The sequence below is a fragment of the Spermophilus citellus genome (assembly GCF_964194105.1).
Source record: "Spermophilus citellus genome assembly, chromosome: 7".
Taxonomy (NCBI): Eukaryota; Metazoa; Chordata; class Mammalia; order Rodentia; family Sciuridae; genus Spermophilus; species Spermophilus citellus.
Window position 1 is genome coordinate 898579 of NC_138188.1, and position 72089 is coordinate 970667.

Here is a 72089-nt window from a genome sequence, read left to right on the forward strand (position 1 = left end):
ATAGAGATAGAACGTGAAACTACTTTATTGTGTCAAGTTTCAAGAAGCTAGCACAAACCGTGTTGGATTTAGAGTTCCAAATACATCTATCAATATAGGAGAAAACAGAGTGAAACCTAAAAATTCAAACTGTTACTGGAAACGAACGCTTCAACATAGAAGAACGAAATTTGGGGAACCAAGTCGCGTTAGTGTAGTGATCATTACCTGGAAGTATCATCCAGTTTGGGTGAAAAAATATTTGCTGAGATTTCTGGAGATTCGTTATTTTTGAAGCCTGGCAACCCCTTTCCATGAAAGTGTTTCTCGCCAGTCACTGCTTAGGGCTACATCAAGAGGAAACAAAACATAGAGATAGAACGTGAAACTACTTTATTGTGTCAAGTTTCAAGAAGCTAGCACAAACCGTGTTGGATTTAGAGTTCCAAATACATCTATCAATATAGGAGAAAACAGAGTGAAACCTAAAAATTCAAACTGTTACTGGAAACGAACGCTTCAACATAGAAGAACAAAATTTGGGGACCCAAGTCGCCTTAGTGTACTGATCATTACCTGAAAGTATCATCCAGTTTGGGTGAAAAAATATTTGCTGTGATTTGTGGAGATTTGTAATTTTAGGAAGCTTGGCAACCCGTTTCCATGAAAGTGTTTCTCCTCAGTCACTGCTTAGGGCTACATCAAGAGGAAACAAAACAAAGAGATAGAACGTGAAATTACTTTATTGTGTCAAGTTTCAAGAAGCTAGCACAAACCGTGTTGGATTTAGAGTTCCAAATACATCTATCAATATAGGAGAAAACAGAGTGAAACCTAAAAATTCAAACTGTTACTGGAAACGAACGCTTCAACATAGAAGAACGACATTTGGGGAACCAAGTCGCCTTAGTGTACTGATCATTACCTGAAAGTATCATCCAGTTTGGGTGAAAAAAATATTTGCTGAGATTTCTGGAGATTCGTAATTTTGGGAAGCCTGGCAACCCCTTTCCATGAAAGTGTTTCTCGCCAGTCACTGCTTAGGGCTACATCAAGAGGAAACAAAACATAGAGATAGAACGTGAAACTACTTTATTGTGTCAAGTTTCAAGAAGCTAGCACAAACCGTGTTGGATTTAGAGTTCCAAATACATCTATCAATATAGGAGAAAACAGAGTGAAACCTAAAAATTCAAACTGTTACTGGAAACGAACGCTTCAACATAGAAGAACAAAATTTGGGGACCCAAGTCGCCTTAGTGTACTGATCATTACCTGAAAGTATCATCCAGTTTGGGTGAAAAAATATTTGCTGTGATTTGTGGAGATTTGTAATTTTAGGAAGCTTGGCAACCCGTTTCCATGAAAGTGTTTCTCCTCAGTCACTGCTTAGGGCTACATCAAGAGGAAACAAAACAAAGAGATAGAACATGAAATTACTTTATTGTGTCAATTTTCAAGAAGCTAGCACAAACCGTGTTGGATTTAGAGTTCCAAATACATCTATCAATATAGGAGAAAACAGAGTGAAACCTAAAAATTCAAACTGTTACTGGAAACGAACGCTTCAACATAGGAGAACGAAATTTGGGGAACCAAGTCGCGTTAGTGTAGTGATCATTACCTGAAAGTATCATCCAGTTTGGGTGAAAAAATATTTGCTGAGATTTCTGGAGATTCGTAATTTTGGGAAAGCTGGCAACCCCTTTCCATGAAAGTGTTTCTCGCCAGTCACTGCTTAGGGCTACATCAAGAGGAAACAAAACATAGAGATAGAACGTGAAACTACTTTATTGTGTCAAGTTTCAAGAAGCTAGCACAAACCGTGTTGGATTCAGAGTTCCAAATACATCTATCCATATAGGAGAAAACAGAGTGAAACCTAAAAATTCAAACTGTTACTGGAAACGAACGCTTCAACATAGAAGAACGAAATTTGGGGAACCAAGTCGCGTTAGTGTAGTGATCATTACCTGGAAGTATCATCCAGTTTGGGTGAAAAAATATTTGCTGAGATTTCTGGAGATTCGTTATTTTTGAAGCCTGGCAACCCCTTTCCATGAAAGTGTTTCTCGCCAGTCACTGCTTAGGGCTACATCAAGAGGAAACAAAACATAGAGATAGAACGTGAAACTACTTTATTGTGTCAAGTTTCAAGAAGCTAGCACAAACCGTGTTGGATTTAGAGTTCCAAATACATCTATCAATATAGGAGAAAACAGAGTGAAACCTAAAAATTCAAACTGTTACTGGAAACGAACGCTTCAACATAGAAGAACAAAATTTGGGGACCCAAGTCGCCTTAGTGTACTGATCATTACCTGAAAGTATCATCCAGTTTGGGTGAAAAAATATTTGCTGTGATTTGTGGAGATTTGTAATTTTAGGAAGCTTGGCAACCCGTTTCCATGAAAGTGTTTCTCCTCAGTCACTGCTTAGGGCTACATCAAGAGGAAACAAAACAAAGAGATAGAACGTGAAATTACTTTATTGTGTCAAGTTTCAAGAAGCTAGCACAAACCGTGTTGGATTTAGAGTTCCAAATACATCTATCAATATAGGAGAAAACAGAGTGAAACCTAAAAATTCAAACTGTTACTGGAAACGAACGCTTCAACATAGAAGAACGACATTTGGGGAACCAAGTCGCCTTAGTGTACTGATCATTACCTGAAAGTATCATCCAGTTTGGGTGAAAAAAATATTTGCTGAGATTTCTGGAGATTCGTAATTTTGGGAAGCCTGGCAACCCCTTTCCATGAAAGTGTTTCTCGCCAGTCACTGCTTAGGGCTACATCAAGAGGAAACAAAACATAGAGATAGAACGTGAAACTACTTTATTGTGTCAAGTTTCAAGAAGCTAGCACAAACCGTGTTGGATTTAGAGTTCCAAATACGTCTATCAATATAGGAGAAAACAGAGTGAAACCTAAAAATTCAAACTGTTACTGGAAATGAACGCTTCAACATAGAAGAACGAAATTTGGGGAACCAAGTCACGTTAGTGTAGTGATCATTACCTGAAAGTATCATCCAGTTTGGGTGAAAAAATATTTGCTGAGATTTCTGGAGATTCGTAATTTTGGGAAGCCTGGCAACCCCTTTCCATGAAAGTGTTTCTCGCCAGTCACTGCTTAGGGCTACATCAAGAGGAAACAAAACATAGAGATAGAACGTGAAACTACTTTATTGTGTCAAGTTTCAAGAAGCTAGCACAAACCGTGTTGGATTCAGAGTTCCAAATACATCTATCAATATAGGAGAAAACAGAGTGAAACCTAAAAATTCAAACTGTTACTGGAAACGAACGCTTCAACATAGAAGAACGAAATTTGGGGAACCAAGTCGCGTTAGTGTAGTGATCATTACCTGGAAGTATCATCCAGTTTGGGTGAAAAAATATTTGCTGAGATTTCTGGAGATTCGTTATTTTTGAAGCCTGGCAACCCCTTTCCATGAAAGTGTTTCTCGCCAGTCACTGCTTAGGGCTACATCAAAAGGAAACAAAACATAGAGATAGAACGTGAAACTACTTTATTGTGTCAAGTTTCAAGAAGCTAGCACAAACCGTGTTGGATTTAGAGTTCCAAATACATCTATCAATATAGGAGAAAACAGAGTGAAACCTAAAAATTCAAACTGTTACTGGAAACGAACGCTTCAACATAGGAGAACGAAATTTGGGGAACCAAGTTGCGTTAGTGTAGTGATCATTACCTGAAAGTATCATCCAGTTTGGGTGAAAAAATATTTGCTGAGATTTCTGGAGATTCGTTATTTTTGAAGCCTGGCAACCCCTTTCCATGAAAGTGTTTCTCGCCAGTCACTGCTTAGGGCTACATCAAGAGGAAACAAAACATAGAGATAGAACGTGAAACTACTTTATTGTGTCAAGTTTCAAGAAGCTAGCACAAACCGTGTTGGATTTAGAGTTCCAAATACATCTATCAATATAGGAGAAAACAGAGTGAAACCTAAAAATTCAAACTGTTACTGGAAACGAACGCTTCAACATAGAAGAACGAAATTTGGGGAACCAAGTCGCGTTAGTGTAGTGATCATTACCTGGAAGTATCATCCAGTTTGGGTGAAAAAATATTTGCTGAGATTTCTGGAGATTCGTTATTTTTGAAGCCTGGCAACCCCTTTCCATGAAAGTGTTTCTCGCCAGTCACTGCTTAGGGCTACATCAAGAGGAAACAAAACATAGAGATAGAACGTGAAACTACTTTATTGTGTCAAGTTTCAAGAAGCTAGCACAAACCGTGTTGGATTTAGAGTTCCAAATACATCTATCAATATAGGAGAAAACAGAGTGAAACCTAAAAATTCAAACTGTTACTGGAAACGAACGCTTCAACATAGAAGAACAAAATTTGGGGACCCAAGTCGCCTTAGTGTACTGATCATTACCTGAAAGTATCATCCAGTTTGGGTGAAAAAATATTTGCTGTGATTTGTGGAGATTTGTAATTTTAGGAAGCTTGGCAACCCGTTTCCATGAAAGTGTTTCTCCTCAGTCACTGCTTAGGGCTACATCAAGAGGAAACAAAACAAAGAGATAGAACGTGAAATTACTTTATTGTGTCAAGTTTCAAGAAGCTAGCACAAACCGTGTTGGATTTAGAGTTCCAAATACATCTATCAATATAGGAGAAAACAGAGTGAAACCTAAAAATTCAAACTGTTACTGGAAACGAACGCTTCAACATAGAAGAACGACATTTGGGGAACCAAGTCGCCTTAGTGTACTGATCATTACCTGAAAGTATCATCCAGTTTGGGTGAAAAAAATATTTGCTGAGATTTCTGGAGATTCGTAATTTTGGGAAGCCTGGCAACCCCTTTCCATGAAAGTGTTTCTCGCCAGTCACTGCTTAGGGCTACATCAAGAGGAAACAAAACATAGAGATAGAACGTGAAACTACTTTATTGTGTCAAGTTTCAAGAAGCTAGCACAAACCGTGTTGGATTTAGAGTTCCAAATACGTCTATCAATATAGGAGAAAACAGAGTGAAACCTAAAAATTCAAACTGTTACTGGAAATGAACGCTTCAACATAGAAGAACGAAATTTGGGGAACCAAGTCACGTTAGTGTAGTGATCATTACCTGAAAGTATCATCCAGTTTGGGTGAAAAAATATTTGCTGAGATTTCTGGAGATTCGTAATTTTGGGAAGCCTGGCAACCCCTTTCCATGAAAGTGTTTCTCGCCAGTCACTGCTTAGGGCTACATCAAGAGGAAACAAAACATAGAGATAGAACGTGAAACTACTTTATTGTGTCAAGTTTCAAGAAGCTAGCACAAACCGTGTTGGATTCAGAGTTCCAAATACATCTATCAATATAGGAGAAAACAGAGTGAAACCTAAAAATTCAAACTGTTACTGGAAACGAACGCTTCAACATAGAAGAACGAAATTTGGGGAACCAAGTCGCGTTAGTGTAGTGATCATTACCTGGAAGTATCATCCAGTTTGGGTGAAAAAATATTTGCTGAGATTTCTGGAGATTCGTTATTTTTGAAGCCTGGCAACCCCTTTCCATGAAAGTGTTTCTCGCCAGTCACTGCTTAGGGCTACATCAAAAGGAAACAAAACATAGAGATAGAACGTGAAACTACTTTATTGTGTCAAGTTTCAAGAAGCTAGCACAAACCGTGTTGGATTTAGAGTTCCAAATACATCTATCAATATAGGAGAAAACAGAGTGAAACCTAAAAATTCAAACTGTTACTGGAAACGAACGCTTCAACATAGGAGAACGAAATTTGGGGAACCAAGTTGCGTTAGTGTAGTGATCATTACCTGAAAGTATCATCCAGTTTGGGTGAAAAAATATTTGCTGAGATTTCTGGAGATTCGTTATTTTTGAAGCCTGGCAACCCCTTTCCATGAAAGTGTTTCTCGCCAGTCACTGCTTAGGGCTACATCAAGAGGAAACAAAACATAGAGATAGAACGTGAAACTACTTTATTGTGTCAAGTTTCAAGAAGCTAGCACAAACCGTGTTGGATTCAGAGTTCCAAATACATCTATCAATATAGGAGAAAACAGAGTGAAACCTAAAAATTCAAACTGTTACTGGAAACGAACGCTTCAACATAGAAGAACGAAATTTGGGGAACCAAGTCGCGTTAGTGTAGTGATCATTACCTGGAAGTATCATCCAGTTTGGGTGAAAAAATATTTGCTGAGATTTCTGGAGATTCGTTATTTTTGAAGCCTGGCAACCCCTTTCCATGAAAGTGTTTCTCGCCAGTCACTGCTTAGGGCTACATCAAAAGGAAACAAAACATAGAGATAGAACGTGAAACTACTTTATTGTGTCAAGTTTCAAGAAGCTAGCACAAACCGTGTTGGATTTAGAGTTCCAAATACATCTATCAATATAGGAGAAAACAGAGTGAAACCTAAAAATTCAAACTGTTACTGGAAACGAACGCTTCAACATAGGAGAACGAAATTTGGGGAACCAAGTTGCGTTAGTGTAGTGATCATTACCTGAAAGTATCATCCAGTTTGGGTGAAAAAATATTTGCTGAGATTTCTGGAGATTCGTTATTTTTGAAGCCTGGCAACCCCTTTCCATGAAAGTGTTTCTCGCCAGTCACTGCTTAGGGCTACATCAAGAGGAAACAAAACATAGAGATAGAACGTGAAACTACTTTATTGTGTCAAGTTTCAAGAAGCTAGCACAAACCGTGTTGGATTTAGAGTTCCAAATACATCTATCAATATAGGAGAAAACAGAGTGAAACCTAAAAATTCAAACTGTTACTGGAAACGAACGCTTCAACATAGAAGAACGAAATTTGGGGAACCAAGTCGCGTTAGTGTAGTGATCATTACCTGGAAGTATCATCCAGTTTGGGTGAAAAAATATTTGCTGAGATTTCTGGAGATTCGTTATTTTTGAAGCCTGGCAACCCCTTTCCATGAAAGTGTTTCTCGCCAGTCACTGCTTAGGGCTACATCAAGAGGAAACAAAACATAGAGATAGAACGTGAAACTACTTTATTGTGTCAAGTTTCAAGAAGCTAGCACAAACCGTGTTGGATTTAGAGTTCCAAATACATCTATCAATATAGGAGAAAACAGAGTGAAACCTAAAAATACAAACTGTAACTGGAAACGAACGCTTCAACATAGAAGAACGAAATTTGGGGACCCAAGTCGGCTTAGTGTACTGATCATTACCTGAAAGTATCATCCAGTTTGGGTGAAAAAATATTTGCTGAGATTTCTGGAGATTCGTAATTTTGGGAAGCCTGGCAACCCCTTTCCATGAAAGTGTTTCTCGCCAGTCACTGCTTAGGGCTACATCAAGAGGAAACAAAACATAGAGATAGAACGTGAAACTAGTTTATTGTGTCAAGTTTCAAGAAGCTAGCACAAACCGTGTTGGATTTAGAGTTCCAAATACATCTATCAATATAGGAGAAAACAGAGTGAAACCTAAAAATTCAAACTGTTACTGGAAACGAACGCTTCAACATAGAAGAACGACATTTGGGGAACCAAGTCGCCTTAGTGTACTGATCATTACCTGAAAGTATCATCCTGTTTGGGTGAAAAAAATATTTGCTGAGATTTCTGGAGATTCGTAATTTTGGGAAGCCTGAGAACCCCTTTCCATGAAAGTGTTTCTCGCCAGTCACTGCTTAGGGCTACATCAAGAGGAAACAAAACATAGAGATAGAACGTGAAACTACTTTATTGTGTCAAGTTTCAAGAAGCTAGCACAAACCGTGTTGGATTTAGAGTTCCAAATACATCTATCAATATAGGAGAAAACAGAGTGAAACCTAAAAATTCAAACTGTTACTGGAAACGAACGCTTCAACATAGAAGAACGAAATTTGGGGAACCAAGTCACGTTAGTGTAGTGATCATTACCTGAAAGTATCATCCAGTTTGGGTGAAAAAATATTTGCTGAGATTTCTGGAGATTCGTAATTTTGGGAAGCCACCCCTTTCCATGAAAGTGTTTTTCGCCAGTCACTGCTTAGGTCTACATCAAGAGGAAACAAAACATAGAGATAGAACGTGAAACTACTTTATTGTGTCAAGTTTCAAGGATCTAGCACAAACCGTGTTGGATTTATAGTTCCAAATACATCTATCAATATAGGAGAAAACAGAGTGAAACCTAAAAATTCAAACTGTTACTGGAAACGAACGCTTCAACATAGAAGAACGAAATTTGGGGACCCAAGTAGCCTTAGTGTACTGATCATTACCTGAAAGTATCATCCAGTTTGGGTGAAAAAATATTTGCTGAGATTTCTGGAGATTCGTAATTTTGGGAAGCCTGGCAACCCCTTTCCATGAAAGTGTTTCTCGCCAGTCACTGCTTAGGGCTACATCAAGAGGAAACAAAACATAGAGATAGAACGTGAAACTACTTTATTGTGTCAAGTTTCAAGAAGCTAGCACAAACCGTGTTGGATTCAGAGTTCCAAATACATCTATCCATATAGGAGAAAACAGAGTGAAACCTAAAAATTCAAACTGTTACTGGAAACGAACGCTTCAACATAGAAGAACGAAATTTGGGGAACCAAGTCGCGTTAGTGTAGTGATCATTACCTGGAAGTATCATCCAGTTTGGGTGAAAAAATATTTGCTGAGATTTCTGGAGATTCGTTATTTTTGAAGCCTGGCAACCCCTTTCCATGAAAGTGTTTCTCGCCAGTCACTGCTTAGGGCTACATCAAGAGGAAACAAAACATAGAGATAGAACGTGAAACTACTTTATTGTGTCAAGTTTCAAGAAGCTAGCACAAACCGTGTTGGATTTAGAGTTCCAAATACATCTATCAATATTTGAGAAACAGAGTGAAACCTAAAAATACAAACTGTTACTGGAAACGAACGCTTCAACATAGAAGAACGAAATTTGGGGACCCAAGTCGCCTTAGTGTACTGATCATTACCTGAAAGTATCATCCAGTTTGGGTGAAAAAATATTTGCTGAGATTTCTGGAGATTCGTAATTTTGGGAAGCCTGGCAACCCCTTTCCATGAAAGTGTTTCTCGCCAGTCACTGCTTAGGGCTACATCAAGAGGAAACAAAACATAGAGATAGAACGTGAAACTACTTTATTGTGTCAAGTTTCAAGAAGCTAGCACAAACCGTGTTGGATTTAGAGTTCCAAATACATCTATCAATATTTGAGAAAACAGAGTGAAACCTAAAAATTCAAACTGTTACTGGAAACGAACGCTTCAACATAGAAGAACACAATTTGGGGACCCAAGTCGCCTTAGTGTACTGATCATTAACTGAAAGTATCATCCAGTTTGGGTGAAAAAATATTTGCTGAGATTTCTGGAGATTCGTAATTTTGGGAAGCCCCCCCTTCCATGAAAGTGTTTCTCGCCAGTCACTGCATAGGGCTACATCAAGAGGAAACAAAACATAGAGATAGAACGTGAAACTAGTTTATTGTGTCAAGTTTCAAGAAGCTAGCACAAACCGTGTTGGATTTAGAGTTCCAAATACATCTATCAATATAGGAGAAAACAGAGTGAAACCTAAAAATTCAAACTGTTACTGGAAACGAACGCTTCAACATAGAAGAACGACATTTGGGGAACCAAGTCGCCTTAGTGTACTGATCATTACCTGAAAGTATCATCCAGTTTGGGTGAAAAAAATATTTGCTGAGATTTCTGGAGATTCGTAATTTTGGGAAGCCTGGCAACCCCTTTCCATGAAAGTGTTTCTCGCCAGTCACTGCTTAGGGCTACATCAAGAGGAAACAAAACATAGAGATAGAATGTGAAACTACTTTATTGTGTCAAGTTTCAAGAAGCTAGCACAAACCGTGTTGGATTTAGAGTTCCAAATACATCTATCAATATAGGAGAAAACAGAGTGAAACCTAAAAATTCAAACTGTTACTGGAAACGAACGCTTCAACATAGAAGAACAAAATTTGGGGACCCAAGTCGCCTTAGTGTACTGATCATTACCTGAAAGTATCATCCAGTTTGGGTGAAAAAATATTTGCTGTGATTTGTGGAGATTTGTAATTTTAGGAAGCTTGGCAACCCGTTTCCATGAAAGTGTTTCTCCTCAGTCACTGCTTAGGGCTACATCAAGAGGAAACAAAACAAAGAGATAGAACGTGAAATTACTTTATTGTGTCAAGTTTCAAGAAGCTAGCACAAACCGTGTTGGATTTAGAGTTCCAAATACATCTATCAATATAGGAGAAAACAGAGTGAAACCTAAAAATTCACACTGTTACTGGAAACGAACGCTTCAACATAGAAGAACGACATTTGGGGAACCAAGTCGCCTTAGTGTACTGATCATTACCTGAAAGTATCATCCTGTTTGGGTGAAAAAAATATTTGCTGAGATTTCTGGAGATTCGTAATTTTGGGAAGCCTGAGAACCCCTTTCCATGAAAGTGTTTCTCGCCAGTCACTGCTTAGGGCTACATCAAGAGGAAACAAAACATAGAGATAGAACGTGAAACTACTTTATTGTGTCAAGTTTCAAGAAGCTAGCACAAACCGTGTTGGATTTAGAGTTCCAAATACATCTATCAATATAGGAGAAAACAGAGTGAAACCTAAAAATTCAAACTGTTACTGGAAACGAACGCTTCAACATAGAAGAACGAAATTTGGGGAACCAAGTCACGTTAGTGTAGTGATCATTACCTGAAAGTATCATCCAGTTTGGGTGAAAAAATATTTGCTGAGATTTCTGGAGATTCGTAATTTTGGGAAGCCACCCCTTTCCATGAAAGTGTTTTTCGCCAGTCACTGCTTAGGTCTACATCAAGAGGAAACAAAACATAGAGATAGAACGTGAAACTACTTTATTGTGTCAAGTTTCAAGGATCTAGCACAAACCGTGTTGGATTTATAGTTCCAAATACATCTATCAATATAGGAGAAAACAGAGTGAAACCTAAAAATTCAAACTGTTACTGGAAACGAACGCTTCAACATAGAAGAACGAAATTTGGGGACCCAAGTAGCCTTAGTGTACTGATCATTACCTGAAAGTATCATCCAGTTTGGGTGAAAAAATATTTGCTGAGATTTCTGGAGATTCATAATTTTGGGAAGCCTGGCAACCCCTTTCCATGAAAGTGTTTCTCGCCAGTCACTGCTTAGGGCTACATCAAGAGGAAACAAAACATAGAGATAGAACGTGAAACTACTTTATTGTGTCAAGTTTCAAGAAGCTAGCACAAACCGTGTTGGATTCAGAGTTCCAAATACATCTATCCATATAGGAGAAAACAGAGTGAAACCTAAAAATTCAAACTGTTACTGGAAACGAACGCTTCAACATAGAAGAACGAAATTTGGGGAACCAAGTCGCGTTAGTGTAGTGATCATTACCTGGAAGTATCATCCAGTTTGGGTGAAAAAATATTTGCTGAGATTTCTGGAGATTCGTTATTTTTGAAGCCTGGCAACCCCTTTCCATGAAAGTGTTTCTCGCCAGTCACTGCTTAGGGCTACATCAAGAGGAAACAAAACATAGAGATAGAACGTGAAACTACTTTATTGTGTCAAGTTTCAAGAAGCTAGCACAAACCGTGTTGGATTTAGAGTTCCAAATACATCTATCAATATTTGAGAAACAGAGTGAAACCTAAAAATACAAACTGTTACTGGAAACGAACGCTTCAACATAGAAGAACGAAATTTGGGGACCCAAGTCGCCTTAGTGTACTGATCATTACCTGAAAGTATCATCCAGTTTGGGTGAAAAAATATTTGCTGAGATTTCTGGAGATTCGTAATTTTGGGAAGCCTGGCAACCCCTTTCCATGAAAGTGTTTCTCGCCAGTCACTGCTTAGGGCTACATCAAGAGGAAACAAAACATAGAGATAGAACGTGAAACTACTTTATTGTGTCAAGTTTCAAGAAGCTAGCACAAACCGTGTTGGATTTAGAGTTCCAAATACATCTATCAATATTTGAGAAAACAGAGTGAAACCTAAAAATTCAAACTGTTACTGGAAACGAACGCTTCAACATAGAAGAACACAATTTGGGGACCCAAGTCGCCTTAGTGTACTGATCATTACCTGAAAGTATCATCCAGTTTGGGTGAAAAAATATTTGCTGAGATTTCTGGAGATTCGTAATTTTGGGAAGCCCCCCCTTCCATGAAAGTGTTTCTCGCCAGTCACTGCATAGGGCTACATCAAGAGGAAACAAAACATAGAGATAGAACGTGAAACTAGTTTATTGTGTCAAGTTTCAAGAAGCTAGCACAAACCGTGTTGGATTTAGAGTTCCAAATACATCTATCAATATAGGAGAAAACAGAGTGAAACCTAAAAATTCAAACTGTTACTGGAAACGAACGCTTCAACATAGAAGAACGACATTTGGGGAACCAAGTCGCCTTAGTGTACTGATCATTACCTGAAAGTATCATCCAGTTTGGGTGAAAAAAATATTTGCTGAGATTTCTGGAGATTCGTAATTTTGGGAAGCCTGGCAACCCCTTTCCATGAAAGTGTTTCTCGCCAGTCACTGCTTAGGGCTACATCAAGAGGAAACAAAACATAGAGATAGAATGTGAAACTACTTTATTGTGTCAAGTTTCAAGAAGCTAGCACAAACCGTGTTGGATTTAGAGTTCCAAATACATCTATCAATATAGGAGAAAACAGAGTGAAACCTAAAAATTCAAACTGTTACTGGAAACGAACGCTTCAACATAGAAGAACAAAATTTGGGGACCCAAGTCGCCTTAGTGTACTGATCATTACCTGAAAGTATCATCCAGTTTGGGTGAAAAAATATTTGCTGTGATTTGTGGAGATTTGTAATTTTAGGAAGCTTGGCAACCCGTTTCCATGAAAGTGTTTCTCCTCAGTCACTGCTTAGGGCTACATCAAGAGGAAACAAAACAAAGAGATAGAACGTGAAATTACTTTATTGTGTCAAGTTTCAAGAAGCTAGCACAAACCGTGTTGGATTTAGAGTTCCAAATACATCTATCAATATAGGAGAAAACAGAGTGAAACCTAAAAATTCACACTGTTACTGGAAACGAATGCTTCAACATAGAAGAACGACATTTGGGGAACCAAGTCGCCTTAGTGTACTGATCATTACCTGAAAGTATCATCCAGTTTGGGTGAAAAAAATATTTGCTGAGATTTCTGGAGATTCGTAATTTTGGGAAGCCTGGCAACCCCTTTCCATGAAAGTGTTTCTCGCCAGTCACTGCTTAGGGCTACATCAAGAGGAAACAAAACATAGAGATAGAACGTGAAACTACTTTATTGTGTCAAGTTTCAAGAAGCTAGCACAAACCGTGTTGGATTTAGAGTTCCAAATACATCTATCAATATAGGAGAAAACAGAGTGAAACCTAAAAATTCAAACTGTTACTGGAAACGAACGCTTCAACATAGAAGAACGAAATTTGGGGAACCAAGTCACGTTAGTGTAGTGATCATTACCTGAAAGTATCATCCAGTTTGGGTGAAAAAATATTTGCTGAGATTTCTGGAGATTCGTAATTTTGGGAAGCCTGGCAACCCCTTTCCATGAAAGTGTTTCTCGCCAGTCACTGCTTAGGGCTACATCAAGAGGAAACAAAACATAGAGATAGAACGTGAAACTACTTTATTGTGTCAAGTTTCAAGAAGCTAGCACAAACCGTGTTGGATTTAGAGTTCCAAATACATCTATCAATATAGGAGAAAACAGAGTGAAACCTAAAAATTCAAACTGTTACTGGAAACGAACGCTTCAACATAGAAGAACGACATTTGGGGAACCAAGTCGCCTTAGTGTACTGATCATTACCTGAAAGTATCATCCTGTTTGGGTGAAAAAAATATTTGCTGAGATTTCTGGAGATTCGTAATTTTGGGAAGCCTGAGAACCCCTTTCCATGAAAGTGTTTCTCGCCAGTCACTGCTTAGGGCTACATCAAGAGGAAACAAAACATAGAGATAGAACGTGAAACTACTTTATTGTGTCAAGTTTCAAAAAGCTAGCACAAAACGTGTTGGATTTAGAGTTCCAAATACATCTATCAATATAGGAGAAAACAGAGTGAAACCTAAAAATTCAAACTGTTACTGGAAACGAACGCTTCAACATAGAAGAACGAAATTTGGGGAACCAAGTCACGTTAGTGTAGTGATCATTACCTGAAAGTATCATCCAGTTTGGGTGAAAAAATATTTGCTGAGATTTCTGGAGATTCGTAATTTTGGGAAGCCACCCCTTTCCATGAAAGTGTTTTTCGCCAGTCACTGCTTAGGTCTACATCAAGAGGAAACAAAACATAGAGATAGAACGTGAAACTACTTTATTGTGTCAAGTTTCAAGGATCTAGCACAAACCGTGTTGGATTTATAGTTCCAAATACATCTATCAATATAGGAGAAAACAGAGTGAAACCTAAAAATTCAAACTGTTACTGGAAACGAACGCTTCAACATAGAAGAACGAAATTTGGGGACCCAAGTAGCCTTAGTGTACTGATCATTACCTGAAAGTATCATCCAGTTTGGGTGAAAAAATATTTGCTGAGATTTCTGGAGATTCGTAATTTTGGGAAGCCTGGCAACCCCTTTCCATGAAAGTGTTTCTCGCCAGTCACTGCTTAGGGCTACATCAAGAGGAAACAAAACATAGAGATAGAACGTGAAACTACTTTATTGTGTCAAGTTTCAAGAAGCTAGCACAAACCGTGTTGGATTCAGAGTTCCAAATACATCTATCCATATAGGAGAAAACAGAGTGAAACCTAAAAATTCAAACTGTTACTGGAAACGAACGCTTCAACATAGAAGAACGAAATTTGGGGAACCAAGTCGCGTTAGTGTAGTGATCATTACCTGGAAGTATCATCCAGTTTGGGTGAAAAAATATTTGCTGAGATTTCTGGAGATTCGTTATTTTTGAAGCCTGGCAACCCCTTTCCATGAAAGTGTTTCTCGCCAGTCACTGCTTAGGGCTACATCAAGAGGAAACAAAACATAGAGATAGAACGTGAAACTACTTTATTGTGTCAAGTTTCAAGAAGCTAGCACAAACCGTGTTGGATTTAGAGTTCCAAATACATCTATCAATATTTGAGAAAACAGAGTGAAACCTAAAAATACAAACTGTTACTGGAAACGAACGCTTCAACATAGAAGAACGGAATTTGGGGACCCAAGTCGCCTTAGTGTACTGATCATTACCTGAAAGTATCATCCAGTTTGGGTGAAAAAATATTTGCTGAGATTTCTGGAGATTCGTAATTTTGGGAAGCCTGGCAACCCCTTTCCATGAAAGTGTTTCTCGCCAGTCACTGCTTAGGGCTACATCAAGAGGAAACAAAACATAGAGATAGAACGTGAAACTACTTTATTGTGTCAAGTTTCAAGAAGCTAGCACAAACCGTGTTGGATTTAGAGTTCCAAATACATCTATCAATATTTGAGAAAACAGAGTGAAACCTAAAAATTCAAACTGTTACTGGAAACGAACGCTTCAACATAGAAGAACACAATTTGGGGACCCAAGTCGCCTTAGTGTACTGATCATTACCTGAAAGTATCATCCAGTTTGGGTGAAAAAATATTTGCTGAGATTTCTGGAGATTCGTAATTTTGGGAAGCCCCCCCTTCCATGAAAGTGTTTCTCGCCAGTCACTGCATAGGGCTACATCAAGAGGAAACAAAACATAGAGATAGAACGTGAAACTAGTTTATTGTGTCAAGTTTCAAGAAGCTAGCACAAACCGTGTTGGATTTAGAGTTCCAAATACATCTATCAATATAGGAGAAAACAGAGTGAAACCTAAAAATTCAAACTGTTACTGGAAACGAACGCTTCAACATAGAAGAACGACATTTGGGGAACCAAGTCGCCTTAGTGTACTGATCATTACCTGAAAGTATCATCCAGTTTGGGTGAAAAAAATATTTGCTGAGATTTCTGGAGATTCGTAATTTTGGGAAGCCTGGCAACCCCTTTCCATGAAAGTGTTTCTCGCCAGTCACTGCTTAGGGCTACATCAAGAGGAAACAAAACATAGAGATAGAATGTGAAACTACTTTATTGTGTCAAGTTTCAAGAAGCTAGCACAAACCGTGTTGGATTTAGAGTTCCAAATACATCTATCAATATAGAAGAAAACAGAGTGAAACCTAAAAATTCAAACTGTTACTGGAAACGAACGCTTCAACATAGAAGAACAAAATTTGGGGACCCAAGTCGCCTTAGTGTACTGATCATTACCTGAAAGTATCATCCAGTTTGGGTGAAAAAATATTTGCTGTGATTTGTGGAGATTTGTAATTTTAGGAAGCTTGGCAACCCGTTTCCATGAAAGTGTTTCTCCTCAGTCACTGCTTAGGGCTACATCAAGAGGAAACAAAACAAAGAGATAGAACGTGAAATTACTTTATTGTGTCAAGTTTCAAGAAGCTAGCACAAACCGTGTTGGATTTAGAGTTCCAAATACATCTATCAATATAGGAGAAAACAGAGTGAAACCTAAAAATTCAAACTGTTACTGGAAACGAATGCTTCAACATAGAAGAACGACATTTGGGGAACCAAGTCGCCTTAGTGTACTGATCATTACCTGAAAGTATCATCCAGTTTGGGTGAAAAAAATATTTGCTGAGATTTCTGGAGATTCGTAATTTTGGGAAGCCTGGCAACCCCTTTCCATGAAAGTGTTTCTCGCCAGTCACTGCTTAGGGCTACATCAAGAGGAAACAAAACATAGAGATAGAACGTGAAACTACTTTATTGTGTCAAGTTTCAAGAAGCTAGCACAAACCGTGTTGGATTTAGAGTTCCAAATACATCTATCAATATAGGAGAAAACAGAGTGAAACCTAAAAATTCAAACTGTTACTGGAAACGAACGCTTCAACATAGAAGAACGAAATTTGGGGAACCAAGTCACGTTAGTGTAGTGATCATTACCTGAAAGTATCATCCAGTTTGGGTGAAAAAATATTTGCTGAGATTTCTGGAGATTCGTAATTTTGGGAAGCCACCCCTTTCCATGAAAGTGTTTTTCGCCAGTCACTGCTTAGGTCTACATCAAGAGGAAACAAAACATAGAGATAGAACGTGAAACTACTTTATTGTGTCAAGTTTCAAGAATCTAGCACAAACCGTGTTGGATTTAGAGTTCCAAATACATCTATCAATATAGGAGAAAACAGAGTGAAACCTAAAAATTCAAACTGTTACTGGAAACGAACGCTTCAACATAGAAGAACGAAATTTGGGGACCCAAGTAGCCTTAGTGTACTGATCATTACCTGAAAGTATCATCCAGTTTGGGTGAAAAAATATTTGCTGAGATTTCTGGAGATTCGTAATTTTGGGAAGCCTGGCAACCCCTTTCCATGAAAGTGTTTCTCGCCAGTCACTGCTTAGGGCTACATCAAGAGGAAACAAAACATAGAGATAGAACGTGAAACTACTTTATTGTGTCAAGTTTCAAGAAGCTAGCACAAACCGTGTTGGATTCAGAGTTCCAAATACATCTATCAATATAGGAGAAAACAGAGTGAAACCTAAAAATTCAAACTGTTACTGGAAACGAACGCTTCAACATAGAAGAACGAAATTTGGGGAACCAAGTCGCGTTAGTGTAGTGATCATTACCTGGAAGTATCATCCAGTTTGGGTGAAAAAATATTTGCTGAGATTTCTGGAGATTCGTTATTTTTGAAGCCTGGCAACCCCTTTCCATGAAAGTGTATCTCGCCAGTCACTGCTTAGGGCTACATCAAGAGGAAACAAAACATAGAGATAGAACGTGAAACTACTTTATTGTGTCAAGTTTCAAGAAGCTAGCACAAACCGTGTTGGATTTAGAGTTCCAAATACATCTATCAATATAGGAGAAAACAGAGTGAAACCTAAAAATACAAACTGTTACTGGAAACGAACGCTTCAACATAGAAGAACGAAATTTGGGGACCCAAGTCGCCTTAGTGTACTGATCATTACCTGAAAGTATCATCCAGTTTGGGTGAAAAAATATTTGCTGAGATTTCTGGAGATTCGTAATTTTGGGAAGCCTGGCAACCCCTTTCCATGAAAGTGTTTCTCGCCAGTCACTGCTTAGGGCTACATCAAGAGGAAACAAAACATAGAGATAGAACGTGAAACTACTTTATTGTGTCAAGTTTCAAGAAGCTAGCACAAACCGTGTTGGATTTAGAGTTCCAAATACATCTATCAATATTTGAGAAAACAGAGTGAAACCTAAAAATTCAAACTGTTACTGGAAACGAACGCTTCAACATAGAAGAACAAAATTTGGGGACCCAAGTCGCCTTAGTGTACTGATCATTACCTGAAAGTATCATCCAGTTTGGGTGAAAAAATATTTGCTGAGATTTCTGGAGATTCGTAATTTTGGGAAGCCCCCCCTTCCATGAAAGTGTTTCTCGCCAGTCACTGCTTAGGGCTACATCAAGAGGAAACAAAACATAGAGATAGAACGTGAAACTAGTTTATTGTGTCAAGTTTCAAGAAGCTAGCACAAACCGTGTTGGATTTAGAGTTCCAAATACATCTATCAATATAGGAGAAAACAGAGTGAAACCTAAAAATTCAAACTGTTACTGGAAACGAACGCTTCAACATAGAAGAACGACATTTGGGGAACCAAGTCGCCTTAGTGTACTGATCATTACCTGAAAGTATCATCCAGTTTGGGTGAAAAAAATATTTGCTGAGATTTCTGGAGATTCGTAATTTTGGGAAGCCTGGCAACCCCTTTCCATGAAAGTGTTTCTCGCCAGTCACTGCTTAGGGCTACATCAAGAGGAAACAAAACATAGAGATAGAACGTGAAACTACTTTATTGTGTCAAGTTTCAAGAAGCTAGCACAAACCGTGTTGGATTTAGAGTTCCAAATACATCTATCAATATAGGAGAAAACAGAGTGAAACCTAAAAATTCAAACTGTTACTGGAAACGAACGCTTCAACATAGAAGAACGAAATTTGGGGACCCAAGTCGCCTTAGTGTACTGATCATTACCTGAAAGTATCATCCAGTTTGGGTGAAAAAATATTTGCTGTGATTTGTGGAGATTTGTAATTTTAGGAAGCTTGGCAACCCGTTTCCATGAAAGTGTTTCTCCTCAGTCACTGCTTAGGGCTACATCAAGAGGAAACAAAACAAAGAGATAGAACGTGAAATTACTTTATTGTGTCAAGTTTCAAGAAGCTAGCACAAACCGTGTTGGATTTAGAGTACCAAATACATCTATCAATATAGGAGAAAACAGAGTGAAACCTAAAAATTCAAACTGTTACTGGAAACGAACGCTTCAACATAGAAGAACGACATTTGGGGAACCAAGTCGCCTTAGTGTACTGATCATTACCTGAAAGTATCATCCAGTTTGGGTGAAAAAAATATTTGCTGAGATTTCTGGAGATTCGTAATTTTGGGAAGCCTGGCAACCCCTTTCCATGAAAGTGTTTCTCGCCAGTCACTGCTTAGGGCTACATCAAGAGGAAACAAAACATAGAGATAGAACGTGAAACTACTTTATTGTGTCAAGTTTCAAGAAGCTAGCACAAACCGTGTTGGATTTAGAGTTCCAAATACATCTATCAATATAGGAGAAAACAGAGTGAAACCTAAAAATTCAAACTGTTACTGGAAACGAACGCTTCAACATAGAAGAACGACATTTGGGGAACCAAGTCACGTTAGTGTAGTGATCATTACCTGAAAGTATCATCCAGTTTGGGTGAAAAAATATTTGCTGAGATTTCTGGAGATTCGTAATTTTGGGAAGCCACCCCTTTCCATGAAAGTGTTTCTCGCCAGTCACTGCTTAGGGCTACATCAAGAGGAAACAAAACATAGAGATAGAACGTGAAACTACTTTATTGTGTCAAGTTTCAAGAAGCTAGCACAAACCGTGTTGGATTTAGAGTTCCAAATACATCTATCAATATAGGAGAAAACAGAGTGAAACCTAAAAATTCAAACTGTTACTGGAAACGAACGCTTCAACATAGAAGAACAAAATTTGGGGACCCAAGTCGCCTTAGTGTACTGATCATTACCTGAAAGTATCATCCAGTTTGGGTGAAAAAATATTTGCTGAGATTTCTGGAGATTCGTAATTTTGGGAAGCCTGGCAACCCCTTTCCATGAAAGTGTTTCTCGCCAGTCACTGCTTAGGGCTACATCAAGAGGAAACAAAACATAGAGATAGAACGTGAAACTACTTTATTGTGTCAAGTTTCAAGAAGCTAGCACAAACCGTGTTGGATTCAGAGTTCCAAATACATCTATCCATATAGGAGAAAACAGAGTGAAACCTAAAAATTCAAACTGTTACTGGAAACGAACGCTTCAACATAGAAGAACGAAATTTGGGGACCCAAGTCGCCTTAGTGTACTGATCATTACCTGAAAGTATCATCCAGTTTGGGTGAAAAAATATTTGCTGAGATTTCTGGAGATTCGTAATTTTGGGAAGCCTGGCAACCCCTTTCCATGAAAGTGTTTCTCGCCAGTCACTGCTTAGGGCTACATCAAGAGGAAACAAAACATAGAGATAGAACGTGAAACTACTTTATTGTGTCAAGTTTCAAGAAGCTAGCACAAACCGTGTTGGATTTAGAGTTCCAAATACATCTATCAATATTTGAGAAAACAGAGTGAAACCTAAAAATTCAAACTGTTACTGGAAACGAACGCTTCAACATAGAAGAACAAAATTTGGGGACCCAAGTCGCCTTAGTGTACTGATCATTACCTGAAAGTATCATCCAGTTTGGGTGAAAAAATATTTGCTGAGATTTCTGGAGATTCGTAATTTTGGGAAGCCCCCCCTTCCATGAAAGTGTTTCTCGCCAGTCACTGCTTAGGGCTACATCAAGAGGAAACAAAACATAGAGATAGAACGTGAAACTAGTTTATTGTGTCAAGTTTCAAGAAGCTAGCACAAACCGTGTTGGATTTAGAGTTCCAAATACATCTATCAATATAGGAGTAAACAGAGTGAAACCTAAAAATTCAAACTGTTACTGGAAACGAACGCTTCAACATAGAAGAACGACATTTGGGGAACCAAGTCGCCTTAGTGTACTGATCATTACCTGAAAGTATCATCCAGTTTGGGTGAAAAAAATATTTGCTGAGATTTCTGGAGATTCGTAATTTTGGGAAGCCTGGCAACCCCTTTCCATGAAAGTGTTTCTCGCCAGTCACTGCTTAGGGCTACATCAAGAGGAAACAAAACATAGAGATAGAACGTGAAACTACTTTATTGTGTCAAGTTTCAAGAAGCTAGCACAAACCGTGTTGGATTTAGAGTTCCAAATACATCTATCAATATAGGAGAAAACAGAGTGAAACCTAAAAATTCAAACTGTTACTGGAAACGAACGCTTCAACATAGAAGAACGAAATTTGGGGACCCAAGTCGCCTTAGTGTACTGATCATTACCTGAAAGTATCATCCAGTTTGGGTGAAAAAATATTTGCTGTGATTTGTGGAGATTTGTAATTTTAGGAAGCTTGGCAACCCGTTTCCATGAAAGTGTTTCTCCTCTGTCACTGCTTAGGGCTACATCAAGAGGAAACAAAACAAAGAGATAGAACGTGAAATTACTTTATTGTGTCAAGTTTCAAGAAGCTAGCACAAACCGTGTTGGATTTAGAGTTCCAAATACATCTATCAATATAGGAGAAAACAGAGTGAAACCTAAAAATTCAAACTGTTACTGGAAACGAACGCTTCAACATAGAAGAACGACATTTGGGGAACCAAGTCGCCTTAGTGTACTGATCATTACCTGAAAGTATCATCCAGTTTGGGTGAAAAAAATATTTGCTGAGATTTCTGGAGATTCGTAATTTTGGGAAGCCTGGCAACCCCTTTCCATGAAAGTGTTTCTCGCCAGTCACTGCTTAGGGCTACATCAAGAGGAAACAAAACATAGAGATAGAACGTGAAACTACTTTATTGTGTCAAGTTTCAAGAAGCTAGCCCAAACCGTGTTGGATTTAGAGTTCCAAATACATCTATCAATATAGGAGAAAACAGAGTGAAACCTAAAAATTCAAACTGTTACTGGAAACGAACGCTTCAACATAGAAGAACGAAATTTGGGGAACCAAGTCACGTTAGTGTAGTGATCATTACCTGAAAGTATCATCCAGTTTGGGTGAAAAAATATTTGCTGAGATTTCTGGAGATTCGTAATTTTGGGAAGCCACCCCTTTCCATGAAATTGTTTCTCGCCAGTCACTGCTTAGGGCTACATCAAGAGGAAACAAAACATAGAGATGGAACGTGAAACTAGTTTATTGTGTCAAGTTTCAAGAAGCTAGCACAAACCGTGTTGGATTTAGAGTTCCAAATACATCTATCAATATAGGAGAAAACAGAGTGAAACCTAAAAATTCAAACTGTTACTGGAAACGAACGCTTCAACATAGAAGAATGAAATTTGGGGACCCAAGTCGCCTTAGTGTACTGATCATTACCTGAAAGTATCATCCAGTTTGGGTGAAAAAATATTTGCTGTGATTTGTGGAGATTTGTAATTTTAGGAAGCTTGGCAACCCGTTTCCATGAAAGTGTTTCTCCTCAGTCACTGCTTAGGGCTACATCAAGAGGAAACAAAACAAAGAGATAGAACGTGAAATTACTTTATTGTGTCAAGTTTCAAGAAGCTAGCACAAACCGTGTTGGATTTAGAGTTCCAAATACATCTATCAATATAGGAGAAAACAGAGTGAAACCTAAAAATTCAAACTGTTACTGGAAACGAACGCTTCAACATAGAAGAACGACATTTGGGGAACCAAGTCGCCTTAGTGTACTGATCATTACCTGAAAGTATCATCCTGTTTGGGTGAAAAAATATTTGCTGAGATTTCTGGAGATTCGTATATTTGGGAAGCCTGGCAACCCCTTTCCATGAAAGTGTTTCTCGCCAGTCACTGCTTAGGGCTACATCAAGAGGAAACAAAACATAGAGATAGAACTTGAAACTACTTTATTGTGTCAAGTTTCAAGAAGCTAGCATAAACCTTGTTGGATTTAGAGTTCCAAATACATCTATCAATATAGGAGAAAACAGAGTGAAACCTAAAAATTCAAACTGTTACTGGAAACGAAGGCTTCAACATAGAAGAACGACATTTGGGGAACCAAGTCGCCTTAGTGTACTGATCATTACCTGAAAGTATCATCCAGTTTGGGTGAAAAAATATTTGCTGAGATTGCTGGAGATTCGTTATTTTGGGAAGCCTGGCAACCCCTTTCCATGAAAGTGTTTCTCGCCAGTCACTGCTTAGGGCTACATCAAGAGGAAACAAAACATAGAGATAGAACGTGAAACTACTTTATTGTGTCAAGTTTCAAGAAGCTAGCACAAACCGTGTTGGATTTAGAGTTCCAAATACATCTATCAATATAGGAGAAAACAGATTGAAACCTAAAAATTCAAACTGTTACTGGAAACGAACGCTTCAACATAGAAGAACGAAATTTGGGGAACCAAGTCGCGTTAGTGTAGTGATCATTACCTGAAAGTATCATCCAGTTTGGGTGAAAAAATATTTGCTGAGATTTCTGGAGATTCGTAATTTTGGGAAGCCACCCCTTTCCATGAAAGTGTTTCTCGTCAGTCACTGCTTAGGGCTACATCAAGAGGAAACAAAACATAGAGATAGAACGTGAAACTAGTTTATTGTGTCAAGTTTCAAGAAGCTAGCACAAACCGTGTTGGATTTAGAGTTCCAAATACATCTATCAATATAGGAGAAAACAGAGTGAAACCTAAAAATTCAAACTGTTACTGGAAACGAACGCTTCAACATAGAAGAACGAAATTTGGGGAACCAAGTCACGTTAGTGTAGTGATCATTACCTGAAAGTATCATCCAGTTTGGGTGAAAAAATATTTGCTGAGATTTCTGGAGTTTCGTAATTTTGGGAAGCCACCCCTTTCCATGAAAGTGTTTCTCGCCAGTCACTGCTTAGGGCTATATCAAGAGGAAACAAAACATAGAGATAGAACGTGAAACTACTTTATTGTGTCAAGTTTCAAGAAGCTACCACAAAACGTGTTGGATTTAGAGTTCCAAATACATCTATCAATATAGGAGAAAACAGAGTGAAACCTAAAAATTCAAACTGTTACTGGAAACGAACGCTTCAACATAGAAGAACGAAATTTGGGGATCCAAGTCGCCTTAGTGTACTGATCATTACCTGAAAGTATCATCCAGTTTGGGTGAAAAAATATTTGCTGAGATTTCTGGAGATTCGTAATTTTGGGAAGCCTGGCAACCCCTTTCCATGAAAGTGTTTCTCGCCAGTCACTGCTTAGGGCTACATCAAGAGGAAACAAAACAAAGAGATAGAACGTGAAACTACTTTATTGTGTCAAGTTTCAAGAAGCTAGCACAAACCGTGTTGGATTTAGAGTTCCAAATACATCTATCAATATAGGAGAAAACAGAGTGAAACCTAAAAATTCAAACTGTTACTGGAAACGAACGCTTCAACATAGAAGAACGAATTTTGGGGACCCAAGTCGCCTTAGTGTACTGATCATTACCTGAAAGTATCATCCAGTTTGGGTGAAAAAATATTTGCTGAGATTTCTGGAGATTCGTAATTTTGGAAAGCCACCCCTTTCCATGAAAGTGTTTCTCGCCAGTCACTGCTTAGGGCTACATCAAGAGGAAACAAAACATAGAGATGGAACGTGAAACTAGTTTATTGTGTCAAGTTTCAAGAAGCTAGCACAAACCGTGTTGGATTTAGAGTTCCAAATACATCTATCAATATAGGAGAAAACAGAGTGAAACCTAAAAATTCAAACTGTTACTGGAAACGAACGCTTCAACATAGAAGAATGAAATTTGGGGACCCAAGTCGCCTTAGTGTACTGATCATTACCTGAAAGTATCATCCAGTTTGGGTGAAAAAATATTTCCTGTGATTTGTGGAGATTTGTAATTTTAGGAAGCTTGGCAACCCGTTTCCATGAAAGTGTTTCTCCTCAGTCACTGCTTAGGGCTACATCAAGAGGAAACAAAACAAAGAGATAGAACGTGAAATTACTTTATTGTGTCAAGTTTCAAGAAGCTAGCACAAACCGTGTTGGATTTAGAGTTCCAAATACATCTATCAATATAGGAGAAAACAGAGTGAAACCTAAAAATTCAAACTGTTACTGGAAACGAACGCTTCAACATAGAAGAACGACATTTGGGGAACCAAGTCGCCTTAGTGTACTGATCATTACCTGAAAGTATCATCCTGTTTGGGTGAAAAAATATTTGCTGAGATTTCTGGAGATTCGTATATTTGGGAAGCCTGGCAACCCCTTTCCATGAAAGTGTTTCTCGCCAATCACTGCTTAGGGCTACATCAAGAGGAAACAAAACATAGAGATAGAACTTGAAACTACTTTATTGTGTCAAGTTTCAAGAAGCTAGCATAAACCTTGTTGGATTTAGAGTTCCAAATACATCTATCAATATAGGAGAAAACAGAGTGAAACCTAAAAATTCAAACTGTTACTGGAAACGAACGCTTCAACATAGAAGAACGACATTTGGGGAACCAAGTCGCCTTAGTGTACTGATCATTACCTGAAAGTATCATCCAGTTTGGGTGAAAAAATATTTGCTGAGATTGCTGGAGATTCGTTATTTTGGGAAGCCTTGCAACCCCTTTCCATGAAAGTGTTTCTCGCCAGTCACTGCTTAGGGCTACATCAAGAGGAAACAAAACATAGAGATAGAACGTGAAACTACTTTATTGTGTCAAGTTTCAAGAAGCTAGCACAAACCGTGTTGGATTTAGAGTTCCAAATACATCTATCAATATTTGAGAAAACAGAGTGAAACCTAAAAATTCAAACTGTTACTGGAAACGAACGCTTCAACATAGAAGAACGAAATTTGGGGACCCAAGTCGCCTTAGTGTACTGATCATTACCTGAAAGTATCATCCAGTTTGGGTGAAAAAATATTTGCTGAGATTTCTGGAGATTCGTAATTTTGGGAAGCCACCCCTTTCCATGAAAGTGTTTCTCGCCAGTCACTGCTTAGGGCTACATCAAGAGGAAACAAAACATAGAGATGGAACGTGAAACTACTTTATTGTGTCAAGTTTCAAGAAGCTAGCACAAACCGTGTTGGATTTAGAGTTCCAAATACATCTATCAATATAGGAGAAAACAGAGTGAAACCTAAAAATTCAAACTGTTACTGGAAACGAACGCTTCAACATAGAAGAATGAAATTTGGGGACCCAAGTCGCCTTAGTGTACTGATCATTACCTGAAAGTATCATCCAGTTTGGGTGAAAAAATATTTGCTGTGATTTGTGGAGATTTGTAATTTTAGGAAGCTTGGCAACCCGTTTCCATGAAAGTGTTTCTCCTCAGTCACTGCTTAGGGCTACATCAAGAGGAAACAAAACAAAGAGATAGAACGTGAAATTACTTTATTGTGTCAAGTTTCAAGAAGCTAGCACAAACCGTGTTGGATTTAGAGTTCCAAATACATCTATCAATATAGGAGAAAACAGAGTGAAACCTAAAAATTCAAACTGTTACTGGAAACGAACGCTTCAACATAGAAGAACGACATTTGGGGAACCAAGTCGCCTTAGTGTACTGATCATTACCTGAAAGTATCATCCTGTTTGGGTGAAAAAATATTTGCTGAGATTTCTGGAGATTCGTATATTTGGGAAGCCTGGCAACCCCTTTCCATGAAAGTGTTTCTCGCCAGTCACTGCTTAGGGCTACATCAAGAGGAAACAAAACATAGAGATAGAACTTGAAACTACTTTATTGTGTCAAGTTTCAAGAAGCTAGCATAAACCTTGTTGGATTTAGAGTTCCAAATACATCTATCAATATAGGAGAAAACAGAGTGAAACCTAAAAATTCAAACTGTTACTGGAAACGAACGCTTCAACATAGAAGAACGAAATTTGGGGAACCAAGTCGCCTTAGTGTACTGATCATTACCTGAAAGTATCATCCAGTTTGGGTGAAAAAATATTTGCTGAGATTGCTGGAGATTCGTTATTTTGGGAAGCCTGGCAACCCCTTTCCATGAAAGTGTTTCTCGCCAGTCACTGCTTAGGGCTACATCAAGAGGAAACAAAACATAGAGATAGAACGTGAAACTACTTTATTGTGTCAAGTTTCAAGAAGCTAGCACAAACCGTGTTGGATTTAGAGTTCCAAATACATCTATCAATATAGGAGAAAACAGAGTGAAACCTAAAAATTCAAACTGTTACTGGAAACGAATGCTTCAACATAGAAGAACGAAATTTGGGGAACCAAGTCGCGTTAGTGTAGTGATCATTACCTGAAAGTATCATCCAGTTTGGGTGAAAAAATATTTGCTGAGATTTCTGGAGATTCATAATTTTGGGAAGCCACCCCTTTCCATGAAAGTGTTTCTCGTCAGTCACTGCTTAGGGCTACATCAAGAGGAAACAAAACATAGAGATAGAACGTGAAACTAGTTTATTGTGTCAAGTTTCAAGAAGCTAGCACAAACCGTGTTGGATTTAGAGTTCCAAATACATCTATCAATATAGGAGAAAACAGAGTGAAACCTAAAAATTCAAACTGTTACTGGAAACGAACGCTTCAACATAGAAGAACGAAATTTGGGGAACCAAGTCACGTTAGTGTAGTGATCATTACCTGAAAGTATCATCCAGTTTGGGTGAAAAAATATTTGCTGAGATTTCTGGAGTTTCGTAATTTTGGGAAGCCACCCCTTTCCATGAAAGTGTTTCTCGCCAGTCACTGCTTAGGGCTATATCAAGAGGAAACAAAACATAGAGATAGAACGTGAAACTACTTTATTGTGTCAAGTTTCAAGAAGCTACCACAAAACGTGTTGGATTTAGAGTTCCAAATACATCTATCAATATAGGAGAAAACAGAGTGAAACCTAAAAATTCAAACTGTTACTGGAAACGAACGCTTCAACATAGAAGAACGAAATTTGGGGACCCAAGTCGCCTTAGTGTACTGATCATTACCTGAAAGTATCATCCAGTTTGGGTGAAAAAATATTTGCTGAGATTTCTGGACATTCGTAATTTTGGGAAGCCTGGCAACCCCTTTCCATGAAAGTGTTTCTCGCCAGTCACTGCTTAGGGCTACATCAAGAGGAAACAAAACATAGAGATAGAACGTGAAACTACTTTATTGTGTCAAGTTTCAAGAAGCTAGCACAAACCGTGTTGGATTTAGAGTTCCAAATACATCTATCAATATAGGAGAAAACAGAGTGAAACCTAAAAATTCAAACTGTTACTGGAAACGAACGCTTCAACATAGAAGAACGAATTTTGGGGACCCAAGTCGCCTTAGTGTACTGATCATTACCTGAAAGTATCATCCAGTTTGGGTGAAAAAATATTTGCTGAGATTTCTGGAGATTCGTAATTTTGGGAAGCCACCCCTTTCCATGAAAGTGTTTCTCGCCAGTCACTGCTTAGGGCTACATCAAGAGGAAACAAAACATAGAGATGGAACGTGAAACTAGTTTATTGTGTCAAGTTTCAAGAAGCTAGCACAAACCGTGTTGGATTTAGAGTTCCAAATACATCTATCAATATAGGAGAAAACAGAGTGAAACCTAAAAATTCAAACTGTTACTGGAAACGAACGCTTCAACATAGAAGAATGAAATTTGGGGACCCAAGTCGCCTTAGTGTACTGATCATTACCTGAAAGTATCATCCAGTTTGGGTGAAAAAATATTTCCTGTGATTTGTGGAGATTTGTAATTTTAGGAAGCTTGGCAACCCGTTTCCATGAAAGTGTTTCTCCTCAGTCACTGCTTAGGGCTACATCAAGAGGAAACAAAACAAAGAGATAGAACGTGAAATTACTTTATTGTGTCAAGTTTCAAGAAGCTAGCACAAACCGTGTTGGATTTAGAGTTCCAAATACATCTATCAATATAGGAGAAAACAGAGTGAAACCTAAAAATTCAAACTGTTACTGGAAACGAACGCTTCAACATAGAAGAACGACATTTGGGGAACCAAGTCGCCTTAGTGTACTGATCATTACCTGAAAGTATCATCCTGTTTGGGTGAAAAAATATTTGCTGAGATTTCTGGAGATTCGTATATTTGGGAAGCCTGGCAACCCCTTTCCATGAAAGTGTTTCTCGCCAGTCACTGCTTAGGGCTACATCAAGAGGAAACAAAACATAGAGATAGAACTTGAAACTACTTTATTGTGTCAAGTTTCAAGAAGCTAACATAAACCTTGTTGGATTTAGAGTTCCAAATACATCTATCAATATAGGAGAAAACAGAGTGAAACCTAAAAATTCAAACTGTTACTTGAAACGAACTCTTCAACATAGAAGAACGACATTTGGGGAACCAAGTCGCCTTAGTGTACTGATCATTACCTGAAAGTATCATCCAGTTTGGGTGAAAAAATATTTGCTGAGATTGCTGGAGATTCGTTATTTTGTGAAGCCACCCCTTTCCATGAAAGTGTTTCTCGCCAGTCACTGCTTAGGTCTATATCAAGAGGAAACAAAACATAGAGATAGAACGTGAAACTACTTTATTGTGTCAAGTTTCAAGAAGCTACCACAAAACGTGTTGGATTTAGAGTTCCAAATACATCTATCAATATAGGAGAAAACAGAGTGAAACCTAAAAATTCAAACTGTTACTGGAAACGAACGCTTCAACATAGAAGAACGAAATTTGGGGACCCAAGTCGCCTTAGTGTACTGATCATTACATGAAAGTATCATCCAGTTTGGGTGAAAAAATATTTGCTGAGATTTCTGGAGATTCGTAATTTTGGGAAGCCTGGCAACCCCTTTCCATGAAAGTGTTTCTCGCCAGTCACTGCTTAGGGCTACATCAAGAGGAAACAAACATAGAGATAGAACGTGAAACTACTTTATTGTGTCAAGTTTCAAGAAGCTAGCACAAACCGTGTTGGATTTAGAGTTCCAAATACATCTATCAATATAGGAGAAAACAGAGTGAAACCTAAAAATTCAAACTGTTACTGGAAACGAACGCTTCAACATAGAAGAACGAATTTTGGGGACCCAAGTCGCCTTAGTGTACTGATCATTACCTGAAAGTATCATCCAGTTTGGGTGAAAAAATATTTGCTGAGATTTCTGGAGATTCGTAATTTTGGGAAGCCACCCCTTTCCATGAAAGTGTTTCTCGCCAGTCACTGCTTAGGGCTACATCAAGAGGAAACAAAACATAGAGATAGAACGTGAAACTAGTTTATTTTGTCAAGTTTCAAGAAGCTAGCACAAACCGTGTTGGATTTAGAGTTCCAAATACATCTATCAATATAGGAGAAAACAGAGTGAAACCTAAAAATTCAAACTGTTACTGGAAACGAACGCTTCAACATAGAAGAACGAAATTTGGGGACCCAAGTCGCCTTAGTGTACTGATCATTACCTGAAAGTATCATCCAGTTTGGGTGAAAAAATATTTGCTGAGATATTTGGAGATTTGTAATTTTAGGAAGCTTGGCAACCCGTTTCCATGAAAGTGTTTCTCCTCATTCACTGCTTGGGGCTACATCAAGAGGAAACAAAACATAGAGATAGAACGTGAAATTACTTTATTGTGTCAAGTTTCAAGAAGCTAGCACAAACCGTGTTGGATTTAGAGTTCCAAATACATCTATCAATATAGGAGAAAACAGAGTGAAACCTAAAAATTCAAACTGTTACTGGAAACGAACGCTTCAACATAGAAGAACGAAATTTGGGGAACCAAGTCGCGTTAGTGTAGTGATCATTACCTGAAAGTATCATCCAGTTTGGGTGAAAAAATATTTGCTGAGATTTCTGGAGATTCGTAATTTTGGGAAGCCACCCCTTTCCATGAAAGTGTTTCTCGCCAGTCACTGCTTAGGGCTACATCAAGAGGAAACAAAACATAGAGATAGAACGTGAAACTAGTTTATTGTGTCAAGTTTCAAGAAGCTAGCACAAACCGTGTTGGATTTAGAGTTCCAAATACATCTATCAATATAGGAGAAAACAGAGTGAAACCTAAAAATTCAAACTGTTACTGGAAACGAACGCTTCAACATAGAAGAACGAAATTTGGGGATCCAAGTCGCGTTAGTGTAGTGATCATTACCTGAAAGTATCATCCAGTTTGGGTGAAAAAATATTTGCTGAGATTTCTGGAGATTCGTAATTTTGGGAAGCCACCCCTTTCCATGAAAGTGTTTCTCGCCAGTCACTGCTTAGGGCTACATCAAGAGGAAACAAAACATAGAGATAGAACGTGAAACTACTTTATTATGTCAAGTTTCAAGAAGCTAGCACAAACCGTGTTGGATTTAGAGTTCCAAATACATCTATCAATATAGGAGAAAACAGAGTGAAACCTAAAAATTCAAACTGTTACTGGAAACGAACGCTTCAACATAGAAGAATGAAATTTGGGGACCCAAGTCGCCTTAGTGTACTGATCATTACCTGAAAGTATCATCCAGTTTGGGTGAAAAAATATTTGCTGTGATTTGTGGAGATTTGTAATTTTAGGAAGCTTGGCAACCCGTTTCCATGAAAGTGTTTCTCCTCAGTCACTGCTTAGGGCTACATCAAGAGGAAACAAAACAAAGAGATAGAACGTGAAATTACTTTATTGTGTCAAGTTTCAAGAAGCTAGCACAAACCGTGTTGGATTTAGAGTTCCAAATACATCTATCAATATAGGAGAAAACAGAGTGAAACCTAAAAATTCAAACTGTTACTGGAAACGAACGCTTCAACATAGAAGAACGACATTTGGGGAACCAAGTCGCCTTAGTGTACTGATCATTACCTGAAAGTATCATCCTGTTTGGGTGAAAAAATATTTGCTGAGATTTCTGGAGATTCGTATATTTGGGAAGCCTGGCAACCCCTTTCCATGAAAGTGTTTCTCGCCAGTCACTGCTTAGGGCTACATCAAGAGGAAACAAAACATAGAGATAGAACTTGAAACTACTTTATTGTGTCAAGTTTCAAGAAGCTAGCATAAACCTTGTTGGATTTAGACTTCCAAATACATCTATCAATATAGGAGAAAACAGAGTGAAACCTAAAAATTCAAACTGTTACTGGAAACGAACGCTTCAACATAGAAGAACGACATTTGGGGAACCAAGTCGCCTTAGTGTACTGATCATTACCTGAAAGTATCATCCAGTTTGGGTGAAAAAATATTTGCTGAGATTGCTGGAGATTCGTTATTTTGGGAAGCCTGGCAACCCCTTTCCATGAAAGTGTTTCTCGCCAGTCACTGCTTAGGGCTACATCAAGAGGAAACAAAACATAGAGATAGAACGTGAAACTACTTTATTGTGTCAAGTTTCAAGAAGCTAGCACAAACCGTGTTGGATTTAGAGTTCCAAATACATCTATCAATATAGGAGAAAACAGAGTGAAACCTAAAAATTCAAACTGTTACTGGAAACGAACGCTTCAACATAGAAGAACGAAATTTGGGGAACCAAGTCGCGTTAGTGTAGTGATCATTACCTGAAAGTATCATCCAGTTTGGGTGAAAAAATATTTGCTGAGATTTCTGGAGATTCGTAATTTTGGGAAGCCACCCCTTTCCATGAAAGTGTTTCTCGTCAGTCACTGCTTAGGGCTACATCAAGAGGAAACAAAACATAGAGATAGAACGTGAAACTAGTTTATTGTGTCAAGTTTCAAGAAGCTAGCACAAACCGTGTTGGATTTAGAGTTCCAAATACATCTATCAATATAGGAGAAAACAGAGTGAAACCTAAAAATTCAAACTGTTACTGGAAACGAACGCTTCAACATAGAAGAACGAAATTTGGGGAACCAAGTCATGTTAGTGTAGTGATCATTACCTGAAAGTATCATCCAGTTTGGGTGAAAAAATATTTGCTGAGATTTCTGGAGTTTCGTAATTTTGGGAAGCCACCCCTTTCCATGAAAGTGTTTCTCGCCAGTCACTGCTTAGGGCTATATCAAGAGGAAACAAAACATAGAGATAGAACGTGAAACTACTTTATTGTGTCAAGTTTCAAGAAGCTACCACAAAACGTGTTGGATTTAGAGTTCCAAATACATCTATCAATATAGGAGAAAACAGAGTGAAACCTAAAAATTCAAACTGTTACTGGAAACGAACGCTTCAACATAGAAGAACGAAATTTGGGGACCCAAGTCGCCTTAGTGTACTGATCATTACCTGAAAGTATCATCCAGTTTGGGTGAAAAAATATTTGCTGAGATTTCTGGAGATTCGTAATTTTGGGAAGCCTGGCAACCCCTTTCCATGAAAGTGTTTCTCGCCAGTCACTGCTTAGGGCTACATCAAGAGGAAACAAAACATAGAGATAGAACGTGAAACTACTTTATTGTGTCAAGTTTCAAGAAGCTAGCACAAACCGTGTTGGATTTAGAGTTCCAAATACATCTATCAATATAGGAGAAAACAGAGTGAAACCTAAAAATTCAAACTGTTACTGGAAACGAACGCTTCAACATAGAAGAACGAATTTTGGGGACCCAAGTCGCCTTAGTGTACTGATCATTACCTGAAAGTATCATCCAGTTTGGGTGAAAAAATATTTGCTGAGATTTCTGGAGATTCGTAATTTTGGGAAGCCACCCCTTTCCATGAAAGTGTTTCTCGCCAGTCACTGCTTAGGGCTACATCAAGAGGAAAGAAAACATAGAGATAGAACGTGAAACTAGTTTATTTTGTCAAGTTTCAAGAAGCTAGCACAAACCGTGTTGGATTTAGAGTTCCAAATACATCTATCAATATAGGAGAAAACAGAGTGAAACCTAAAAATTCAAACTGTTACTGGAAACGAACGCTTCAACATAGAAGAACGAAATTTGGGGACCCAAGTCGCCTTAGTGTACTGATCATTACCTGAAAGTATCATCCAGTTTGGGTGAAAAAATATTTGCTGAGATTTTTGGAGATTTGTAATTTTAGGAAGCTTGGCAACCCGTTTCCATGAAAGTGTTTCTCCTCATTCACTGCTTGGGGCTACATCAAGAGGAAACAAAACATAGAGATAGAACGTGAAATTACTTTATTGTGTCAAGTTTCAAGAAGCTAGCACAAACCGTGTTGGATTTAGAGTTCCAAATACATCTATCAATATAGGAGAAAACAGAGTGAAACCTAAAAATTCAAACTGTTACTGGAAACGAACGCTTCAACATAGAAGAACGAAATTTGGGGAACCAAGTCGCGTTAGTGTAGTGATCATTACCTGAAAGTATCATCCAGTTTGGGTGAAAAAATATTTGCTGAGATTTCTGCAGATTCGTAATTTTGGGAAGCCACCCCTTTCCATGAAAGTGTTTCTCGCCAGTCACTGCTTAGGGCTACATCAAGAGGAAACAAAACATAGAGATAGAACGTGAAACTAGTTTATTGTGTCAAGTTTCAAGAAGCTAGCACAAACCGTGTTGGATTTAGAGTTCCAAATACATCTATCAATATAGGAGAAAACAGAGTGAAACCTAAAAATTCAAACTGTTACTGGAAACGAACGCTTCAACATAGAAGAACGAAATTTGGGGATCCAAGTCGCGTTAGTGTAGTGATCATTACCTGAAAGTATCATCCAGTTTGGGTGAAAAAATATTTGCTGAGATTTCTGGAGATTCGTAATTTTGGGAAGCCACCCCTTTCCATGAAAGTGTTTCTCGCCAGTCACTGCTTAGGGCTACATCAAGAGGAAACAAAACATAGAGATAGAACGTGAAACTACTTTATTATGTCAAGTTTCAAGAAGCTAGCACAAACCGTGTTGGATTTAGAGTTCCAAATACATCTATCAATATAGGAGAAAACAGAGTGAAACCTAAAAATTCAAACTGTTACTGGAAATGAACGCTTCAACATAGAAGAACGAAATTTGGGGACCCAAGTCGCCTTAGTGTAGTTATCATTACCTGAAAGTATCATCCAGTTTGGGTGAAAAAATATTTGCTGAGATTTCTGGAGATTCGTAATTTTGGGAAGCCTGGCAACCCCTTTCCATGAAAGTTTTTCTTGCCAGTCACTGCTTAGGGCTACATCAAGAGGAAACAAAACATAGAGATAGAACGTGAAACTACTTTATTGTGTCAAGTTTCAAGAAGCTAGCACAAACCATGTTGGATTTAGAGTTCCAAATACATCTATCAATATAGGAGAAAACAGAGTGAAACCTAAAAATTCAAACTGTTACTGGAAACGAACGCTTCAACATAGAAGAACGAAATTTGGGGAACCAAGTCGTGTTAGTGTAGTGATCATTACCTGAAAGTATCATCCAGTTTGGGTGAAAAAATATTTGCTGAGATTTCTGGAGATTCGTAATTTTGGGAAGCCACCCCTTTCCATGAAAGTGTTTCTCGCCAGTCACTGCTTAGGGCTACATCAAGAGGAAACAAAACATAGAGATAGAACGTGAAACTAGTTTATTGTGTCAAGTTTCAAGAAGCTAGCACAAACCGTGTTGGATTTAGAGTTCCAAATACATCTATCAATATAGGAGAAAACAGAGTGAAACCTAAAAATTCAAACTGTTACTGGAAACGAACGCTTCAACATAGAAGAACGAAATTTGGGGAACCAAGTCACATTAGTGTAGTGATCATTACCTGAAAGTATCATCCAGTTTGGGTGAAAAAATATTTGCTGAGATTTCTGGAGTTTCGTAATTTTGGGAAGCCACCCCTTTCCATGAGTGTTTCTCGCCAGTCACTGCTTAGGGCTATATCAAGAGGAAACAAAACATAAAGATAGAACGTGAAACTACTTTATTGTGTCAAGTTTCAAGAAGCTAGCACAAACCGTGTTGGATTTAGAGTTCCAAATACATCTATCAATATAGGAGAAAACAGAGTGAAACCTAAAAATTCAAACTGTTACTGGAAACGAACGCTTCAACATAGAAGAACGAAATTTGGGGACCCAAGTCGCCTTAGTGTACTGATCATTACCTGAAAGTATCATCCAATTTGGGTGAAAAAATATTTGCTGAGATTTCTGGAGATTCGTAATTTTGGGAAGCCTGGCATCCCCTTTCCATGAAAGTGTTTCTCGCCAGTCACTGCTTAGGGCTACATCAAGAGGAAACAAAACATAGAGATAGAACGTGAAACTACTTTATTGTGTCAAGTTTCAAGAAGCTAGCACAAACCGTGTTGGATTTAGAGTTCCAAATACATCTATCAATATAGGAGAAAACAGAGTGAAACCTAAAAATTCAAACTGTTACTGGAAACGAACGCTTCAACATAGAAGAACGAAATTTGGGGAACCAAGTCGCGTTAGTGTAGTGATCATTACCTGAAAGTATCATCCAGTTTGGGTGAAAAAATATTTGCTGAGATTTCTGGAGATTCGTAATTTTGGGAAGCCACCCCATTCCATGAAAGTGTTTCTCGCCAGTCACTGCTTAGGGCTACATCAAGAGGAAACAAAACATAGAGATAGAACGTGAAACTACTTTATTGTGTCAAGTTTCAAGAAGCTAGCACAAACCGTGTTGGATTTAGAGTTCCAAATACATCTATCAATATAGGAGAAAACAGAGTGAAACCTAAAAATTCAAACTGTTACTGGAAACGAACGCTTCAACATAGAAGAACGAAATTTGGGGAACCAAGTCGTGTTAGTGTAGTGATCATTACCTGAAAGTATCATCCAGTTTGGGTGTAAAAATATTTGCTGAGATTTCTGGAGATTCGTAATTTTGGGAAGCCACCCCTTTTCATTAAAGTGTTTCTCGCCAGTCACTGCTTAGGGCTACATCAAGAGGAAACAAAACATAGAGATAGAACGTGAAACTACTTTATTGTGTCAAGTTTCAAGAAGCTAGCACAAACCGTGTTGGATTTAGAGTTCCAAATACATCTATCAATATAGGAGAAAACAGAGTGAAACCTAAAAATTCAAACTGTTACTGGAAACGAACGCTTCAACATAAAAGAATGAAATTTGGGGACCCAAGTCGCCTTAGTGTACTGATCATTACCTGAAAGTATCATCCAGTTTGGGTGAAAAAATATTTGCTGAGATTTGTGGAGATTTGTAATTTTAGGAAGCTTGGCAACCCGTTTCCATGAAAGTGTTTCTCCTCATTCACTGCTTGGGGCTACATCAAGAGGAAATAAAACATAGAGATAGAACGTGAAATTACTTTATTGTGTCAAGTTTCAAGAAGCTAGCACAAACCGTGTTGGATTTAGAGTTCCAAATACATGTATCAATATAGGAGAAAACAGAGTGAAACCTAAAAATTCAAACTGTTACTGGAAACGAACGCTTCAACATAGAAGAACGACATTTGGGGAACCAAGTCGCCTTAGTGTACTGATCATTACCTGAAAGTATCATCCAGTTTGGGTGAAAAAATATTTGCTGAGATTGCTGGAGATTCGTTATTTTGGGAAGCCTGGCAACCCCTTTCCATGAAAGTGTTTCTCGCCAGTCACTGCTTAGGGCTACATCAAGAGGAAACAAAACATAGAGATAGAACGTGAAACTACTTTATTGTGTCAAGTTTCAAGAAGCTAGCACAAACCGTGTTGGATTTAGAGTTCCAAATACATCTATCAATATAGGAGAAAACAGAGTGAAACCTAAAAATTCAAACTGTTACTGGAAACGAACGCTTCAACATAGAAGAACGAAATTTGGGGAACCAAGTCACGTTAGTGTAGTGATCATTACCTGAAAGTATCATCCAGTTTGGGTGAAAAAATATTTGCTGAGATTTCTGGAGATTCGTAATTTTGGGAAGCCACCCCTTTCCATGAAAGTGTTTCTCGCCAGTCACTGCTTAGGGCTACATCAAGAGGAAACAAAACATAGAGATAGAACGTGAAACTAGTTTATTGTGTCAAGTTTCAAGAAGCTAGCACAAACCGTGTTGGATTTAGAGTTCCAAATACATCTATCAATATAGGAGAAAACAGAGTGAAACCTAAAAATTCAAACTGTTACTGGAAACGAACGCTTCAACATAGAAGAACGAAATTTGGGGAACCAAGTCGCCTTAGTGTCCTGACCATTACGTGAAAGTATTATCCAGTTTGGGTGAAAAAATATTTGCTGAGATTTCTGGAGATTCGTAATTTTGGGAAGCCACCCCTTTCCATGAAAGTGTTTCTCGCCAGTCACTGCTTAGGGCTACATCAAGAGGAAACAAAACATAGAGATAGAACGTGAAACTACTTTATTGTGTCAAGTTTCAAGAAGCTAGCACAAACCGTGTTGGATTTAGAGTTCCAAATACATCTATCAATATAGGAGAAAACAGAGTGAAACCTAAAAATTCAAACTGTTACTGGAAACGAACGCTTCAACATAGAAGAACGAAATTTGGGGAACCAAGTCGCGTTAGTGTAGTGATCATTACCTGAAAGTATCATCCAGTTTGGGTGAAAAAATATTTGCTGAGATTTCTGGAGATTCGTAATTTTGGGAAGCCACCCCTTTCCATGAAAGTGTTTCTCGCCAGTCACTGCTTAGGGCTACATCAAGAGGAAACAAAACATAGAGATAGAACGTGAAACTACTTTATTGTGTCAAGTTTCAAGAAGCTAGCACAAACCGTGTTGGATTTAGAGTTCCAAATACATCTATCAATATACGAGAAAACAGAGTGAAACCTAAAAATTCAAACTGTTACTGGAAACGAACGCTTCAACATAGAAGAACGAAATTTGGGGAACCAAGTTGCGTTAGTGTAGTGATCATTACCTGAAAGTATCATCCAGTTTGGGTGAAAAAATATTTGCTGAGATTTCTGGAGATTCGTAATTTTGGGAAGCCACCCCTTTCCATGAAAGTGTTTATCGCCAGTCACTGCTTAGGGCTACATCAAGAGGAAACAAAACATAGAGATAGAACGTGAAACTACTTTATTGTGTCAAGTTTCAAGAAGCTAGCACAAACCGTGTTGGATTTAGAGTTCCAAATACATCTATCAATATAGGAGAAAACAGAGTGAAACCTAAAAATTCAAACTGTTACTGGAAACGAACGCTTCAACATAGAAGAACGAAATTTGGGGAACCAAGTCACGTTAGTGTAGTGATCATTACCTGAAAGTATCATCCAGTTTGGGTGAAAAAATATTTGCTGAGATTTCTGGAGATTTGTAATTTTGGGAAGCCACCCCTTTCCATGAAAGTGTTTCTCGCCAGTCACTGCTTAGGGCTACATCAAGAGGAAACAAAACATAGAGATAGAACGTGAAACTAGTTTATTGTGTCAAGTTTCAAGAAGCTAGCACAAACCGTGTTGGATTTAGAGTTCCAAATACATCTATCAATATAGGAGAAAACAGAGTGAAAACTAAAAATTCAACCTGTTACTGGAAACGAACGCTTCAACATAGAAGAACAAAATTTGGGGAACCAACTTGCATTAGTGTCGTGATCATTACCTGAAAGTATCATCCAGTTTGGGTGAAAAAATATTTGCTGAGATTTCTGGAGATTCGTAATTTTGGGAAGCCACCCCTTTCCATGAAAGTGTTTCTCGCCAGTCACTGCTTAGGGCTACATCAAGAGGAAACAAAACATAGAGATAGAACGTGAAACTACTTTATTGTGTCAAGTTTCAAGAAGCTAGCACAAACCGTGTTGGATTTAGAGTTCCAAATACATCTATCAATATAGGAGAAAACAGAGTGAAACCTAAAAATTCAAACTGTTACTGTAAACGAACGCTTCAACATAGAAGAACAAAATTTGGGGACCCAAGTCGCCTTAGTGTACTGATCATTACCTGAAAGTATCATCCAGTTTGGGTGAAAAAATATTTGCTGAGATTTGTGGAGATTTGTAATTTTAGGAAGCTTGGCAACCCGTTTCCATGAAAGTGTTTCTCCTCAGTCACTGCTTGGGGCTACATCAAGAGGAAACAAAACATAGAGATAGAACGTGAAATTACTTTATTGTGTCAAGTTTCAAGAAGCTAGCACAAACCGTGTTGGATTTAGAGTTCCAAATACATCTATCAATATAGGAGAAAACAGAGTGAAACCTAAAAATTCAAACTGTTACTGGAAACGAACGCTTCAACATAGAAGAACGACATTTGGGGAACCAAGTTGCCTTAGTGTACTGATCATTACCTGAAAGTATCATCCAGTTTGGGTGAAAAAATATTTGCTGAGATTGCTGGAGATTCGTTATTTTGGGAAGCCTGGCAACCCCTTTCCATGAAAGTGTTTCTCGCCAGTCACTGCTTAGGGCTACATCAAGAGGAAACAAAACATAGAGATAGAACGTGAAACTACTTTATTGTGTCAAGTTTCAAGAAGCTAGCACAAACCGTGTTGGATTTAGAGTTCCAAATACATGTATCAATATAGGAGAAAACAGAGTGAAACCTAAATTTCAAACTGTTACTGGAAACGAACGCTTCAACATAGAAGAACGAAATTTGGGGAACCAAGTCGCCTTAGTGTCCTGATCATTACGTGAAAGTATCATCCAGTTTGGGTGAAAAAATATTTGCTGAGATTTCTGGAGATTCGTAATTTTGGGAAGCCACCCCTTTCCATGAAAGTGTTTCTCGCCAGTCACTGCTTAGGGCTACATCAAGAGGAAACAAAACATAGAGATAGAACGTGAAACTACTTTATTGTGTCAAGTTTCAAGAAGCTAGCACAAACCGTGTTGGATTTAGAGTTCCAAATACATCTATCAATATAGGAGAAAACAGAGTGAAACCTAAAAATTCAAACTGTTACTGGAAACGAACGCTTCAACATAGAAGAACGAAATTTGGGGAACCAAGTCGCGTTAGTGTAGTGATCATTACTTGAAAGTATCATCCAGTTTGGGTGAAAAAATATTTGCTGAGATTTCTGGAGATTCGTAATTTTGGGAAGCCTGGCAACCCCTTTCCATGAAAGTGTTTCTCGTCAGTCAGTGCTTAGGGCTACATCAAGAGGAAACAAAACATAGAGATAGAACGTGAAACTACTTTATTGTGTCAAGTTTCAAGAAGCTAGCACAAACCGTGTTGGATTCAGAGTTCGAAATACATCTATCAATATGGGAGGAAACAGAGTGAAACCTAAAAATTCAAACTGTTACTGGAAACGAACGCTTCAACATAGAAGAACGAAATTTGGGGAACCAAGTCGCGTTAGTGTAGTGATCATTACCTGAAAGTATCATCCAGTTTGGGTGAAAAAATATTTGCTGAGATTTCTGGAGATTCGTAATTTTGGGAAGCCACCCCTTTCCATGAAAGTGTTTCTCGCCAGTCACTGCTTAGGGCTACATCAAGAGGAAACAAAACATAGAGATAGAACGTGAAACTACTTTATTGTGTCAAGTTTCAAGAAGCTAGCACAAACCGTGTTGGATTTAGAGTTCCAAATACATCTATCAATATAGGAGAAAACAGAGTGAAACCTAAAAATTCAAACTGTTACTGGAAACGAACGCTTCAACATAGAAGAACGAAATTTGGGGAACCAAGTTGCCTTAGTGTCCTGATCATTACGTGAAAGTTTCATCCAGTTTGGGTGAAAAAATATTTGCTGAGATTTCTGGAGATTCGTAATTTTGGGAAGCCACCCCTTTACATGAAAGTGTTTCTCGCCAGTCACTGCTTAGGGCTACATCAAGAGGAAACAAAACATAGAGATAGAACGTGAAACTACTTTATTGTGTCAAGTTTCAAGAAGCTAGCACAAACCGTGTTGGATTTAGAGTTCCAAATACATCTATCAATATAGGAGAAAACAGAGTGAAACCTAAAAATTCAAACTGTTACTGGAAACGAACGCTTCAACATAGAAGAACGACGTTTGGGGAACCAAGTCGCCTTAGTGTACTGATCATTACCTGAAAGTATCATCCAGTTTGGGTGAAAAAATATTTGCTGAGATTTCTGGAGATTCGTAATTTTGGGAAGCCTGGCAACCCCTTTCCATGAAAGTGTTTCTCGCCAGTCACTGCTTAGGGCTACATCAAGAGGAAACAAAACATAGAGATAGAACGTGAAACTACTTTATTGTGTCAAGTTTCAAGAAGCTAGCACAAACCGTGTTGGATTTAGAGTTCCAAATACATCTATCAATATAGGAGAAAACAGAGTGAAACCTAAAAATTCAAACTGTTACTGGAAACGAACGCTTCAACATAGAAGAACGAAATTTGGGGAACCAAGTCGCCTTAGTGTACTGATCATTACCTGAAAGTATCATCCAGTTTGGGTGAAAAAATATTTGCTGAGATTTGTGGAGATTTGTAATTTTAGGAAGCTTGGCAACCCGTTTCCATGAAAGTGTTTCTCCTCATTCACTGCTTGGGGCTACATCAAGAGGAAATAAAACATAGAGATAGAACGTGAAATTACTTTATTGTGTCAAGTTTCAAGAAGCTAGCACAAACCGTGTTGGATTTAGAGTTCCAAATACATGTATCAATATAGGAGAAAACAGAGTGAAACCTAAAAATTCAAACTGTTACTGGAAACGAACGCTTCAACATAGAAGAACGACATTTGGGGAACCAAGTCGCCTTAGTGTACTGATCATTACCTGAAAGTATCATCCAGTTTGGGTGAAAAAATATTTGCTGAGATTGCTGGAGATTCGTTATTTTGGGAAGCCTGGCAACCCCTTTCCATGAAAGTGTTTCTCGCCAGTCACTGCTTAGGGCTACATCAAGAGGAAACAAAACATAGAGATAGAACGTGAAACTACTTTATTGTGTCAAGTTTCAAGAAGCTAGCACAAACCGTGTTGGATTTAGAGTTCCAAATACATCTATCAATATAGGAGAAAACAGAGTGAAACCTAAAAATTCAAACTGTTACTGGAAACGAACGCTTCAACATAGAAGAACGAAATTTGGGGAACCAAGTCGCGTTAGTGTAGTGATCATTACCTGAAAGTATCATCCAGTTTGGGTGAAAAAATATTTGCTGAGATTTCTGGAGATTCGTAATTTTGGGAAGCCACCCCTTTCCATGAAAGTGTTTCTCGCCAGTCACTGCTTAGGGCTACATCAAGAGGAAACAAAACATAGAGATAGAACGTGAAACTACTTTATTGTGTCAAGTTTCAAGAAGCTAGCACAAACCGTGTTGGATTTAGAGTTCCAAATACATCTATCAATATACGAGAAAACAGAGTGAAACCTAAAAATTCAAACTGTTACTGGAAACGAACGCTTCAACATAGAAGAACGAAATTTGGGGAACCAAGTCGCGTTAGTGTAGTGATCATTACCTGAAAGTATCATCCAGTTTGGGTGAAAAAATATTTGCTGAGATTTCTGGAGATTCGTAATTTTGGGAAGCCACCCCTTTCCATGAAAGTGTTTCTCGCCAGTCACTGCTTAGGGCTACATCAAGAGGAAACAAAACATAGAGATAGAACGTGAAACTAGTTTATTGTGTCAAGTTTCAAGAAGCTAGCACAAACCGTGTTGGATTTAGAGTTCCAAATACATCTATCAATATAGGAGAAAACAGAGTGAAACCTAAAAATTCAAACTGTTACTGGAAACGAACGCTTCAACATAGAAGAACGAAATTTGGGGAACCAAGTCACGTTAGTGTAGTGATCATTACCTGAAAGTATCATCCAGTTTGGGTGAAAAAATATTTGCTGAGATTTCTGGAGATTTGTAATTTTGGGAAGCCACCCCTTTCCATGAAAGTGTTTCTCGCCAGTCACTGCTTAGGGCTACATCAAGAGGAAACAAAACATAGAGATAGAACGTGAAACTAGTTTATTGTGTCAAGTTTCAAGAAGCTAGCACAAACCGTGTTGGATTTAGAGTTCCAAATACATCTATCAATATAGGAGAAAACAGAGTGAAACCTAAAAATTCAACCTGTTACTGGAAACGAACGCTTCAACATAGAAGAACAAAATTTGGGGAACCAACTTGCATTAGTGTAGTGATCATTACCTGAAAGTATCATCCAGTTTGGGTGAAAAAATATTTGCTGAGATTTCTGGAGATTCGTAATTTTGGGAAGCCACCCCTTTCCATGAAAGTGTTTCTCGCCAGTCACTGCTTAGGGCTACATCAAGAGGAAACAAAACATAGAGATAGAACGTGAAACTACTTTATTGTGTCAAGTTTCAAGAAGCTAGCACAAACCGTGTTGGATTTAGAGTTCCAAATACATCTATCAATATAGGAGAAAACAGAGTGAAACCTAAAAATTCAAACTGTTACTGGAAACGAACGCTTCAACATAGAAGAACGAAATTTGGGGAACCAAGTCGTGTTAGTGTAGTGATCATTACCTGAAAGTATCATCCAGTTTGGGTGTAAAAATATTTGCTGAGATTTCTGGAGATTCGTAATTTTGGGAAGCCACCCCTTTTCATTAAAGTGTTTCTCGCCAGTCACTGCTTAGGGCTACATCAAGAGGAAACAAAACATAGAGATAGAACGTGAAACTACTTTATTGTGTCAAGTTTCAAGAAGCTAGCACAAACCGTGTTGGATTTAGAGTTCCAAATACATCTATCAATATAGGAGAAAACAGAGTGAAACCTAAAAATTCAAACTGTTACTGGAAACGAACGCTTCAACATAAAAGAACGAAATTTGGGGACCCAAGTCGCCTTAGTGTACTGATCATTACCTGAAAGTATCATCCAGTTTGGGTGAAAAAATATTTGCTGAGATTTGTGGAGATTTGTAATTTTAGGAAGCTTGGCAACCCGTTTCCATGAAAGTGTTTCTCCTCATTCACTGCTTGGGGCTACATCAAGAGGAAATAAAACATAGAGATAGAACGTGAAATTACTTTATTGTGTCAAGTTTCAAGAAGCTAGCACAAACCGTGTTGGATTTAGAGTTCCAAATACATGTATCAATATAGGAGAAAACAGAGTGAAACCTAAAAATTCAAACTGTTACTGGAAACGAACGCTTCAACATAGAAGAACGACATTTGGGGAACCAAGTCGCCTTAGTGTACTGATCATTACCTGAAAGTATCATCCAGTTTGGGTGAAAAAATATTTGCTGAGATTGCTGGAGATTCGTTATTTTGGGAAGCCTGGCAACCCCTTTCCATGAAAGTGTTTCTCGCCAGTCACTGCTTAGGGCTACATCAAGAGGAAACAAAACATAGAGATAGAACGTGAAACTACTTTATTGTGTCAAGTTTCAAGAAGCTAGCACAAACCGTGTTGGATTTAGAGTTCCAAATACATCTATCAATATAGGAGAAAACAGAGTGAAACCTAAAAATTCAAACTGTTACTGGAAACGAACGCTTCAACATAGAAGAACGAAATTTGGGGAACCAAGTCGTGTTAGTGTAGTGATCATTACCTGAAAGTATCATCCAGTTTGGGTGAAAAAATATTTGCTGAGATTTCTGGAGATTCGTAATTTTGGGAAGCCACCCCTTTCCATGAAAGTGTTTCTCGCCAGTCACTGCTTAGGGCTACATCAAGAGGAAACAAAACATAGAGATAGAACGTGAAACTAGTTTATTGTGTCAAGTTTCAAGAAGCTAGCACAAACCGTGTTGGATTTAGAGTTCCAAATACATCTATCAATATAGGAGAAAACAGAGTGAAACCTAAAAATTCAAACTGTTACTGGAAACGAACGCTTCAACATAGAAGAACGAAATTTGGGGAACCAAGTCGCCTTAGTGTCCTGACCATTACGTGAAAGTATTATCCAGTTTGGGTGAAAAAATATTTGCTGAGATTTCTGGAGATTCGTAATTTTGGGAAGCCACCCCTTTCCATGAAAGTGTTTCTCGCCAGTCACTGCTTAGGGCTACATCAAGAGGAAACAAAACATAGAGATAGAACGTGAAACTACTTTATTGTGTCAAGTTTCAAGAAGCTAGCACAAACCGTGTTGGATTTAGAGTTCCAAATACATCTATCAATATAGGAGAAAACAGAGTGAAACCTAAAAATTCAAACTGTTACTGGAAACGAACGCTTCAACATAGAAGAACGAAATTTGGGGAACCAAGTCGCGTTAGTGTAGTGATCATTACCTGAAAGTATCATCCAGTTTGGGTGAAAAAATATTTGCTGAGATTTCTGGAGATTCGTAATTTTGGGAAGCCACCCCTTTCCATGAAAGTGTTTCTCGCCAGTCACTGCTTAGGGCTACATCAAGAGGAAACAAAACATAGAGATAGAACGTGAAACTACTTTATTGTGTCAAGTTTCAAGAAGCTAGCACAAACCGTGTTGGATTTAGAGTTCCAAATACATCTATCAATATACGAGAAAACAGAGTGAAACCTAAAAATTCAAACTGTTACTGGAAACGAACGCTTCAACATAGAAGAACGAAATTTGGGGAACCAAGTCGCGTTAGTGTAGTGATCATTACCTGAAAGTATCATCCAGTTTGGGTGAAAAAATATTTGCTGAGATTTCTGGAGATTCGTAATTTTGGGAAGCCACCCCTTTCCATGAAAGTGTTTATCGCCAGTCACTGCTTAGGGCTACATCAAGAGGAAACAAAACATAGAGATAGAACGTGAAACTACTTTATTGTGTCAAGTTTCAAGAAGCTAGCACAAACCGTGTTGGATTTAGAGTTCCAAATACATCTATCAATATAGGAGAAAACAGAGTGAAACCTAAAAATTCAAACTGTTACTGGAAACGAACGCTTCAACATAGAAGAACGAAATTTGGGGAACCAAGTCACGTTAGTGTAGTGATCATTACCTGAAAGTATCATCCAGTTTGGGTGAAAAAATATTTGCTGAGATTTCTGGAGATTTGTAATTTTGGGAAGCCACCCCTTTCCATGAAAGTGTTTCTCGCCAGTCACTGCTTAGGGCTACATCAAGAGGAAACAAAACATAGAGATAGAACGTGAAACTAGTTTATTGTGTCAAGTTTCAAGAAGCTAGCACAAACCGTGTTGGATTTAGAGTTCCAAATACATCTATCAATATAGGAGAAAACAGAGTGAAAACTAAAAATTCAACCTGTTACTGGAAACGAACGCTTCAACATAGAAGAACAAAATTTGGGGAACCAACTTGCATTAGTGTAGTGATCATTACCTGAAAGTATCATCCAGTTTGGGTGAAAAAATATTTGCTGAGATTGCTGGAGATTCGTTATTTTGTGAAGCCACCCCTTTCCATGAAAGTCTTTCTCGCCAGTCACTGCTTAGGTCTATATCAAGAGGAAACAAAACATAGAGATAGAACGTGAAACTACTTTATTGTGTCAAGTTTCAAGAAGCTACCACAAAACGTGTTGGATTTAGAGTTCCAAATACATCTATCAATATAGGAGAAAACAGAGTGAAACCTAAAAATTCAAACTGTTACTGGAAACGAACGCTTCAACATAGAAGAACGAAATTTGGGGACCCAAGTCGCCTTAGTGTACTGATCATTACCTGAAAGTATCATCCAGTTTGGGTGAAAAAATATTTGCTGAGATTTCTGGAGATTCGTAATTTTGGGAAGCCTGGCAACCCCTTTCCATGAAAGTGTTTCTCGCCAGTCACTGCTTAGGGCTACATCAAGAGGAAACAAAACATAGAGATAGAACGTGAAACTACTTTATTGTGTCAAGTTTCAAGAAGCTAGCACAAACCGTGTTGGATTTAGAGTTCCAAATACATCTATCAATATAGGAGAAAACAGAGTGAAACCTAAAAATTCAAACTGTTACTGGAAACGAACGCTTCAACATAGAAGAACGAATTTTGGGGACCCAAGTCGCCTTAGTGTACTGATCATTACCTGAAAGTATCATCCAGTTTGGGTGAAAAAATATTTGCTGAGATTTCTGGAGATTCGTAATTTTGGGAAGCCACCCCTTTCCATGAAAGTGTTTCTCGCCAGTCACTGCTTAGGGCTACATCAAGAGGAAACAAAACATAGAGATAGAACGTGAAACTAGTTTATTTTGTCAAGTTTCAAGAAGCTAGCACAAACCGTGTTGGATTTAGAGTTCCAAATACATCTATCAATATAGGAGAAAACAGAGTGAAACCTAAAAATTCAAACTGTTACTGGAAACGAACGCTTCAACATAGAAGAACGAAATTTGGGGACCCAAGTCGCCTTAGTGTACTGATCATTACCTGAAAGTATCATCCAGTTTGGGTGAAAAAATATTTGCTGAGATATTTGGAGATTTGTAATTTTAGGAAGCTTGGCAACCCGTTTCCATGAAAGTGTTTCTCCTCATTCACTGCTTGGGGCTACATCAAGAGGAAACAAAACATAGAGATAGAACGTGAAATTACTTTATTGTGTCAAGTTTCAAGAAGCTAGCACAAACCGTGTTGGATTTAGAGTTCCAAATACATCTATCAATATAGGAGAAAACAGAGTGAAACCTAAAAATTCAAACTGTTACTGGAAACGAACGCTTCAACATAGAAGAACGAAATTTGGGGAACCAAGTCGCGTTAGTGTAGTGATCATTACCTGAAAGTATCATCCAGTTTGGGTGAAAAAATATTTGCTGAGATTTCTGGAGATTCGTAATTTTGGGAAGCCACCCCTTTCCATGAAAGTGTTTCTCGCCAGTCACTGCTTAGGGCTACATCAAGAGGAAACAAAACATAGAGATAGAACGTGAAACTAGTTTATTGTGTCAAGTTTCAAGAAGCTAGCACAAACCGTGTTGGATTTAGAGTTCCAAATACATCTATCAATATAGGAGAAAACAGAGTGAAACCTAAAAATTCAAACTGTTACTGGAAACGAACGCTTCAACATAGAAGAACGAAATTTGGGGATCCAAGTCGCGTTAGTGTAGTGATCATTACCTGAAAGTATCATCCAGTTTGGGTGAAAAAATATTTGCTGAGATTTCTGGAGATTCGTAATTTTGGGAAGCCACCCCTTTCCATGAAAGTGTTTCTCGCCAGTCACTGCTTAGGGCTACATCAAGAGGAAACAAAACATAGAGATAGAACGTGAAACTACTTTATTATGTCAAGTTTCAAGAAGCTAGCACAAACCGTGTTGGATTTAGAGTTCCAAATACATCTATCAATATAGGAGAAAACAGAGTGAAACCTAAAAATTCAAACTGTTACTGGAAACGAACGCTTCAACATAGAAGAATGAAATTTGGGGACCCAAGTCGCCTTAGTGTACTGATCATTACCTGAAAGTATCATCCAGTTTGGGTGAAAAAATATTTGCTGTGATTTGTGGAGATTTGTAATTTTAGGAAGCTTGGCAACCCGTTTCCATGAAAGTGTTTCTCCTCAGTCACTGCTTAGGGCTACATCAAGAGGAAACAAAACAAAGAGATAGAACGTGAAATTACTTTATTGTGTCAAGTTTCAAGAAGCTAGCACAAACCGTGTTGGATTTAGAGTTCCAAATACATCTATCAATATAGGAGAAAACAGAGTGAAACCTAAAAATTCAAACTGTTACTGGAAACGAACGCTTCAACATAGAAGAACGACATTTGGGGAACCAAGTCGCCTTAGTGTACTGATCATTACCTGAAAGTATCATCCTGTTTGGGTGAAAAAATATTTGCTGAGATTTCTGGAGATTCGTATATTTGGGAAGCCTGGCAACCCCTTTCCATGAAAGTGTTTCTCGCCAGTCACTGCTTAGGGCTACATCAAGAGGAAACAAAACATAGAGATAGAACTTGAAACTACTTTATTGTGTCAAGTTTCAAGAAGCTAGCATAAACCTTGTTGGATTTAGACTTCCAAATACATCTATCAATATAGGAGAAAACAGAGTGAAACCTAAAAATTCAAACTGTTACTGGAAACGAACGCTTCAACATAGAAGAACGACATTTGGGGAACCAAGTCGCCTTAGTGTACTGATCATTACCTGAAAGTATCATCCAGTTTGGGTGAAAAAATATTTGCTGAGATTGCTGGAGATTCGTTATTTTGGGAAGCCTGGCAACCCCTTTCCATGAAAGTGTTTCTCGCCAGTCACTGCTTAGGGCTACATCAAGAGGAAACAAAACATAGAGATAGAACGTGAAACTACTTTATTGTGTCAAGTTTCAAGAAGCTAGCACAAACCGTGTTGGATTTAGAGTTCCAAATACATCTATCAATATAGGAGAAAACAGAGTGAAACCTAAAAATTCAAACTGTTACTGGAAACGAACGCTTCAACATAGAAGAACGAAATTTGGGGAACCAAGTCGCGTTAGTGTAGTGATCATTACCTGAAAGTATCATCCAGTTTGGGTGAAAAAATATTTGCTGAGATTTCTGGAGATTCGTAATTTTGGGAAGCCACCCCTTTCCATGAAAGTGTTTCTCGTCAGTCACTGCTTAGGGCTACATCAAGAGGAAACAAAACATAGAGATAGAACGTGAAACTAGTTTATTGTGTCAAGTTTCAAGAAGCTAGCACAAACCGTGTTGGATTTAGAGTTCCAAATACATCTATCAATATAGGAGAAAACAGAGTGAAACCTAAAAATTCAAACTGTTACTGGAAACGAACGCTTCAACATAGAAGAACGAAATTTGGGGAACCAAGTCATGTTAGTGTAGTGATCATTACCTGAAAGTATCATCCAGTTTGGGTGAAAAAATATTTGCTGAGATTTCTGGAGTTTCGTAATTTTGGGAAGCCACCCCTTTCCATGAAAGTGTTTCTCGCCAGTCACTGCTTAGGGCTATATCAAGAGGAAACAAAACATAGAGATAGAACGTGAAACTACTTTATTGTGTCAAGTTTCAAGAAGCTACCACAAAACGTGTTGGATTTAGAGTTCCAAATACATCTATCAATATAGGAGAAAACAGAGTGAAACCTAAAAATTCAAACTGTTACTGGAAACGAACGCTTCAACATAGAAGAACGAAATTTGGGGACCCAAGTCGCCTTAGTGTACTGATCATTACCTGAAAGTATCATCCAGTTTGGGTGAAAAAATATTTGCTGAGATTTCTGGAGATTCGTAATTTTGGGAAGCCTGGCAACCCCTTTCCATGAAAGTGTTTCTCGCCAGTCACTGCTTAGGGCTACATCAAGAGGAAACAAAACATAGAGATAGAACGTGAAACTACTTTATTGTGTCAAGTTTCAAGAAGCTAGCACAAACCGTGTTGGATTTAGAGTTCCAAATACATCTATCAATATAGGAGAAAACAGAGTGAAACCTAAAAATTCAAACTGTTACTGGAAACGAACGCTTCAACATAGAAGAACGAATTTTGGGGACCCAAGTCGCCTTAGTGTACTGATCATTACCTGAAAGTATCATCCAGTTTGGGTGAAAAAATATTTGCTGAGATTTCTGGAGATTCGTAATTTTGGGAAGCCACCCCTTTCCATGAAAGTGTTTCTCGCCAGTCACTGCTTAGGGCTACATCAAGAGGAAAGAAAACATAGAGATAGAACGTGAAACTAGTTTATTTTGTCAAGTTTCAAGAAGCTAGCACAAACCGTGTTGGATTTAGAGTTCCAAATACATCTATCAATATAGGAGAAAACAGAGTGAAACCTAAAAATTCAAACTGTTACTGGAAACGAACGCTTCAACATAGAAGAACGAAATTTGGGGACCCAAGTCGCCTTAGTGTACTGATCATTACCTGAAAGTATCATCCAGTTTGGGTGAAAAAATATTTGCTGAGATTTTTGGAGATTTGTAATTTTAGGAAGCTTGGCAACCCGTTTCCATGAAAGTGTTTCTCCTCATTCACTGCTTGGGGCTACATCAAGAGGAAACAAAACATAGAGATAGAACGTGAAATTACTTTATTGTGTCAAGTTTCAAGAAGCTAGCACAAACCGTGTTGGATTTAGAGTTCCAAATACATCTATCAATATAGGAGAAAACAGAGTGAAACCTAAAAATTCAAACTGTTACTGGAAACGAACGCTTCAACATAGAAGAACGAAATTTGGGGAACCAAGTCGCGTTAGTGTAGTGATCATTACCTGAAAGTATCATCCAGTTTGGGTGAAAAAATATTTGCTGAGATTTCTGCAGATTCGTAATTTTGGGAAGCCACCCCTTTCCATGAAAGTGTTTCTCGCCAGTCACTGCTTAGGGCTACATCAAGAGGAAACAAAACATAGAGATAGAACGTGAAACTAGTTTATTGTGTCAAGTTTCAAGAAGCTAGCACAAACCGTGTTGGATTTAGAGTTCCAAATACATCTATCAATATAGGAGAAAACAGAGTGAAACCTAAAAATTCAAACTGTTACTGGAAACGAACGCTTCAACATAGAAGAACGAAATTTGGGGATCCAAGTCGCGTTAGTGTAGTGATCATTACCTGAAAGTATCATCCAGTTTGGGTGAAAAAATATTTGCTGAGATTTCTGGAGATTCGTAATTTTGGGAAGCCACCCCTTTCCATGAAAGTGTTTCTCGCCAGTCACTGCTTAGGGCTACATCAAGAGGAAAGAAAACATAGAGATAGAACGTGAAACTAGTTTATTTTGTCAAGTTTCAAGAAGCTAGCACAAACCGTGTTGGATTTAGAGTTCCAAATACATCTATCAATATAGGAGAAAACAGAGTGAAACCTAAAAATTCAAACTGTTACTGGAAACGAACGCTTCAACATAGAAGAACGAAATTTGGGGACCCAAGTCGCCTTAGTGTACTGATCATTACCTGAAAGTATCATCCAGTTTGGGTGAAAAAATATTTGCTGAGATTTTTGGAGATTTGTAATTTTAGGAAGCTTGGCAACCCGTTTCCATGAAAGTGTTTCTCCTCATTCACTGCTTGGGGCTACATCAAGAGGAAACAAAACATAGAGATAGAACGTGAAATTACTTTATTGTGTCAAGTTTCAAGAAGCTAGCACAAACCGTGTTGGATTTAGAGTTCCAAATACATCTATCAATATAGGAGAAAACAGAGTGAAACCTAAAAATTCAAACTGTTACTGGAAACGAACGCTTCAACATAGAAGAACGAAATTTGGGGAACCAAGTCGCGTTAGTGTAGTGATCATTACCTGAAAGTATCATCCAGTTTGGGTGAAAAAATATTTGCTGAGATTTCTGCAGATTCGTAATTTTGGGAAGCCACCCCTTTCCATGAAAGTGTTTCTCGCCAGTCACTGCTTAGGGCTACATCAAGAGGAAACAAAACATAGAGATAGAACGTGAAACTAGTTTATTGTGTCAAGTTTCAAGAAGCTAGCACAAACCGTGTTGGATTTAGAGTTCCAAATACATCTATCAATATAGGAGAAAACAGAGTGAAACCTAAAAATTCAAACTGTTACTGGAAACGAACGCTTCAACATAGAAGAACGAAATTTGGGGATCCAAGTCGCGTTAGTGTAGTGATCATTACCTGAAAGTATCATCCAGTTTGGGTGAAAAAATATTTGCTGAGATTTCTGGAGATTCGTAATTTTGGGAAGCCACCCCTTTCCATGAAAGTGTTTCTCGCCAGTCACTGCTTAGGGCTACATCAAGAGGAAACAAAACATAGAGATAGAACGTGAAACTACTTTATTATGTCAAGTTTCAAGAAGCTAGCACAAACCGTGTTGGATTTAGAGTTCCAAATACATCTATCAATATAGGAGAAAACAGAGTGAAACCTAAAAATTCAAACTGTTACTGGAAATGAACGCTTCAACATAGAAGAACGAAATTTGGGGACCCAAGTCGCCTTAGTGTAGTTATCATTACCTGAAAGTATCATCCAGTTTGGGTGAAAAAATATTTGCTGAGATTTCTGGAGATTCGTAATTTTGGGAAGCCTGGCAACCCCTTTCCATGAAAGTTTTTCTTGCCAGTCACTGCTTAGGGCTACATCAAGAGGAAACAAAACATAGAGATAGAACGTGAAACTACTTTATTGTGTCAAGTTTCAAGAAGCTAGCACAAACCATGTTGGATTTAGAGTTCCAAATACATCTATCAATATAGGAGAAAACAGAGTGAAACCTAAAAATTCAAACTGTTACTGGAAACGAACGCTTCAACATAGAAGAACGAAATTTGGGGAACCAAGTCGTGTTAGTGTAGTGATCATTACCTGAAAGTATCATCCAGTTTGGGTGAAAAAATATTTGCTGAGATTTCTGGAGATTCGTAATTTTGGGAAGCCACCCCTTTCCATGAAAGTGTTTCTCGCCAGTCACTGCTTAGGGCTACATCAAGAGGAAACAAAACATAGAGATAGAACGTGAAACTAGTTTATTGTGTCAAGTTTCAAGAAGCTAGCACAAACCGTGTTGGATTTAGAGTTCCAAATACATCTATCAATATAGGAGAAAACAGAGTGAAACCTAAAAATTCAAACTGTTACTGGAAACGAACGCTTCAACATAGAAGAACGAAATTTGGGGAACCAAGTCACATTAGTGTAGTGATCATTACCTGAAAGTATCATCCAGTTTGGGTGAAAAAATATTTGCTGAGATTTCTGGAGTTTCGTAATTTTGGGAAGCCACCCCTTTCCATGAGTGTTTCTCGCCAGTCACTGCTTAGGGCTATATCAAGAGGAAACAAAACATAAAGATAGAACGTGAAACTACTTTATTGTGTCAAGTTTCAAGAAGCTAGCACAAACCGTGTTGGATTTAGAGTTCCAAATACATCTATCAATATAGGAGAAAACAGAGTGAAACCTAAAAATTCAAACTGTTACTGGAAACGAACGCTTCAACATAGAAGAACGAAATTTGGGGACCCAAGTCGCCTTAGTGTACTGATCATTACCTGAAAGTATCATCCAATTTGGGTGAAAAAATATTTGCTGAGATTTCTGGAGATTCGTAATTTTGGGAAGCCTGGCATCCCCTTTCCATGAAAGTGTTTCTCGCCAGTCACTGCTTAGGGCTACATCAAGAGGAAACAAAACATAGAGATAGAACGTGAAACTACTTTATTGTGTCAAGTTTCAAGAAGCTAGCACAAACCGTGTTGGATTTAGAGTTCCAAATACATCTATCAATATAGGAGAAAACAGAGTGAAACCTAAAAATTCAAACTGTTACTGGAAACGAACGCTTCAACATAGAAGAACGAAATTTGGGGAACCAAGTCGCGTTAGTGTAGTGATCATTACCTGAAAGTATCATCCAGTTTGGGTGAAAAAATATTTGCTGAGATTTCTGGAGATTCGTAATTTTGGGAAGCCACCCCATTCCATGAAAGTGTTTCTCGCCAGTCACTGCTTAGGGCTACATCAAGAGGAAACAAAACATAGAGATAGAACGTGAAACTACTTTATTGTGTCAAGTTTCAAGAAGCTAGCACAAACCGTGTTGGATTTAGAGTTCCAAATACATCTATCAATATAGGAGAAAACAGAGTGAAACCTAAAAATTCAAACTGTTACTGGAAACGAACGCTTCAACATAGAAGAACGAAATTTGGGGAACCAAGTCGTGTTAGTGTAGTGATCATTACCTGAAAGTATCATCCAGTTTGGGTGTAAAAATATTTGCTGAGATTTCTGGAGATGCGTAATTTTGGGAAGCCACCCCTTTTCATTAAAGTGTTTCTCGCCAGTCACTGCTTAGGGCTACATCAAGAGGAAACAAAACATAGAGATAGAACGTGAAACTACTTTATTGTGTCAAGTTTCAAGAAGCTAGCACAAACCGTGTTGGATTTAGAGTTCCAAATACATCTATCAATATAGGAGAAAACAGAGTGAAACCTAAAAATTCAAACTGTTACTGGAAACGAACGCTTCAACATAAAAGAACGAAATTTGGGGACCCAAGTCGCCTTAGTGTACTGATCATTACCTGAAAGTATCATCCAGTTTGGGTGAAAAAATATTTGCTGAGATTTGTGGAGATTTGTAATTTTAGGAAGCTTGGCAACCCGTTTCCATGAAAGTGTTTCTCCTCATTCACTGCTTGGGGCTACATCAAGAGGAAATAAAACATAGAGATAGAACGTGAAATTACTTTATTGTGTCAAGTTTCAAGAAGCTAGCACAAACCGTGTTGGATTTAGAGTTCCAAATACATGTATCAATATAGGAGAAAACAGAGTGAAACCTAAAAATTCAAACTGTTACTGGAAACGAACGCTTCAACATAGAAGAACGACATTTGGGGAACCAAGTCGCCTTAGTGTACTGATCATTACCTGAAAGTATCATCCAGTTTGGGTGAAAAAATATTTGCTGAGATTGCTGGAGATTCGTTATTTTGGGAAGCCTGGCAACCCCTTTCCATGAAAGTGTTTCTCGCCAGTCACTGCTTAGGGCTACATCAAGAGGAAACAAAACATAGAGATAGAACGTGAAACTACTTTATTGGGTCAAGTTTCAAGAAGCTAGCACAAACCGTGTTGGATTTAGAGTTCCAAATACATCTATCAATATAGGAGAAAACAGAGTGAAACCTAAAAATTCAAACTGTTACTGGAAACGAACGCTTCAACATAGAAGAACGAAATTTGGGGAAACAAGTCGTGTTAGTGTAGTGATCATTACCTGAAAGTATCATCCAGTTTGGGTGAAAAAATATTTGCTGAGATTTCTGGAGATTCGTAATTTTGGGAAGCCACCCCTTTCCATGAAAGTGTTTCTCGCCAGTCACTGCTTAGGGCTACATCAAGAGGAAACAAAACATAGAGATAGAACGTGAAACTAGTTTATTGTGTCAAGTTTCAAGAAGCTAGCACAAACCGTGTTGGATTTAGAGTTCCAAATACATCTATCAATATAGGAGAAAACAGAGTGAAACCTAAAAATTCAAACTGTTACTGGAAACGAACGCTTCAACATAGAAGAACGAAATTTGGGGAACCAAGTCGCCTTAGTGTCCTGACCATTACGTGAAAGTATTATCCAGTTTGGGTGAAAAAATATTTGCTGAGATTTCTGGAGATTCGTAATTTTGGGAAGCCACCCCTTTCCATGAAAGTGTTTCTCGCCAGTCACTGCTTAGGGCTACATCAAGAGGAAACAAAACATAGAGATAGAACGTGAAACTACTTTATTGTGTCAAGTTTCAAGAAGCTAGCACAAACCGTGTTGGATTTAGAGATCCAAATACATCTATCAATATACGAGAAAACAGAGTGAAACCTAAAAATTCAAACTGTTACTGGAAACGAACGCTTCAACATAGAAGAACGAAATTTGGGGAACCAAGTCGCGTTAGTGTAGTGATCATTACCTGAAAGTATCATCCAGTTTGGGTGAAAAAATATTTGCTGAGATTTCTGGAGATTCGTAATTTTGGGAAGCCACCCCTTTCCATGAAAGTGTTTATCGCCAGTCACTGCTTAGGGCTACATCAAGAGGAAACAAAACATAGAGATAGAACGTGAAACTACTTTATTGTGTCAAGTTTCAAGAAGCTAGCACAAACCGTGTTGGATTTAGAGTTCCAAATACATCTATCAATATAGGAGAAAACAGAGTGAAACCTAAAAATTCAAACTGTTACTGGAAACGAACGCTTCAACATAGAAGAACGAAATTTGGGGAACCAAGTCACGTTAGTGTAGTGATCATTACCTGAAAGTATCATCCAGTTTGGGTGAAAAAATATTTGCTGAGATTTCTGGAGATTTGTAATTTTGGGAAGCCACCCCTTTCCATGAAAGTGTTTCTCGCCAGTCACTGCTTAGGGCTACATCAAGAGGAAACAAAACATAGAGATAGAACGTGAAACTAGTTTATTGTGTCAAGTTTCAAGAAGCTAGCACAAACCGTGTTGGATTTAGAGTTCCAAATACATCTATCAATATAGGAGAAAACAGAGTGAAAACTAAAAATTCAACCTGTTACTGGAAACGAACGCTTCAACATAGAAGAACAAAATTTGGGGAACCAACTTGCATTAGTGTAGTGATCATTACCTGAAAGTATCATCCAGTTTGGGTGAAAAAATATTTGCTGAGATTTCTGGAGATTCGTAATTTTGGGAAGCCACCCCTTTCCATGAAAGTGTTTCTCGCCAGTCACTGCTTAGGGCTACATCAAGAGGAAACAAAACATAGAGATAGAACGTGAAACTACTTTATTGTGTCAAGTTTCAAGAAGCTAGCACAAACCGTGTTGGATTTAGAGTTCCAAATACATCTATCAATATAGGAGAAAACAGAGTGAAACCTAAAAATTCAAACTGTTACTGTAAACGAACGCTTCAACATAGAAGAACAAAATTTGGGGACCCAAGTCGCCTTAGTGTACTGATCATTACCTGAAAGTATCATCCAGTTTGGGTGAAAAAATATTTGCTGAGATTTGTGGAGATTTGTAATTTTAGGAAGCTTGGCAACCCGTTTCCATGAAAGTGTTTCTCCTCAGTCACTGCTTGGGGCTACATCAAGAGGAAACAAAACATAGAGATAGAACGTGAAATTACTTTATTGTGTCAAGTTTCAAGAAGCTAGCACAAACCGTGTTGGATTTAGAGTTCCAAATACATCTATCAATATAGGAGAAAACAGAGTGAAACCTAAAAATTCAAACTGTTACTGGAAACGAACGCTTCAACATAGAAGAACGACATTTGGGGAACCAAGTTGCCTTAGTGTACTGATCATTACCTGAAAGTATCATCCAGTTTGGGTGAAAAAATATTTGCTGAGATTGCTGGAGATTCGTTATTTTGGGAAGCCTGGCAACCCCTTTCCATGAAAGTGTTTCTCGCCAGTCACTGCTTAGGGCTACATCAAGAGGAAACAAAACATAGAGATAGAACGTGAAACTACTTTATTGTGTCAAGTTTCAAGAAGCTAGCACAAACCGTGTTGGATTTAGAGTTCCAAATACATGTATCAATATAGGAGAAAACAGAGTGAAACCTAAATTTCAAACTGTTACTGGAAACGAACGCTTCAACATAGAAGAACGAAATTTGGGGAACCAAGTCGCCTTAGTGTCCTGATCATTACGTGAAAGTATCATCCAGTTTGGGTGAAAAAATATTTGCTGAGATTTCTGGAGATTCGTAATTTTGGGAAGCCACCCCTTTCCATGAAAGTGTTTCTCGCCAGTCACTGCTTAGGGCTACATCAAGAGGAAACAAAACATAGAGATAGAACGTGAAACTACTTTATTGTGTCAAGTTTCAAGAAGCTAGCACAAACCGTGTTGGATTTAGAGTTCCAAATACATCTATCAATATAGGAGAAAACAGAGTGAAACCTAAAAATTCAAACTGTTACTGGAAACGAACGCTTCAACATAGAAGAACGAAATTTGGGGAACCAAGTCGCGTTAGTGTAGTGATCATTACTTGAAAGTATCATCCAGTTTGGGTGAAAAAATATTTGCTGAGATTTCTGGAGATTCGTAATTTTGGGAAGCCTGGCAACCCCTTTCCATGAAAGTGTTTCTCGTCAGTCAGTGCTTAGGGCTACATCAAGAGGAAACAAAACATAGAGATAGAACGTGAAACTACTTTATTGTGTCAAGTTTCAAGAAGCTAGCACAAACCGTGTTGGATTCAGAGTTCGAAATACATCTATCAATATGGGAGGAAACAGAGTGAAACCTAAAAATTCAAACTGTTACTGGAAACGAACGCTTCAACATAGAAGAACGAAATTTGGGGAACCAAGTCGCGTTAGTGTAGTGATCATTACCTGAAAGTATCATCCAGTTTGGGTGAAAAAATATTTGCTGAGATTTCTGGAGATTCGTAATTTTGGGAAGCCACCCCTTTCCATGAAAGTGTTTCTCGCCAGTCACTGCTTAGGGCTACATCAAGAGGAAACAAAACATAGAGATAGAACGTGAAACTACTTTATTGTGTCAAGTTTCAAGAAGCTAGCACAAACCGTGTTGGATTTAGAGTTCCAAATACATCTATCAATATAGGAGAAAACAGAGTGAAACCTAAAAATTCAAACTGTTACTGGAAACGAACGCTTCAACATAGAAGAACGAAATTTGGGGAACCAAGTTGCCTTAGTGTCCTGATCATTACGTGAAAGTTTCATCCAGTTTGGGTGAAAAAATATTTGCTGAGATTTCTGGAGATTCGTAATTTTGGGAAGCCACCCCTTTACATGAAAGTGTTTCTCACCAGTCACTGCTTAGGGCTACATCAAGAGGAAACAAAACATAGAGATAGAACGTGAAACTACTTTATTGTGTCAAGTTTCAAGAAGCTAGCACAAACCGTGTTGGATTTAGAGTTCCAAATACATCTATCAATATAGGAGAAAACAGAGTGAAACCTAAAAATTCAAACTGTTACTGGAAACGAACGCTTCAACATAGAAGAACGACATTTGGGGAACCAAGTCGCCTTAGTGTACTGATCATTACCTGAAAGTATCATCCAGTTTGGGTGAAAAAATATTTGCTGAGATTTCTGGAGATTCGTAATTTTGGGAAGCCTGGCAACCCCTTTCCATGAAAGTGTTTCTCGCCAGTCACTGCTTAGGGCTACATCAAGAGGAAACAAAACATAGAGATAGAACGTGAAACTACTTTATTGTGTCAAGTTTCAAGAAGCTAGCACAAACCGTGTTGGATTTAGAGTTCCAAATACATCTATCAATATAGGAGAAAACAGAGTGAAACCTAAAAATTCAAACTGTTACTGGAAACGAACGCTTCAACATAGAAGAACGAAATTTGGGGAACCAAGTCGCCTTAGTGTACTGATCATTACCTGAAAGTATCATCCAGTTTGGGTGAAAAAATATTTGCTGAGATTTGTAATTTTAGGAAGCTTGGCAACCCGTTTCCATGAAAGTGTTTCTCCTCATTCACTGCTTGGGGCTACATCAAGAGGAAATAAAACATAGAGATAGAACGTGAAATTACTTTATTGTGTCAAGTTTCAAGAAGCTAGCACAAACCGTGTTGGATTTAGAGTTCCAAATACATGTATCAATATAGGAGAAAACAGAGTGAAACCTAAAAATTCAAACTGTTACTGGAAACGAACGCTTCAACATAGAAGAACGACATTTGGGGAACCAAGTCGCCTTAGTGTACTGATCATTACCTGAAAGTATCATCCAGTTTGGGTGAAAAAATATTTGCTGAGATTGCTGGAGATTCGTTATTTTGGGAAGCCTGGCAACCCCTTTCCATGAAAGTGTTTCTCGCCAGTCACTGCTTAGGGCTACATCAAGAGGAAACAAAACATAGAGATAGAACGTGAAACTACTTTATTGTGTCAAGTTTCAAGAAGCTAGCACAAACCGTGTTGGATTTAGAGTTCCAAATACATCTATCAATATAGGAGAAAACAGAGTGAAACCTAAAAATTCAAACTGTTACTGGAAACGAACGCTTCAACATAGAAGAACGAAATTTGGGGAACCAAGTCGCGTTAGTGTAGTGATCATTACCTGAAAGTATCATCCAGTTTGGGTGAAAAAATATTTGCTGAGATTTCTGGAGATTCGTAATTTTGGGAAGCCACCCCTTTCCATGAAAGTGTTTCTCGCCAGTCACTGCTTAGGGCTACATCAAGAGGAAACAAAACATAGAGATAGAACGTGAAACTACTTTATTGTGTCAAGTTTCAAGAAGCTAGCACAAACCGTGTTGGATTTAGAGTTCCAAATACATCTATCAATATACGAGAAAACAGAGTGAAACCTAAAAATTCAAACTGTTACTGGAAACGAACGCTTCAACATAGAAGAACGAAATTTGGGGAACCAAGTCGCGTTAGTGTAGTGATCATTACCTGAAAGTATCATCCAGTTTGGGTGAAAAAATATTTGCTGAGATTTCTGGAGATTCGTAATTTTGGGAAGCCACCCCTTTCCATGAAAGTGTTTCTCGCCAGTCACTGCTTAGGGCTACATCAAGAGGAAACAAAACATAGAGATAGAACGTGAAACTAGTTTATTGTGTCAAGTTTCAAGAAGCTAGCACAAACCGTGTTGGATTTAGAGTTCCAAATACATCTATCAATATAGGAGAAAACAGAGTGAAACCTAAAAATTCAAACTGTTACTGGAAACGAACGCTTCAACATAGAAGAACGAAATTTGGGGAACCAAGTCACGTTAGTGTAGTGATCATTACCTGAAAGTATCATCCAGTTTGGGTGAAAAAATATTTGCTGAGATTTCTGGAGATTTGTAATTTTGGGAAGCCACCCCTTTCCATGAAAGTGTTTCTCGCCAGTCACTGCTTAGGGCTACATCAAGAGGAAACAAAACATAGAGATAGAACGTGAAACTAGTTTATTGTGTCAAGTTTCAAGAAGCTAGCACAAACCGTGTTGGATTTAGAGTTCCAAATACATCTATCAATATAGGAGAAAACAGAGTGAAACCTAAAAATTCAACCTGTTACTGGAAACGAACGCTTCAACATAGAAGAACAAAATTTGGGGAACCAACTTGCATTAGTGTAGTGATCATTACCTGAAAGTATCATCCAGTTTGGGTGAAAAAATATTTGCTGAGATTTCTGGAGATTCGTAATTTTGGGAAGCCACCCCTTTCCATGAAAGTGTTTCTCGCCAGTCACTGCTTAGGGCTACATCAAGAGGAAACAAAACATAGAGATAGAACGTGAAACTACTTTATTGTGTCAAGTTTCAAGAAGCTAGCACAAACCGTGTTGGATTTAGAGTTCCAAATACATCTATCAATATAGGAGAAAACAGAGTGAAACCTAAAAATTCAAACTGTTACTGGAAACGAACGCTTCAACATAGAAGAACGAAATTTGGGGAACCAAGTCGTGTTAGTGTAGTGATCATTACCTGAAAGTATCATCCAGTTTGGGTGTAAAAATATTTGCTGAGATTTCTGGAGATTCGTAATTTTGGGAAGCCACCCCTTTTCATTAAAGTGTTTCTCGCCAGTCACTGCTTAGGGCTACATCAAGAGGAAACAAAACATAGAGATAGAACGTGAAACTACTTTATTGTGTCAAGTTTCAAGAAGCTAGCACAAACCGTGTTGGATTTAGAGTTCCAAATACATCTATCAATATAGGAGAAAACAGAGTGAAACCTAAAAATTCAAACTGTTACTGGAAACGAACGCTTCAACATAAAAGAACGAAATTTGGGGACCCAAGTCGCCTTAGTGTACTGATCATTACCTGAAAGTATCATCCAGTTTGGGTGAAAAAATATTTGCTGAGATTTGTGGAGATTTGTAATTTTAGGAAGCTTGGCAACCCGTTTCCATGAAAGTGTTTCTCCTCATTCACTGCTTGGGGCTACATCAAGAGGAAATAAAACATAGAGATAGAACGTGAAATTACTTTATTGTGTCAAGTTTCAAGAAGCTAGCACAAACCGTGTTGGATTTAGAGTTCCAAATACATGTATCAATATAGGAGAAAACAGAGTGAAACCTAAAAATTCAAACTGTTACTGGAAACGAACGCTTCAACATAGAAGAACGACATTTGGGGAACCAAGTCGCCTTAGTGTACTGATCATTACCTGAAAGTATCATCCAGTTTGGGTGAAAAAATATTTGCTGAGATTGCTGGAGATTCGTTATTTTGGGAAGCCTGGCAACCCCTTTCCATGAAAGTGTTTCTCGCCAGTCACTGCTTAGGGCTACATCAAGAGGAAACAAAACATAGAGATAGAACGTGAAACTACTTTATTGTGTCAAGTTTCAAGAAGCTAGCACAAACCGTGTTGGATTTAGAGTTCCAAATACATCTATCAATATAGGAGAAAACAGAGTGAAACCTAAAAATTCAAACTGTTACTGGAAACGAACGCTTCAACATAGAAGAACGAAATTTGGGGAACCAAGTCGTGTTAGTGTAGTGATCATTACCTGAAAGTATCATCCAGTTTGGGTGAAAAAATATTTGCTGAGATTTCTGGAGATTCGTAATTTTGGGAAGCCACCCCTTTCCATGAAAGTGTTTCTCGCCAGTCACTGCTTAGGGCTACATCAAGAGGAAACAAAACATAGAGATAGAACGTGAAACTAGTTTATTGTGTCAAGTTTCAAGAAGCTAGCACAAACCGTGTTGGATTTAGAGTTCCAAATACATCTATCAATATAGGAGAAAACAGAGTGAAACCTAAAAATTCAAACTGTTACTGGAAACGAACGCTTCAACATAGAAGAACGAAATTTGGGGAACCAAGTCGCCTTAGTGTCCTGACCATTACGTGAAAGTATTATCCAGTTTGGGTGAAAAAATATTTGCTGAGATTTCTGGAGATTCGTAATTTTGGGAAGCCACCCCTTTCCATGAAAGTGTTTCTCGCCAGTCACTGCTTAGGGCTACATCAAGAGGAAACAAAACATAGAGATAGAACGTGAAACTACTTTATTGTGTCAAGTTTCAAGAAGCTAGCACAAACCGTGTTGGATTTAGAGTTCCAAATACATCTATCAATATAGGAGAAAACAGAGTGAAACCTAAAAATTCAAACTGTTACTGGAAACGAACGCTTCAACATAGAAGAACGAAATTTGGGGAACCAAGTCGCGTTAGTGTAGTGATCATTACCTGAAAGTATCATCCAGTTTGGGTGAAAAAATATTTGCTGAGATTTCTGGAGATTCGTAATTTTGGGAAGCCACCCCTTTCCATGAAAGTGTTTCTCGCCAGTCACTGCTTAGGGCTACATCAAGAGGAAACAAAACATAGAGATAGAACGTGAAACTACTTTATTGTGTCAAGTTTCAAGAAGCTAGCACAAACCGTGTTGGATTTAGAGTTCCAAATACATCTATCAATATACGAGAAAACAGAGTGAAACCTAAAAATTCAAACTGTTACTGGAAACGAACGCTTCAACATAGAAGAACGAAATTTGGGGAACCAAGTCGCGTTAGTGTAGTGATCATTACCTGAAAGTATCATCCAGTTTGGGTGAAAAAATATTTGCTGAGATTTCTGGAGATTCGTAATTTTGGGAAGCCACCCCTTTCCATGAAAGTGTTTATCGCCAGTCACTGCTTAGGGCTACATCAAGAGGAAACAAAACATAGAGATAGAACGTGAAACTACTTTATTGTGTCAAGTTTCAAGAAGCTAGCACAAACCGTGTTGGATTTAGAGTTCCAAATACATCTATCAATATAGGAGAAAACAGAGTGAAACCTAAAAATTCAAACTGTTACTGGAAACGAACGCTTCAACATAGAAGAACGAAATTTGGGGAACCAAGTCACGTTAGTGTAGTGATCATTACCTGAAAGTATCATCCAGTTTGGGTGAAAAAATATTTGCTGAGATTTCTGGAGATTTGTAATTTTGGGAAGCCACCCCTTTCCATGAAAGTGTTTCTCGCCAGTCACTGCTTAGGGCTACATCAAGAGGAAACAAAACATAGAGATAGAACGTGAAACTAGTTTATTGTGTCAAGTTTCAAGAAGCTAGCACAAACCGTGTTGGATTTAGAGTTCCAAATACATCTATCAATATAGGAGAAAACAGAGTGAAAACTAAAAATTCAACCTGTTACTGGAAACGAACGCTTCAACATAGAAGAACAAAATTTGGGGAACCAACTTGCATTAGTGTAGTGATCATTACCTGAAAGTATCATCCAGTTTGGGTGAAAAAATATTTGCTGAGATTTCTGGAGATTCGTAATTTTGGGAAGCCACCCCTTTCCATGAAAGTGTTTCTCGCCAGTCACTGCTTAGGGCTACATCAAGAGGAAACAAAACATAGAGATAGAACGTGAAACTACTTTATTGTGTCAAGTTTCAAGAAGCTAGCACAAACCGTGTTGGATTTAGAGTTCCAAATACATCTATCAATATAGGAGAAAACAGAGTGAAACCTAAAAATTCAAACTGTTACTGTAAACGAACGCTTCAACATAGAAGAACAAAATTTGGGGACCCAAGTCGCCTTAGTGTACTGATCATTACCTGAAAGTATCATCCAGTTTGGGTGAAAAAATATTTGCTGAGATTTGTGGAGATTTGTAATTTTAGGAAGCTTGGCAACCCGTTTCCATGAAAGTGTTTCTCCTCAGTCACTGCTTGGGGCTACATCAAGAGGAAACAAAACATAGAGATAGAACGTGAAATTACTTTATTGTGTCAAGTTTCAAGAAGCTAGCACAAACCGTGTTGGATTTAGAGTTCCAAATACATCTATCAATATAGGAGAAAACAGAGTGAAACCTAAAAATTCAAACTGTTACTGGAAACGAACGCTTCAACATAGAAGAACGACATTTGGGGAACCAAGTTGCCTTAGTGTACTGATCATTACCTGAAAGTATCATCCAGTTTGGGTGAAAAAATATTTGCTGAGATTGCTGGAGATTCGTTATTTTGGGAAGCCTGGCAACCCCTTTTCATGAAAGTGTTTCTCGCCAGTCACTGCTTAGGGCTACATCAAGAGGAAACAAAACATAGAGATAGAACGTGAAACTACTTTATTGTGTCAAGTTTCAAGAAGCTAGCACAAACCGTGTTGGATTTAGAGTTCCAAATACATGTATCAATATAGGAGAAAACAGAGTGAAACCTAAATTTCAAACTGTTACTGGAAACGAACGCTTCAACATAGAAGAACGAAATTTGGGGAACCAAGTCGCCTTAGTGTCCTGATCATTACGTGAAAGTATCATCCAGTTTGGGTGAAAAAATATTTGCTGAGATTTCTGGAGATTCGTAATTTTGGGAAGCCACCCCTTTCCATGAAAGTGTTTCTCGCCAGTCACTGCTTAGGGCTACATCAAGAGGAAACAAAACATAGAGATAGAACGTGAAACTACTTTATTGTGTCAAGTTTCAAGAAGCTAGCACAAACCGTGTTGGATTTAGAGTTCCAAATACATCTATCAATATAGGAGAAAACAGAGTGAAACCTAAAAATTCAAACTGTTACTGGAAACGAACGCTTCAACATAGAAGAACGAAATTTGGGGAACCAAGTCGCGTTAGTGTAGTGATCATTACTTGAAAGTATCATCCAGTTTGGGTGAAAAAATATTTGCTGAGATTTCTGGAGATTCGTAATTTTGGGAAGCCTGGCAACCCCTTTCCATGAAAGTGTTTCTCGTCAGTCAGTGCTTAGGGCTACATCAAGAGGAAACAAAACATAGAGATAGAACGTGAAACTACTTTATTGTGTCAAGTTTCAAGAAGCTAGCACAAACCGTGTTGGATTCAGAGTTCGAAATACATCTATCAATATGGGAGGAAACAGAGTGAAACCTAAAAATTCAAACTGTTACTGGAAACGAACGCTTCAACATAGAAGAACGAAATTTGGGGAACCAAGTCGCGTTAGTGTAGTGATCATTACCTGAAAGTATCATCCAGTTTGGGTGAAAAAATATTTGCTGAGATTTCTGGAGATTCGTAATTTTGGGAAGCCACCCCTTTCCATGAAAGTGTTTCTCGCCAGTCACTGCTTAGGGCTACATCAAGAGGAAACAAAACATAGAGATAGAACGTGAAACTACTTTATTGTGTCAAGTTTCAAGAAGCTAGCACAAACCGTGTTGGATTTAGAGTTCCAAATACATCTATCAATATAGGAGAAAACAGAGTGAAACCTAAAAATTCAAACTGTTACTGGAAACGAACGCTTCAACATAGAAGAACGAAATTTGGGGAACCAAGTTGCCTTAGTGTCCTGATCATTACGTGAAAGTTTCATCCAGTTTGGGTGAAAAAATATTTGCTGAGATTTCTGGAGATTCGTAATTTTGGGAAGCCACCCCTTTACATGAAAGTGTTTCTCGCCAGTCACTGCTTAGGGCTACATCAAGAGGAAACAAAACATAGAGATAGAACGTGAAACTACTTTATTGTGTCAAGTTTCAAGAAGCTAGCACAAACCGTGTTGGATTTAGAGTTCCAAATACATCTATCAATATAGGAGAAAACAGAGTGAAACCTAAAAATTCAAACTGTTACTGGAAACGAACGCTTCAACATAGAAGAACGACATTTGGGGAACCAAGTCGCCTTAGTGTACTGATCATTACCTGAAAGTATCATCCAGTTTGGGTGAAAAAATATTTGCTGAGATTTCTGGAGATTCGTAATTTTGGGAAGCCTGGCAACCCCTTTCCATGAAAGTGTTTCTCGCCAGTCACTGCTTAGGGCTACATCAAGAGGAAACAAAACATAGAGATAGAACGTGAAACTACTTTATTGTGTCAAGTTTCAAGAAGCTAGCACAAACCGTGTTGGATTTAGAGTTCCAAATACATCTATCAATATAGGAGAAAACAGAGTGAAACCTAAAAATTCAAACTGTTACTGGAAACGAACGCTTCAACATAGAAGAACGAAATTTGGGGAACCAAGTCGCCTTAGTGTACTGATCATTACCTGAAAGTATCATCCAGTTTGGGTGAAAAAATATTTGCTGAGATTTGTGGAGATTTGTAATTTTAGGAAGCTTGGCAACCCGTTTCCATGAAAGTGTTTCTCCTCATTCACTGCTTGGGGCTACATCAAGAGGAAATAAAACATAGAGATAGAACGTGAAATTACTTTATTGTGTCAAGTTTCAAGAAGCTAGCACAAACCGTGTTGGATTTAGAGTTCCAAATACATGTATCAATATAGGAGAAAACAGAGTGAAACCTAAAAATTCAAACTGTTACTGGAAACGAACGCTTCAACATAGAAGAACGACATTTGGGGAACCAAGTCGACTTAGTGTACTGATCATTACCTGAAAGTATCATCCAGTTTGGGTGAAAAAATATTTGCTGAGATTGCTGGAGATTCGTTATTTTGGGAAGCCTGGCAACCCCTTTCCATGAAAGTGTTTCTCGCCAGTCACTGCTTAGGGCTACATCAAGAGGAAACAAAACATAGAGATAGAACGTGAAACTACTTTATTGTGTCAAGTTTCAAGAAGCTAGCACAAACCGTGTTGGATTTAGAGTTCCAAATACATCTATCAATATAGGAGAAAACAGAGTGAAACCTAAAAATTCAAACTGTTACTGGAAACGAACGCTTCAACATAGAAGAACGAAATTTGGGGAACCAAGTCGCGTTAGTGTAGTGATCATTACCTGAAAGTATCATCCAGTTTGGGTGAAAAAATATTTGCTGAGATTTCTGGAGATTCGTAATTTTGGGAAGCCACCCCTTTCCATGAAAGTGTTTCTCGCCAGTCACTGCTTAGGGCTACATCAAGAGGAAACAAAACATAGAGATAGAACGTGAAACTACTTTATTGTGTCAAGTTTCAAGAAGCTAGCACAAACCGTGTTGGATTTAGAGTTCCAAATACATCTATCAATATACGAGAAAACAGAGTGAAACCTAAAAATTCAAACTGTTACTGGAAACGAACGCTTCAACATAGAAGAACGAAATTTGGGGAACCAAGTCGCGTTAGTGTAGTGATCATTACCTGAAAGTATCATCCAGTTTGGGTGAAAAAATATTTGCTGAGATTTCTGGAGATTCGTAATTTTGGGAAGCCACCCCTTTCCATGAAAGTGTTTCTCGCCAGTCACTGCTTAGGGCTACATCAAGAGGAAACAAAACATAGAGATAGAACGTGAAACTAGTTTATTGTGTCAAGTTTCAAGAAGCTAGCACAAACCGTGTTGGATTTAGAGTTCCAAATACATCTATCAATATAGGAGAAAACAGAGTGAAACCTAAAAATTCAAACTGTTACTGGAAACGAACGCTTCAACATAGAAGAACGAAATTTGGGGAACCAAGTCACGTTAGTGTAGTGATCATTACCTGAAAGTATCATCCAGTTTGGGTGAAAAAATATTTGCTGAGATTTCTGGAGATTTGTAATTTTGGGAAGCCACCCCTTTCCATGAAAGTGTTTCTCGCCAGTCACTGCTTAGGGCTACATCAAGAGGAAACAAAACATAGAGATAGAACGTGAAACTAGTTTATTGTGTCAAGTTTCAAGAAGCTAGCACAAACCGTGTTGGATTTAGAGTTCCAAATACATCTATCAATATAGGAGAAAACAGAGTGAAACCTAAAAATTCAACCTGTTACTGGAAACGAACGCTTCAACATAGAAGAACAAAATTTGGGGAACCAACTTGCATTAGTGTAGTGATCATTACCTGAAAGTATCATCCAGTTTGGGTGAAAAAATATTTGCTGAGATTTCTGGAGATTCGTAATTTTGGGAAGCCACCCCTTTCCATGAAAGTGTTTCTCGCCAGTCACTGCTTAGGGCTACATCAAGAGGAAACAAAACATAGAGATAGAACGTGAAACTACTTTATTGTGTCAAGTTTCAAGAAGCTAGCACAAACCGTGTTGGATTTAGAGTTCCAAATACATCTATCAATATAGGAGAAAACAGAGTGAAACCTAAAAATTCAAACTGTTACTGTAAACGAACGCTTCAACATAGAAGAACAAAATTTGGGGACCCAAGTCGCCTTAGTGTACTGATCATTACCTGAAAGTATCATCCAGTTTGGGTGAAAAAATATTTGCTGAGATTTGTGGAGATTTGTAATTTTAGGAAGCTTGGCAACCCGTTTCCATGAAAGTGTTTCTCCTCAGTCACTGCTTGGGGCTACATCAAGAGGAAACAAAACATAGAGATAGAACGTGAAATTACTTTATTGTGTCAAGTTTCAAGAAGCTAGCACAAACCGTGTTGGATTTAGAGTTCCAAATACATCTATCAATATAGGAGAAAACAGAGTGAAACCTAAAAATTCAAACTGTTACTGGAAACGAACGCTTCAACATAGAAGAACGACATTTGGGGAACCAAGTTGCCTTAGTGTACTGATCATTACCTGAAAGTATCATCCAGTTTGGGTGAAAAAATATTTGCTGAGATTGCTGGAGATTCGTTATTTTGGGAAGCCTGGCAACCCCTTTCCATGAAAGTGTTTCTCGCCAGTCACTGCTTAGGGCTACATCAAGAGGAAACAAAACATAGAGATAGAACGTGAAACTACTTTATTGTGTCAAGTTTCAAGAAGCTAGCACAAACCGTGTTGGATTTAGAGTTCCAAATACATCTATCAATATAGGAGAAAACAGAGTGAAACCTAAATTTCAAACTGTTACTGGAAACGAACGCTTCAACATAGAAGAACGAAATTTGGGGAACCAAGTCGCCTTAGTGTCCTGATCATTACGTGAAAGTATCATCCAGTTTGGGTGAAAAAATATTTGCTGAGATTTCTGGAGATTCGTAATTTTGGGAAGCCACCCCTTTCCATGAAAGTGTTTCTCGCCAGTCACTGCTTAGGGCTACATCAAGAGGAAACAAAACATAGAGATAGAACGTGAAACTACTTTATTGTGTCAAGTTTCAAGAAGCTAGCACAAACCGTGTTGGATTTAGAGTTCCAAATACATCTATCAATATAGGAGAAAACAGAGTGAAACCTAAAAATTCAAACTGTTACTGGAAACGAACGCTTCAACATAGAAGAACGAAATTTGGGGAACCAAGTCGCGTTAGTGTAGTGATCATTACTTGAAAGTATCATCCAGTTTGGGTGAAAAAATATTTGCTGAGATTTCTGGAGATTCGTAATTTTGGGAAGCCTGGCAACCCCTTTCCATGAAAGTGTTTCTCGTCAGTCAGTGCTTAGGGCTACATCAAGAGGAAACAAAACATAGAGATAGAACGTGAAACTACTTTATTGTGTCAAGTTTCAAGAAGCTAGCACAAACCGTGTTGGATTTAGAGTTCCAAATACATCTATCAATATAGGAGAAAACAGAGTGAAACCTAAAAATTCAAACTGTTACTGGAAACGAACGCTTCAACATAGAAGAACGAAATTTGGGGAACCAAGTTGCCTTAGTGTCCTGATCATTACGTGAAAGTTTCATCCAGTTTGGGTGAAAAAATATTTGCTGAGATTTCTGGAGATTCGTAATTTTGGGAAGCCACCCCTTTACATGAAAGTGTTTCTCGCCAGTCACTGCTTAGGGCTACATCAAGAGGAAACAAAACATAGAGATAGAACGTGAAACTACTTTATTGTGTCAAGTTTCAAGAAGCTAGCACAAACCGTGTTGGATTTAGAGTTCCAAATACATCTATCAATATAGGAGAAAACAGAGTGAAACCTAAAAATTCAAACTGTTACTGGAAACGAACGCTTCAACATAGAAGAATGACATTTGGGGAACCAAGTCGCCTTAGTGTACTGATCATTACCTGAAAGTATCATCCAGTTTGGGTGAAAAAATATTTGCTGAGATTTCTGGAGATTCGTAATTTTGGGAAGCCTGGCAACCCCTTTCCATGAAAGTGTTTCTTGCCAGTCACTGCTTAGGGCTACATCAA